The sequence below is a fragment of the Lissotriton vulgaris genome, chromosome 12 (assembly GCF_964263255.1).
Source record: "Lissotriton vulgaris chromosome 12, aLisVul1.2, whole genome shotgun sequence".
In the NCBI taxonomy this organism is placed as follows: Eukaryota; Metazoa; Chordata; class Amphibia; order Caudata; family Salamandridae; genus Lissotriton; species Lissotriton vulgaris.
Genome location: NC_141700.1, coordinates 722,524,432 through 722,596,520, shown reverse-complemented (window position 1 = coordinate 722,596,520; position 72,089 = coordinate 722,524,432). Strand labels below are relative to the sequence as shown.

Genomic DNA, 72,089 nt, shown 5'->3' with positions numbered 1-72,089 from the left:
CAGAGAACAGAGGATTTTGGGGTATAAATATTGGGACCCTGATCCCAAGAGATTAGATCACTTCTGGAACAAGAAACCTTTCTGCCAAGGAGAAGAACCAAGGAAGCTGAAAGAATTTGAACTACCCCTCTGCCAGTGTGCTGTTTGCTGGGTTGGCCTGCAGTGGTTGTTTCATTGCCAAGGGAAAAGAGAAGGAACTCTGTAAGGACTTTCATCTACAGAATATTCTCCAAGGGCATGAACTGTGCTTGCCTCCTGCTGAAGTCTCAGGGACAAAAGACTTTAAACCCCAGCTCCCTCCTGAACTTCCTTGCTGAAAATTCTGACTCCAGACACTTGCGTGCCTCTGGGAGCTGGAAGTGCGACGCATCGAGAAGTAGCGTGTTGCCGCCGCAGCTGTAATCAACGCAACTCGAGAGAAGCGAGCCTTCGCCGCATCTCCCTGGAAGTATGTGTTCATCGAAGCTGCCTGCTGTCGCATCACCGGAGAAGCTGTAGTGTAGTTTTTATATTCCCAATAGGCTCTGCTGCGCATTGGAATAATATATTCAGCAGTGTAGACGTAGGACTGAGGTCGACTAGCTCTCTACTGACTATATTAGACTTAAGGTTTGCCAGCTAGCTCAGAGGTCACTAGAAACTTTCTCGAATAAACGAGGAGGAGTTTAACCTCCCTTGATAGACAAGAAGGGATTCGCTTCCGACGACCATATAACATGACACCTTTTCTCCCTCAGAATGAGAGTGTATCTCTAGAGTCGTGTGAAAACAATAGACAGCTATTTCACTTAGTCAAATGTGCGTACTTAGTTTCACCAGAGTGCAGACAAAAGAGAGATGGGCGTTTTCAATAAAAGGTGTAATTTATTGAGCAGTCTTCTTTCTCATGCAAGAGAAATGAATTGCAATAATTGCAATACTTATTGTAAAGTAAAGTGCGTACAGTAAAAATAGTATTATGAAATAATACTGTAAAAGCATTGATATGGTTTCTTAGCCATAAGATACTTTAAAATGGATAAAATATATACATACATATATACATTGACTAACGTACTCAACTGGTGCTTCTAAATACGCCTACCCCGGTGTACCTGACCTAAGCCTAATACGTGGGAAGGAGTAAGTAAATAGCAGTTTAAGTTAAGTTCGTTTTGCCAAGAATCTGACTCAAGAATTCTCTTTAAGGATTTAGTCAGCTCCGTACCTGGGTAATAGAATGCAGGAGGTCTGGTATCTCTCTTTCAGGACTCGATATCCCAGCAGCCCGCGAAGGTGGCTGAGAACACCGGAGCTGGATTTCTCGGCAGGAGAAAAGACAGCGTCTCTCTCAGTGCGTCAAAGAGGAGGGGCAGCGTCCGTGGGCTCTCGCATCAGCTGGGCTCTCGGGCAAGTAGATAGCTGCTCGGCTCCAACACCACCACCGTGTGTTTGCTTAAGGCAACAATGGTATATTTATACCTGAAAGGTGCCGAGTTTGACGTAAGGTTTGGACATAAGACGTCAATAAAGATGTCACTAAGAACTGACTGTTCTTTTGGTGTTCGCAGGATTTTAATGACAAATCAAAACAAAAGCAAATGGGGATTTCCCAGGTTGCTGGAGGTTTGGTGTGTCGAAAGAACTCGTTGTGCTTTCTAGGAATCCAAGGAAGTAGCTTCTGCCGTGCTTTGGACTGCAAGGGCTATTTACTTAAATATGGATCTGATTCTTATGCCATTATAGGGATATTATTGATTATAGCCATACAAGGGCATAAAATAGCAATATTGATTCGGTTCCTAGATAAAAACACAAAACCCACTCCACGATCTAATGTCCATCATTACTAAAACTAAGCAATAGTAAACATTTAAAGGTGCATGTGTATTCCAACCCACCCCAAAATACATTTTATGCATTCGAAATGGTGTATGCGAAATACACGAAAATGATTATTGGTACTGTACGCATTTCAAGTAGTGTAATCATTCAGTTAAACATGCTTATATACATTAACTGAATGATTTACGAAAATTACACATGAAATGGGTCTTAATACCGAAAAGAAGGTCGAGACCATTCCATCACATATAAATACAGTTGCTGTAAAATGTGTTAGAGGCTGAGGTAATATATTGTCTCTAGAGTTCCTAAAAATAGAAGCTCTGTTCTTTGAGAATAGTTCTACTTTAAGCAGAGTACATGTGCCAGAAAAAGGTAAATATTTTGGAAGTTTGAAAAAAAATTATTTCGCTTTCAGGGAAAAATAGTTCCAAATGTTTTTAGTAGCTTTTGTTTATCAAAGCTGAAGGCCGAATTCAGAGTTCAGCGGAACGCTGTGTGCTCGTTGCTTAAAAGTTATTCTTTCTTTTCAGGGGAGAACATCATTACAGACAGACTAGAAAAAAAATTGGTCTACGACATCAGGTGAAAGTTCGACCAAGTTTGGAAGTGCTGCAACAGTGCAGTTGTGAGAATGATTGCTATCATCGATGTCAGGATCTTTTTTTTTTTTTCTTTTTTTTTTTTTCTTTATCCTCATATTGCGGTTTATAGAAAAGAATGACAGGCATTTGGGAGACCAACGTCCAAAGAGCCAAGTGTTTAACTTGAGCTGCCCCTAATCGTCTAACGGAGGGTACAAAAGGCAAGCCTTGCTCTTGGTTTGATCCGTTCTCCACTGCATACCTCCATCTTATTCAATAATTCCATCGTCTTGATAAATCTTTGACCCATTAGGCACTTAGCAGACTTCAAGTCATGCCAGGAATTATTATCCGCTTAATCATTGGAATCAAAAAGAAAAAGAAAAAGAAAAAAAGAAAAAACAAAGGAAAAAAAAAAAAAAAAAAAAAAAAAGACACAGCACAGGGGCCTCTTGTATAGAGAGATAGGTTATTGTCTAGATTCAATATACTTTTCCAAAATCTCCCAGTATTTCATATTTTTGTTTTGTTTCCTTTTTCTATCTAGGTTACTAATTCTTAATGCAGTGTTTAACCAGCTTTCATGTGTTGGGGGAGATGGTTTTATCCAATTGATACATATTTCTCTACGTGCTAAGAGAATCATAACAAATAATAGACTTTCTTGATAGTTATCTAGCCTTGTCTGGTTGGATTGTGTATTGAGGTGTATCCCAAAAATAATTAAAGTAGTACTCACAGTTATTGGAGTTGCCAGCATTGCAGTCAGAGTCTTACCAATTTCTTGCCAATATGGTATAAGCGAGGGGCACCCACCAAACATATGTATATCATCCGCTTTTTCCTCTCCACATTTACTGCACGATTTTACTGCTGCTCCTCTGAATTTTGACAGTTTTTTAGGAGTCCAGTATGCTCTATGTATGGAGAAAAGGTGGTTTCTTTTTAATGGTGCGGCCTTTACACATGTCCAACATTTTTCTACTGATTTGTTCCACAGTTGGCAGAGATCTGAAACTTCGTTTTGTAAGTCTTTCTTCCATGTCTTTTCAACAGTTGTTTGATCTTCTTTTCCTGTCTCAATTAATGCCCAATACCATTTTGATACTTCTTTCTTTATTGCCGTTTCGCTGATCATTTCTGATTCTAAATTTTCCGGGTCTAGATCTCCTTTTGGAATGGTGCTTGCCCAACTGCTTAATTGATAGTATTTAAACCTCGAAATTTTATGATCTGCAGTTCTTTGCAAGTGATCCCATGATAGCAAGGAGTTCCCAGATAAAAGTTGTCCCCATTTTTCAATTCCAGCTTGTCTAATTGGTTTTGATAAAGAATCTTTTAAACAATCAGGGGTGCCTGGGGAGTCCCATATTGGGGCCGAGCTACTATAGTATGGAATCTGTGTGATTGCCCTTATTTGATTCCAGATCTTAACTGCATTATTCAGAACTTTTAGTTTGACTTTTTTGAAAAATTTCGGATGGCCGAATTTGAAGAGGAAATGATCCTCCCCCTTTGTCAAATGAAACAGATGTGTTGGATATGCTTGATGTGGTCTTAATAAGACCCTGATGTTTTTGAATTGAAAGGATCTATAATACTCATATATATCCAGACTTGCAATGCCCCCTTGTTTCTTCTTTCTCCTAAGTTTATTCCATGAGATTCTTGTGCTCTTGGATGCCCAAATGAAGCTAGCTAGTTCTCCTTGTATCTTTTTTAGGGCTTCCTTTTTAAATTCCAGTGGAATATTGTTGAAAAGATATGTGAATTTTGGAATGATTGACATTTTGATTATATTGGATTTACCTAAGAAGCTTAGTGGGAGACCTGACCAAGTTTTCAAAAGTTTTCTAGTTTCATTCATGACACGTGTGAGGTTTGTTTCTGCTAATTTTCCAAGATCTTGTGTTATGATGATTCCTAAATATTTTATTTTATCCTTGAAAAGTGGTGTAGTTAATTGTGAGTTCCAGCTCATTATTTCCGTTTTATCAATATTAACCAGATATCCAGATACTTTACCAAATTTATTCATCTCTTCCTCGATTGCCTGATTAGAGTTATTATAGTCATCTGTGAGCACCATTAAATCGTCTGCATAGAGCGCTACTTTTCTTGTCCATTGTGAGTATCTAAACGGTGTGATGTTAGTATTATTTCTGATAGAACATGCCAATGGTTCAATATATAGATTAAAGAGTAATGGGGATAGGGGACAGCCCTGACGTGTTCCTCTTTGGATCTCAATACTTTCCGTTAGATTGCCATTAACAGCTACCTTTGCTCTTGGACTTAAGTATATATCCCTTACCATGTGATTGAAATTAATCCCGAATTTACTTTTCTCTATACATTTAGTTAGAAAGGCCCAGTTAACCCGATCGAAAGCTTTAGCAGCATCATAAGTAAGGAGTGTAAGGGGCAGATTTTCATGTGTAGCTATATCGATTGTTGCTATAAGCTCATGTGTAATTTCTTGTATCTGTCTTCCCTTAATAAAACCTTTTTGGTCCGTATCAATTAATTTAGCCATAACCTTAGATACTCTTTTCGCTATTATATTCATGAAGATCTTGTAATCACAATTTAGGAGCGATATTGGTCTATAAGAAGCGCAGTTCATCGGGTTTTTTCCTGGTTTTAATAGTATACTTATCGTAGCATCGTGCCATGAGTCTGGAAGCTTTTCATGTTCTATATATGATTTATTAATTGTTTCAGTTAACGGTTCGATTAATGTTTCTTCTAATGCGATATAAAATTCATTAGGCAAAGCATCTGGACCCGCAGCTTTCCCCTTCTTTAGATGACTTATGGTGCTCCTTACTTCTTCTACTGTGATTACGGAATTCACCAATTCCGCTTCTTCCTCTGTCAGACACGGAAGTTGAATCTTCTCAAGATATTTTTTGATTTCTTCCTCCGTAGGATTTGTGTCTTCCTTGTATATTGAGGTGAAGAAATTAAAGAATTCCGTTCTAATTGCACTATCATCTGAGAGAGTGACTGATTGATCCTGGCTATATATATTTAATATATTGTTTCTGGATTGATCTGTTTTCATTTTCCACGCTAGAAGTTTTCCGCATCCTTCGCCATACTCATGGTTCGCTAATTTACTGCTCTCCCATTTCTCTTTGATTATATTCTCTAAATAAACTGTCAGGTTTTCCTTTGAATTGCGAAGTTTTTCTTCCAGTTTTTCCTTTTGAATTAGTGGAACATCACACTCCAAGTGTAATTCATCTTCTTTGATTTCTGTTTCCAATTTTTTGATTTCCTGTTTTTTTTGTTTGTGTCTGTGAGCGCCTAGACTAAGCAATTTTCCTCTGATAACTGCTTTATAAGCTTCCCATATCATGCTTTTTGCTGTGCTGTTTGCATTATCTTGAAAATATTGTTGGGTAGTTAATATTAGTTCCTCCACGCATTGGTCTTCTCTTAATATTGTGCGGTCAACTGTCCACCTGCTAGGCATTTGTAATTGTGGAAGTGTTATATTTAATTGAACGGCAGAATGATCCGATAGATGAGCGGGTAGATGTTCGATACTTTTAACTTTATCTCTCAAATTTTTGTCTAATAAAAAGAAATCTATTCTTGATTTGTGTCCTAATTTTTTATTGTGGAAAGTGTATGGGTAATTCTTTATTCCTTTTAATTTCCACAAGTCTTCAAGCAATAAGTCTTTTTTATAGAGACCTAACCACTCCCTCATCTTCGGTAAGTTCCATTGCTTTGTTGGTGGGGATCTATCAATCTTAGGATCTCCTATCAGATTAAAGTCCCCTCCCATAATAATTGGAGCTGGGTATGTTAACAGCTCGGAATAAAGTTTTTGGAGTGGCTCCGCATCGTCCCTATTAGGTCCATAGTAACCCACAATAGTCAAAATGTGCTCTTCAATTCTGACTTTGGCAATTGCCCATCTACCTTTACTGTCCACTTTATCCTCCTCTACTTTGGCTTTGAGAGATTTCTTTATAATAATTACTACCCCCTTTATGTTACACTCTTGCGTGGTATGTATACTTGCTCCAATCCAGTTTAAGTTTTTTGCTAACTGAGACCATTCCTCATTTGTTAGATGGGTTTCTTGTAAGATAATAACTTCGCTCTCTGTTTCTTTGAGATATTCCATAATTCTTCTTCTTCGTGATATTGTTCTAAGCCCGTTAACGTTCCATGTTAAGATTTTTATAGATTTCTCTTTTGCCATTTTAAATTGATTTTGCATTTGAGACAGCTTTTTTCTCCCTTGCCAATCTTTTCATGTTCCAATTTTGAGGATTTTTTTTGTTTTTTTTCCCTACTTTGCTCCCCACCCATGTGTATTTACAATTCTGTATCTTGTGATTTCCTTTCGGTTTCCCTCCCTGGGGAAGCCTCCTTTTTTTTCCTTCCAGGTGTCGTTTCACCCGGTTTCGTGCTCCGTTTTCTCCAGGTAATTTCTTCTTTAAGTTTGAGTTAGTGAATGCTTCCCCCCATGCATTCCTATTTGTTTTTTTTTTTTTTTTTTTTTTCTACGTCTTTATGAATTTTGATTCATTCTTATTTTAATATGTCAAATGTATCAAGTGCGTCTGAATCAGCCCTTGATTTGGTGATTTATTCCTTGTTCAGTTTATCAATTTCAATTTGATCTTTTATTAATTGAATAAGGTTCTCTACCTCCTTTGAGTCCCTTAGATTGTGCATTTTGTTTCGCCACATTATTCTGAGCGAGGCAGGGAATTTTAGCTGTACGCTTGCTCCAAGTGATTTTAGCTCCTGCATATACTGCCCCAATTCCCATTGCCTGTCTTGTGTAATCTTACAGATATCTGATCTGATGCGAAATGACCAGCTCATTTTATTGAAGCTTCCGATTTTTAAACCCTCGCTCAGTATTTTTTCTTTCAAGGTGTATGTTCTGAAATTTACCAGGATTTTTCTCGGGGTTTTCCTCTCTTTGCTTTTTCTAAAAGGGTCTCTATGAACTCTCTGAATGTCTTCCGCTAAATTGTATTCTTTAGTCCATGGGAGAAATTCTTCTAGTAGAGATATGACGTAGGTCTTAATGTCCGTTCCCTCTGAATTCTCAGGGACGTTCAACATGCGAATATTATTTCTCCTTCCTTGATTCTCCAAAGATTCAAGCTTCTCTTTGACTACTTTATCGTTGTCCTTCAAGTGTCTTATCTCTCTTTGGGTGTTGTCAACTCTCTTACTTAGTGAACTTAACTCACTCTCTACTGCTGTAACTCTGACCCCTAGATCATTTATTTTTTGATCTAAGCTTTCTACTGCTTCTTGTATTTTGTTCTGATTCGCCTCAGAGATTGCGAATTTTTCACGCATTTCCCCCATTATTTTATCCATCATTTTTCCCAAACACAGTTCCAACAGGTTTCCTGTAGCACCTCTGTCTCTGTTTTCTTGCTCGTCTTCATAATTCTCTTGAGACTCACGGAACTCTTTGTCATTTTCGGTTTCAATTTGTGGAGAAGCACTCGTACTTGGTTGGGTAAAGGAAATTAGTTGAGCTGACTGAGCTGATTGGGTTGATTGAATTGTTAATAGTGGTTGTTCCATTGAAGAGTTCATATTTGTGAAAGGATCAGGTGAGGAAGATGATGAGGAAAATACCGACTGCATATTTCCTTCTATCAAAACTTCCTCGCCTACAGGCTCCCCAACTTCTTTTCCCACCTTGAGGTTAGTATTTAAGGTACTTATTGGAATACTTGAAAACTGTGCAGGCAATGGTGCTAATGTGCCTTTTGAATTCGTTGTGTCTATCGTGTTATTAGCCTGATCTTGGTTTCCACCTCTCGCTTGTACCACTTGTTGTACTTTAAAATATGATCTCAACGAAGGGGTAATCTTTATTCTCTTCTCTTTAGGTTTTTTTGATCCTCTGCTTTTTATACTCTCCGTTAAATCCTCTAATCGCGAAGGGATTTTCACAGCCTTCTTTGTGTTCTTAGGGGTCATACACTTCTTCTTTGTCGGTAATAATAGACTTTGTTTACTTAGACTTTGATTCCTGAGACAGTATGCTGATTTCTTTTTCCCCTCTTCCAGTCTTTCTTGTCCCGGGAGAAGAGGCCCTTGATGAAATCCTGAACCCTTCTTTGCTCTGGATCTAGTGAAATAATTGATGATCGGAGGGGTTCCCTCCTTTTTGTTATTTCCACCAACCCCTACTGATAAACTAGTGTGATAATTGTGAATATCCTAAATGCTTTTAATTTGTGGGGTTTTATTTTCTGATTCTGAACCCGGTTCTGGTACTTGTGTGACTAGTTCTGCTTTAGCTGCTTCACCTGTTTCACTTATGTAGCTGGATATTCCTCTCTCTTCCACTGGAGGGCGCCAGAGACTTTCATTGATTCTTTCACTCATCCAACAAACAAATATTGGTTTTTCTGTTCTAACTCTATTCTCCCTACAGTTATATCCTTTGTTGTAGCGTATATCGTGGAGAATGTCAGATATAGTCCTGAAAGCATACACTTGAGTGTTTTCTCGTGGAGCTAATTCAGTAGACTTTTCACCAGCTCTTCTCCCCTCTGTTATACTGCGATCGGTCTTCACAGGCACTGAAACTGACTCAACGTGGCTCTGCTTGCCACAGTTACTGCTGCCTCTTCCACTTTTGCCCCGGAAGAAGAATCGTGCTGTAAAATTCCTCCTTCTGCTCTCGCCGGTGGCTACACAAGCTCTCTTCCAGAGCCCGCTTGACAGGTCAGCTACCTGGGAGGGCTGCAGCAAAGACGCTATCAGGACCGGGACCGGGACCGGGACTGAGCACTGCGCTAAATCGGAGCACAAGCCTGTCATGAGAGCTCCCCCTCCACCTCTCTGTGTATGCAGCTCCCAGGGGAAAGGATCAAGGATTCAGGGAATCCTGCAGCAGTTACTGCTCGCCGCGGTAAACCATGGCGGACTCTTCAGTTTCGAACCACAGGTAAGCGGGAAAGCTGTCCAAAAGCTCACAGAAGCCGGCGGCGGGAGAAAACAATACTAGATGTCAGAGGGCGGTAACGGTGGTAATAGTTGTGGGCAGAAACAGAAACGCTACTGAAGCTACCGAAACTCAATGCTGCTGTTTCTTTATTTATTTAGCCTTTTAAATCATTGCCGTTCAAGACGCCTCTACTCATTCTGCTATCCATGGGTCAGGAAAGCGTGTGCCGCGATTTACCTGGAAATCTCTTTCACGGAGCTCGCGACCAGCGTCTTCAGCCGGCCGCCATCTTCCCCGTTGTCAGGATCAGCAATGCTCACAGAAGGTCGTACCTGGGTGATGCTGCTCTCATCTCGTACTTCACTGCCACCTAATCGTAGTGGTGAAGTCTCAATGAATGCCGTCATCAGAATGGGTAGCCGCTGGGTACAACACGATGCATGAGCCGTTACAGGACTTAGCAAAGTATCTGTATCCTAAGGTACTGCTGATGGTAGTGTAAGACAGACGACCAACACGCATTCTTCCCCGCATCGCATACATCGAAGCACAGGTAGGATGCAATTTTGCCAGTTAGGTCTGAATGAAAGAAACCAGGTCATATTCAGATCTCTTAGCCGGGCTAATCCAAGGACTTTAGTTATGCGGTCCCGATAGCGTATAGCTAGGATCGTTTCTTCCATTGTTGCTTGAGTCTTGTCTGCGACTTGGCTCGCCATATCGGAGCAGAAGGGTTAAAAAACAAAATTCCTGCTACGAGTCCCAAAAGTAGTGGTAGGCCGCCAAAGACAGAATGGACAAAATTGGGAAAAATGCCCAGAACTGCTTCGAAGGGTGTTAACAGTCCCGAAAAAATTGTCTTAAATATATGTGGGATACCACTGGCATCAGACATATTTAGGATTTAGCTTAGCATTTCTACGAAATGCACGGGGCAATTTGTTGATAAAAGGGTATGTATCTCTGCCGTTGCCCTTGCACCTAGAAGATCATGCGTTTCTTTTGATGACGTTAAAGGCACGGTTGTCTGTAAAAGAACAAACTTCATTCTGCTTAAAGTATCAATTCGTATAGAAGAGATATTCAAAGAAGGCCAAATCGTCGCCTCCGTATCTGGAGAGCTGTTTGGATACAATACTTGCATACAGCAAGTGACCATGGAACTAACGCTTACGAGATAGGCTTTCCCTGGCACCATGCCACAACAGCTGTGGTCCATTATTTGAATACAGCTCCCGTTAGAAAGCCGTCTAAAGAATGGCTCTATTTGTGTTGCAGGTGTGCATTGCTGGTGACACAAAAGGTTATTTGAAGTTCCCGCACAGGCCCCATGCAAATTAATACCTTGGCACAGAAGTATACCGCTTAGTAATTGTTTACAATTGTTACCACTAAGAAATACATTCTGTTTCTTTTCACTATAACATGTGTGTGTGTAAGGCAATTTCTATGATGACTTAATGTACCCTTTACCCAACCTTTCATACTGGCCCGCTGGTATATACTCTTGGCAGTATTTAAATTGGAAAGTTGTTATCGGAATTGTAATTATTCCGTGTATTATCCATTCAATGACAGGTCTTTCTGACATTGTTAATGGTAATCTCTCAAGCTTTTCAATGCTCATAATCATATAGTCTGCTACTTTTTGTGCCAAACTGATTTGTTTATCAGTAAGGTTAAAGATAGGTAATAATGACGTTGTGTTTATCAAACGCCATGGCACGTAGCCTGAACGCAGATTTTGCAACGTCCAGCCGAGCTGTACAATGGAACGTAATTGGGACTGACCGTGTTGTAACATTAGTAAGTCCTGATCTATTATATCGATAGCAGATGATACAATACTGTCCAGTGAATATATTCTGGAGGACAGAGTCATTAACCCATTGTCCACAACAGAAAGTGATTTTTCCAAATTAATACGATCAATTTCTCGTATTTTCTCTGCTGTCTGAATTTGAGTTACTTTCCAAGCTTCGTTGTACGCAGCGTATATACCGGCCGCTATGAAACGTTTTTGACGCTGTTTGCGTGGTCCCATTATGAAATCACGCAAGTCAGCACCGTCTTTAAGTAAAGTCAAGTGTTGCTTAATTTCAGCAAGTGTGGATGTCCGTTGCCATTCAAGGCATAGTTTCCCTACACTGTATGTTGTCACTATCCCTGGATGTTGTCTCTGAGAGTATCTAGGGTCTGGTCTGGTCATTTTTAACCCCTGTTTTTTGTTCAGGAATCTATCTTGACAGTTATTTGTGTCTGTTGTCCAGATCAACCACTTTTTCCAATCAGGATGTGTTCTGTTTTGGTGTAAAATATTGGATACGTCTATCTCCACATCTGTAGTGGTATTACTATCAGGTATTGGCTTTGGAATAGACAGTTTGTTTAAGTCTTTAATCTTAGCTAGGCCAAGACAAGTAGTCTGTTGAATAGTGTCATTCAAAAATATTATTTGTTCTGGGATCATGCAGGCTCTAAATAATGCTTCTAAACCTTGGACCTGCCAATTTTTTGTACCCCAGATGGTTTTCGTTTCAATGTTTTCTTTCCAGAAATCAAAACCAAATGTAATCATTTTTTCATAAAACATTTCAGAATAAATCAATTTAGTATTTGTCAACATTGTTTTTATCCCAGTCTTATTTAACAGTTTAAAATAAAACGTTTCTGCATCACTTGTGTTAAACCCTGAGAAGTATGGGAATTTCTCATAAAATGTTTTTGAACTGCCTTTTGGTGGAGTTGCACAATGTTCCCATTGATTATACTTAAAAACATTTCTAGGTTGAGCAGATTTATGTAAATAGTGATGTGCAAAGTGATTGTAGCAGTAAATTTGTTCATAATTCGACGAACCCTGTAAGTAATCATGTTCTTTAAATTTTGCTGACATTACTAAATCTGACATCATATTATTTATGCTTTCAAAGTCCCAATCATCAGAGAATGTGCTTGGTTTTACAAAGTCACTTAATGAAACCTTGAACTGATGTGGATATTTCAAGAGTTCAACCGGGCCATAGATTTCGTAATCCATTTTGTCCCAAGCTACCCCACCGGGTATCAGAATGGCTGTGACATTCACTGATGATAGTTCTCTTTTCTCGATGTGAGATGACTTGTGTGGCGTAAGGACCAAGTTGATGTTCTGACTTGCTGTGTCCATTGTACTGTATTTTCCCTCAATGAATTTTCCCAAAGAAAGTACCATGATGAGCCAAAGCAGGAGGAAAAGTACACCTAACACAATCCAAAATTCAACCCATGGAGAAATAAGATAGGTTTCTTTGAGTTGATGAAAGAGGTCAGTTAATTTGTCTTTGAAAGTTTTTGTTATTGGCATTTCTTCATGTTCCCTTGGATCTTCAGAAAAGTTATCGAAATTGATAAAGTAGCCAGATGCAGTTCTGTCAATTGTTGGAATTTTTTCTTTCATTAGCATAGTCTAAGGCTACATCGTTGTAGACAGGTGTTTCTTGATGAACTGTTTCAATTTGGGTTTCAAGAGGCACAAGTTCCATGGCATTGTTGCATAATCCTTTTTTAGTCACTGCAGGTTTATCAAATGTGATTAGTCTCTCAGTTTGAACCTCTTGGATTGTAGCAAATTTTGGTATTCTGCTATTTCTTGGGAGTCCAGTGGGCCTAATACTTATTATTGGCCACATGATTGTGGTTTTACCAGGTCGATGGGTACAACTCGGTTCTCCTTTTTACCAGCAAGGGGCGGTAGTACAACTGATCTTGTTCCGCTGATAGCTAAGACAGGTACTGCTTTTCTGTAAGAAGGCCCAAATTCCTTCTTCACCGCGATCTTCTCTCTGACCAGATCCCCAATCTTTGGTATCCAGACAGGCCTTGCTGGGACAGGTGGTTTATCTTCAGTGGCCGTTGGCTGCTGTTTTAACTTTATATTGCTCAGGTCTTTTCTTGTTTCATTTAAATCCTGTAAAACAGCCAAACGATCTTTGATATCAAAGCATTTTCTTTCTACCACTGAAGTCTGACTATCTAAGTCCTGAATATGCATTTTAGTTCCGAACAATAGTTCGTATGGACTGAAATCTTTTAGAGAATTTCATGGCAGATTATTAAGACTACGTTGGACACTTGTTAAATGTTGGACCCACCCATCACCCGAACCTAATACCCTCGCCGTTATAGATTGCTTTATGTCCCGGTTTTTTCTTTCCACAATCCCATTTCCCTCAGGATGGAAGGGACAAGAGTACCGCAATGCAATGCCAATGCTGGTCATGGCCTCCTTATAAGCTCGAGAACTAAAAGCAGGACCTTGGTCAGAATGTAGCCTGCCAATTGCGTATGTGCCAATAAAGACTCGCAAATCTTTTATAACAGTTCTTGCGTCAGCCGAGCGCTGGGGTCTGTATTTTTAAATGAATCTAGCCTTAAAAGGAAATTAATGGGACGCTGGATCTTACGTTTAGATAGCCTTTTGCTAACTACAAGAATTGCCATGGCAATACTCCGGTCGGTTCACTACTGCGATCTCTGTTGCAGTTTGGACAGCTCTTTGCAAATTTGTAATGTTGCAGGCACATCCCCGGCCACCAGTATTCTGATTATAATTCTTTCTGAGATTCCATGATCTGTTTGTGCCTCGGACCTTCACCCATGTGTGCGTCTGCTATTAATAAGACTCTCCTGTTCGTGTTTGGAATTACTCTATCCCCCACTCCAGGGATTCGAGCAAAAGGAACGGAGTTTGCATCAATTATGTATGTATAATTGAGTGGATAGTTCACGGGTAGTGCTGCACAGTCGCCTTTTGAAGACTTTTTACCACCAGCATGGTTTCCCCGTCTATGTATTTTTCTGAACGCTTTTTTGTGACTACGGAAGCCGGTTGAGTTGCTTCCGCTGTGGCTGTATTAGCCAATGAATTCCCTGCAACGTGAACGCCATCACGTTGATGACTCAGTGTATGTATCACATGAGTCTTTCGTAGTTCTTTCTGCAAAAGAACTACCTGTTCCCAAAGCTTCTTATGCTTTATTGTGGCACCTGTGTCATCTTTGTAATCGTTTTGAACCCAGTTCTGCAAGTCCTTATTGTAAGATTTGACACAGAAATGTGAATCGCACACTATTAGTGTCGGGAATTCACGATCGGCATTTTCAAACGCCATCTTTAAAGATCTGATTTCAGCTCGCTGAGCCGAACTGTTTCTCAGTGATTACGTTTTTGTTATTTTTGGTCTGAATTTACCACAGCGCCAGCGACCTTTAACAATCGCGCATGCTGCATTGTAGGATTTATCATCCACATCGTAATGTTGTGCAAATCTGTCCATATAGATTACACAAGAGTACTGTTGGAGAGGCAGAATTTCGATTGGCAGAGGATATTCTTCTTCATATTTTAGATCTTTCAGTTTTTTCATGTTCGGGTCAAAATAGTATTTCACATCTTCTGCAGCAAGATAATTTTCCCACTGTATCTATTTTGGATCTAATGCTACAGTTTTTAGATTAACTGGGCTTAATAATGCCTCAAGGGCTGATTCTGCTGTAAAAACAGTTATTCTTTTGCCTTGGGCTTGGGCTCTTCTTTTGCTACAATAGTTTGAACTGCATTTACAATATTCTCAGTAAGACTGAATGTTTTTTCAGCTTCTGTGTACAAATGTGATTTTTAAGCTATTGGTACCGTTTCTACCTCATTAGAGGTTAGGTACGCGAATCCGCATCTTCCTGGGATGACTCGGATTACAAGGTTGCGTGTGTTGTCGCAAGTTTGTAATTTTGTTTTAGCTAACATGTCTGTTTGCAATGATCTCAAAATTTCTGTGTGTTTCTGGGTCCAGTTGATTGGTTTAAAATCAGGTTTTAATAATTCGTAGAGAGGTTTAACCCTCTCGCCATAATTTAGAATGTAAGTTCTTCCGAAATTCAGGAAACCTAGTATTGATTGTAAGTTCTTCAGCGTTTTTGTTGCTTGGAGTACAACACACTTCTCTAAAAAGTTGTTTGCTAGGCTTTTGCCTTCACTTGATATTTCATATCCTAAAAACAGGACAGTTAGATGGGTAATTCGTGACTTTTTAAAGTTGAATTTGTAACCCTCTGCTGCGAACCCAAGTATTATGGTGTTCACTCTTTTCAAGTGAGTATCAAGGTTATCATCTGTGAGATAGATATCATCGACATAAGATAATGCCTCATCATCATATATTTGTAGTAACTCTGTTACCCTTGCTAAGAATAATCCTGGGCTATTCTTGAATCCCTGTGGGAGCCAACAGAAATTTTTCTGTGACCCCATTATTGAGAAAGTGGTTAAATACCAGCTTTCAGGTGCAATGTTTTGACAAAAGAATCCATTAGAGATGTCTAATGTTGTTTTGTATTTTTTGCGAACAATGTTATTCATTAGTGCTGCACTGTGTGAGTTTTGTACAGCAAATGTCTTGCAACATGAGTTAAGGTGTCTGTAGTCCAAGACTAGACGATATGAATCGTCTGGTTTGGAGACAGGAAACAAAGGATTGTTCATTTGAGAGGTGCATGTTTCGATCACCCCTTGGTATTCAAGTTGATCTAAGATCTCCCTGACTTGTTTTTTAGCTTCTTGCTTAATTGGGTACTGCCTTTGTGCAGTTGGTTGACATTTTAACTGGATTTTGTGAGGAGGAGAGTTCTCATTCCATCCTACATGATTTTTATATAATGCAGGAGCTTGAGCTATTGCCCATTTTCTTGCATATGTGTATTTTCTATGTATTGGAATATGATTTGAGAAGGCAGGCATAATCATTTCTTCGCACGAGGGCACTCCCTGACGAACTCTGGTGGCCAGTCTTTCTCAGCTAATAGGATGTCATAGCCTTTTGAAAGGTTATCCCAAAACAGACCCCTTACTTTCCTAGTCTTATCTCCCTCTATACGCAATATTATTTCGTGTATTTTATGAGGTTCGCTAACTCTGGTATCTGCAGTTTCCACCTGAATGTATTCATTCGTGTCCACTGTCTCCAGATGATTCATCAGGATCTTGCGAGCTATTGTCACTTCTGCTGCGCTGTCTAGCATTGTCTGGGCCCACTCTCTGTTTTGACCTACACTCATCCTTTTTAAATGCGGAGAGACTATAGGATCCTCCCCAGAATACCATCCAGCACCAATCTGGGGAGGCTGCACCAGATTATAGCCTGCTTCCTCCATCACGAACAAGTACACCAGATCCTGTCTACTGCCAAAAGTCATGGCCTTTATGATTGGACGCTTATAAAGTGCTGATCACTATATATTTCTACACTGAAAACAATGTCAAACAGAAAGGCTCCCTGCAATGACCGCAACTCAGCAAATGGGACATCAAATATAGACTGCTAGAACCAGCTACGATGTGGATAACCATGGCTTGTAACTCTAAGAACTACACTGACCTGAATGATCTGACCAATATTCTAGACTGCCTGGATGACCAGCATGCAGATCTCACTCCACATCTGACAGCCAACACTCCACCTTGGGACAGGCAATTATCGCATTACACTGGCAGGCAAACAGATCAGCCCTTTAAAAGTCCTCTAAAAATGGAAAATTTTCCACTGTGTGGAAGAACTCACACAAGAGCAGACAAGGGATATGTAGTGGTCACCCTTGAAACCTTCACCACTAGAGACCCATCCTTCTCAGACCACCTCATGGACACAGATGAGTACCTACTGAAAGATTTTGCAGACCTGGTCTCAGTGTGTTGTTATTTCATTATTTCTTCACTATTTTTATCGCTTATTGTAGGGGTCTTGGTGGTCCTTTTCTCTCTTCCGTTTCTCTCTCTAGTGATTGACACCATCCCACCGTGACCGGCAAAATTTCCCCGTAACTTCCCCTCTACACACATTCATCCTCCCTTTTTTTTTCCTGTACCCGTGAAACTTTGCTGTGACATTCCCCCCAAGTGAACCCCCTTTAATCCTTCTTTACCCCACCCTTGTGTGTCTTTCTTATCACTCCTGCTGGGCTTTCTCAAGCTCTCCAAGCGGTGCTTAGACCTCAGCTAAAGGTTTAGCTCTACCGATAAAAGCTTCCCATTGGTCTGTTCTGTCTTTAATTCTCAGATGCCCGAGGTCAAGTTTGTTACTCTAGCCTACCCCTTACCCAGCTGCAGCCCATTGGAATAGGATCCTTCTGCATGTGTACCCCCACTTTTTGCCTGGTGTTAAGTTGGTTTTAGATTAGTCTGACTAGAGATCCCTGCAAATCAGAACCCCAGTCTGTCTACTTTCTCCCTAAACTGTTATGTTATATACTTCAGTACCCTCCAGATTGGATACTGCAGTACCCTTGTCTGTCCCTAGTATATGGTATACATATACCCAGGGCATAGGTACCCCAGAGGCCTCCCATGGGCTGAAGCATGTTTTATGCCACCCATGAGAATGGAACTACAGGCCTGCCATTGCAGCCTGTGTAAGTTTGTGCATGCACCACTTACAAAAAATATAGATTGACTATATCTAAGGGTCTCTGCACTTAAAACCTATGTCACCCCTAAAGCAGGTATTTATAATCCTGAAGACAGGGTGCTTGGTTCTAAGTGAGAGGGTGCACCTGCATGCACATGACATCCCTGCAGTCTACAGAGTCCATTCTTCTGGGTTGCCAGTGAAACAGCCATATATACTATATATAGAGGGGCATTATGCTAAAGAATAATGACAAACTCTGAAACGGCTGAAACAAGCCCTATCGTGTTTGGTGTCAAACATGTTGGAATCTGGTAAATGGTGTGGGAAGTATGATTCCAGCCCATCTCCTGCGTGGGGCTGCCAACCAGACACACATTTCTGCTCTCCTGCTGAGCCAAACTCGAGCAGGGGAAGGCAGAACAATGGGCATCCTGCAATAGGGAGGTGTGACCACCTCCCAGACAGGATAAAGTGCATTAGGGCTGGGTGGGTGCGCTTGCCAGTGACTGAAAGTCTGCATGTGGGGCACATTTGGTGTCTCTGTGCATAGTCCAATTCAAACCAGCCCTGTGAAACATTGGCTCCTGCTCTGGTGCGAAACTGGATAAAGGACATTGGAGTAAAATCCCCCTGTCCAGACCCTCCCTGTGGAGGGTTCCCTGAATCTTTCCAATCCTCTCCTGTGAGTACTTAAGGGCATACCTGGCTGTAGGACCTTAGATTCATCATGGACAAGATTCTGACCTGAAACCACTGAACTTTGACCATCTGGGCACTCTAAACTTCGCTGGACTTTATTGGGCCTGACTCTGTCTCCTTCTCAGTCTGCTGCGTCATCGGTGCCTGTGTACCATACAGGATCTATGCTGGACCTGTGGAGCATCAAAGACATGTTAGACACTGATCCTTATCACTGAGTTATGCACCGGCTCATAATATACACCACCGTTATGGCACCACGATACATTGTGATACCGGCACATTGTTTAATGAACTAACTTGCCTAATGCATGGTCTTGACAACCATCCTCACAAACACCCCGACTGACCAAACTGTAGACATCCGCCATTTTTCACACGTAATCTTCACTTGCAACTGCTACCCTTTGCAGTGGCAACCAGAGTGCTCTTGTGCGTTTTCTGCAATTTTAACCCCTGACTCACCACCATATACGTCTTTTCTCCCCCCTTTTTTCCTCCTCATTTCCATCCTAAATGTATATTAATTTACAGGCAAATGTTTTCAGGCACTTTATCTGATAGTCTTGATGATGATCCAATATCCCACAGATAAGGATCAAAACGCTGATGACATAGTTGTCAACATTATACACAGTGATTCTCGCATTTAATTTTGTGTAAAGGTGACCTCTTCATATTTGTTGTTTCACAATTTATGTATTACTTTAAAGAAACAACCACAAACTGCCTGAGCCTTTTTACTTTGTTTGTTTTATATGTGGGTCCATGGATATAGGTTTATATCCCACTGTTATTTGACTCACAACTTTGTTCTATTTTCAACCATTTTGCATATTAAAATTGCCTTTATCCGGCTGGATACTGGCCTAAATATAGTACTGACTGGGGCTATGTTCATTGTATATACATTCTTTACCGTCCCAGGGACCACTGTCTCTTATAAAAATTGTTGGCAATTCCTTGACAAGTACATTGGGTTCTGAGTAGCACCAACCTCAGGTGACTTTCTCCAAAAAGATCTGCATCCACCTCACACAGAGTGCCCTGTGACCTGCTGTTTTGTGACGCTGCTTGAGGTCCTCTTGCGACTCCTGTGCCTCCGGACAGTTGGTCCATTTGATGGTCACTTTGCTCTTCTTGGGATACCTTGGTTGCTCCTGGCTTGCCCTGACTTCACTGGCCATGGTGCGGCTCTTGGACCTTGCTTGTCCGAACCTTATACTTCCTTGCCCTTCAGCATTGGTTGCTTTTGCCCAGGTTGGCTGTTGCTCTTGCCAGACACCGACACCTCAGCACTCGACATCCTCTGTGGGACAGCTTGCATCCAGCTCCTGGTTGTCCTCAACATCGCCTGGTCCCTTCAGCCGCAGAGTTAAAGACCTGCCAACTGTCCTGGAGCACCCAAAATTAGTGGGCATTCATCTACCGAGCCCCTGGTCACTCTCAAGTGACCCAGGCTCTGTCCCCTCTGCTTTCAGTTACTCCTCGACAAGAATCCACATTTGGATTCCAATGGAGACTCTTCTCTCTTCCAGAAGCAGCACTTTCTCAAAGCACTCTATTGAGTTTGATGGCGGTTTCTGATGCCACTTCATCCTTATGCACCCGACTTCGCTGGGGTAGGTAACTTGGGTACTTCGGTATCCACGGGTGGGGTGTCTCTCCAACCTTCTGTCTTCCTCAGGGTTTTTTTTTAGGTCCACTGGTAAGAGTCCGTCAGCTTTAACACTCCAACCATGACTTTCACATTGAGGTGTACGGAGCACGCGGTCGTGTTCCCACACTGCACCCGTCCTCTGTGGGGTCCCTATCTATTCACCATGGGTGGTTCCTTTGGGTTCCAGCGATTCTACCTCCTCTCGACATTGTCCTGGCTCGAATCGTGGTTCGTATACCACTTTCTTAGTATGTGGTCCCAACCGAGGGCCCACTGTGTATTAGTGCTATTTACTGTGATTTCTTTGCTATAGTATTGTGTGCTTTGTGTATATTTCCATGTAGGAACATACTAGAGAGTATTTTTTAACAAATACATATTTATATAAATACCTTGTGTGGTTCTCTTTCATTTAATCTATACTACAGTGGAGAAGTCTGTCCCGGGACCAGGGTTCAATTCCTGCCTTGGCGGTTCTTGGGCTCAATTTCCTCGGACCTGATAATTCTCGCCTCGGTGCCTATTCTAATCATGGGCCCCACTCTGCAACTCTGGGCAATAGCTTGCTTAATCTCCACAATGGCACCAACAGCGCTAGGATGCCTGGCTGCACCTTGGGGGTGCCCCGGAGTGGGTGCCACACAGGGAAAAAGCCAGGAAGGGTTCCACAGCGGTATTCGTACAAGCACCGGAGAGACCCCATGTGGGGTGATTTGGGCGCTATACAACATTTACTATAAGATTACATTCTGGTAAAATGAGCTGCTTTACACTCTTTAAAGACTTAGACTGAAGGCTGACCTCCACAGCTACCACTTGGTTAGCTTTCTAAGGTTATCTGAAACCTCTTAAATCACCATAAGGGTTGTCTGGACTGATCCAAGGTATTGACTTTAATTAGTGGACATCATATACCAGACCAGCTTCTCACTCCCGACAAGAAGAGTGACGGTCCAGCTAAGTAAAGGTCAACCTGACAGACACTTTTCTTTTTCAGGTCAGGTAGCCAGGAGCTGTAAATAAGTTAAATGTACTTTTCCAGGCTGAAGAAATCACAGTTTCTGTGAACAAAATATCTTCAGCCTGCAAACCACCTCAAGGCTCTCCCCCTCATGATGAAGGGAGCGTCACTGATTGTCTAGGACCTGGGCACTTCAGTTTTAAGCCCTGGAGTGCCCAAGGCTGAGTGTCAATCAGTGGGAGCATGTCACAGAGCGGGATGAAGTCAGCAACTCTCAATGATCCCATCCTACTCTCTGAGTCAGAGCTGTGCAGGTAAGTGTGATTTCTATAAATGTTTGGTGTGTGTGTGGGCATGCATGTATGAATATTTGGGAGTGAGTATTGTGAATATATGTGTGCGCCTGTGTGTCAATGCATGGTGTAGGAAGCTGGCTCTGTATATGGTATCACCAATAGGTGGTGACACCATGCACAGAGTCCAGGGGTTCTCCAAAAGTGTATAGGGCTGAAAGCAAAACCCAAAGTGCTCTCTTTGCGGTAGTGTGGGCATGCAGCATTAGGCCGAAAACAGAGGAGTGTAAGACATTTATTGCACACACAGGATCAATAATGGACACATGACTCAAGAAGGAGATCCGGACCAATTGTATAAAATTATACTTTATTTGTATTTTTATTTTTAAAACCAGACTTCGTAATAAGGTAAGTACGTTTTAAGTCAAGCTACTTTTCACATTCAAAAATCGCCAATGCAGTATTCGCATAGTTCAAGATCCCTGAAGAGGGTATCAAGTGAGTAGTGTAACTTACAGTTCCAGTCCTCGGGTGGTCATACCCACATGGAGTGCAGGGTCGGTCATGGGAGGCTATGAGACCAGTACAGTGCGGATTTCGATACCTTCGCCAAGGTGGTCAATTCTGGCAGTGTTCTTCATCCTCGTGGTAGGCCGAAGCAAGGAGCAGGATTGGTTTCTGATGGTGGACAGCCCAGTTACCGTAGCTTATGGAGGATGGCTGGAGTTCGGATGGTGATCCACAGGTGCTGGATTGTCTTGGAGACATACTGGTCGTGTCGGCGATGCATGAGGTGACCAGCAGGTCCACTAGCAGGAGGGTACAGACTCTTGAGCACTGATCTGTGGGCAACTCAGATTGTGGGCTCGATAGGATGCCTCAAGGTCGTAGAGGTCGTCCAGTTGCAGGGCGTTCTGTGGGCAGGGCAGAGTCCCGTTGACACAAGTGTCAGTCCTCTTTGGGAGATCTTAGGATCACAGTGAGTCACGTCGACACTAGTGTCGGTCATCACCTGTGGTGGTTCTTGTACAGCAGGGAGTTGCATTGACCAGGGTCCGTCCTCCCTGTGGTGGGTTTTGGAGTTTGGTTCTTGTTACATCATGTTTTGTTATGGGGTATTATATAGCACATAGCTGCCCCAGCAAAGGGGCGTCCTAGCACTTACCGGCAGAAGAGGTGGAAAGCTGCAGAAAGAGGGCAGATACTAAGTCAGAGGGAAAGGGTGAGTTTTAATGGCCTTGTGAAAAACTAGGTAGTTGTCCATACTACGGATGTGCACCGGGAGAGAGTTCCAAAGATTAGCCACCAGAATGAGGAAGGACCGTTGTTAGACCTGGCATCATTGTTGTGAGTCTCCCTTCTATTCTGACTGATTGCCTCTTCTGTTTTGATATGTTTCTGCTGGATTTATGCTTTGGGCACTGTGCCACTGCTAATCAGTGCCACAGTGCAAGTGCTCCCTATGTTAAATTGATGTACTAATTGGATTCCATGATTGGGTTATTTGATTTAGCTGTCAGCCCCTAGTTCAATGCACCATGTGTGCCCAGGGCTTATAAATCAAATGCTGCTGGTGGGCGTGCAACCCTTGTTGCTCCACCCACAGAAGCAGCTTGTAAAGTGTGTCTCAGGTCTACCATTGCAAGGCCTGTGTGCAGTCTAGCACTGCCATGTCGACTTGGCCAAGTGCACCCACTTGCCAGTCCCTAAACCTTCCCTTTGCTTCATATTAATTACCCCTATGGTAGGCCCAAGGGCAGGGTGCATTGTAAGTATAAGGTAGGACATGCTCTAATGTGTGTAGCATGTTCTAATAGTGAATTACAGCCATTTTCGTTTTTCACTATTGAAGGCTACCTGTTCTCATAGGCCAGAATGTGCAGTTAGATTATTACATTCTTAAAATCCTAACTGACTCAGGGAACATAGTAGAAATTCGAATTTAGTAGGCCAGAATAATAAAATACATATTTTAGTAAAGTTTATTTTAATATTCTGTGTTTGCAAATACCACTTTTAGAAAGCAGGTATTTGTTTGCCTCACCATTTGAGCCTGCCTCTGCTGAGTTGTGTATTCCTTGTCTGGGGTTGTGAGTGACAGGGCTGGGGAATTCCAGGAGACAGGCTGGGGCAGCCCGGTGGTGAATAGAGAGATCTGCATCTAGATGGCAGGGAGGAGTTGCACCTGGGACCTGAATAGGGCTGGGCCATTCCTCTACAATGCTGGCTCCACCCCTGTGGCTTGCCTGATGTCTCTGCCCTACACTGTGAAAGGTGAGGAGGAATCATGTCAACAGAGTGCTCCAGAGTTGTATCTTCCCTCCCCTGTGCTGGTTCCACGTCCTGTGGGGTGGCTGATGTCTCTGCCCTGCACAGTGTAAGGAAGAAGAGAGTCATGTCAACAAAGTGCTCAGGAACTGGTTTGAACTAGGCAGAGGCCTCTCTGCCTTCAGAGAACAGAGGATTTTGAGGTATAAATATTGGGACCCTGATCCCAAGAGATTAGATCACTTCTGGAACAAGAAACCTTTCTGCTGAGGAGAAGAACCAAGGAAGCTGAAGGAATGTGAACTACCCCTCTGCCAGTGTGCTGTTTGCTGGGTTGGCCTGCAGTGCTTGTTTCATTGCCAAGGGAAAGGAGAAGGAACTCTATAAGGACTTTCATCTACAGAATATTCTCCAAGGGCATGAACTGTGCTTGCCTCCTGCTGAAGTCTCAGGGACAAAAGACTTTAAACCCCAGCTCCCTCCTGAACTTCCTTGCTGAAAATTCTGACTCCAGACACTTGCGTGCCTCTGGGAGCTGGAAGTGCGACGCATCGAGAAGAAGCGTGTTGCCGCCGCAGCTGTAATCAACGCAACTTGAGAGAAGCGAGCCTTCGCCGCATCTCCCTGGAAGTATGTGTTCATCGAAGCTGCCTGCTGTCGCATCACCGGAGAAGCTGTAGTGTAGTTTTTATATTCCCAATAGGCTCTGCGCATTGGAATAATATATTCAGCAGTGTAGACGTAGGACTGAGGTCGACTAGGTCTCTACTGACTATATTAGACTTAAGGTTTGCCAGCTAGCTCAGAGGTCACTAGAAACTTTCTCGAATAAACGAGGAGGAGTTTAACCTCCCTTGATAGACAAGAAGGGATTTGCTTCCGACAACCATATAACATGACAACTTTTCTCCCTCAGAATGAGAGTGTATCTCTAGAGTCGTGTGAAAACAATAGACAGCTATTTCACTTAGTCAAATGTGCGTACTTAGTTTCACCAGAGTGCAGAGAAAAGAGAGATGGGCGTTTTCAATAAAAGGTGTAATTTATTGAGCAGTCTTCTTTCTCATGCAAGAGAAATGAATTGCCATAATTGCAATACTTATTGTAAAGTAAAGTGCGTACAGTAAAAAGAGTATTATGAAATAATACTGTAAAAGCATTGATATGGTTTCTTAGCCATAAGATACTTTAAAATGGATAAAATATATACATACATATATACATTGACTAACGTACTCAACTGGTGCTTCTAAATACGCCTACCCCGGTGTACCTGACCTAAGCCTAATACGTGGGAAGGAGTAAGTAAGTAGCAGTTTAAGTTAAGTTCGTTTTGCCAAGAATCTGACTCAAGAATTCTCTTTAAGGATTTAGTCAGCTCTGTACCTGGGTAATAGAATGCAGGAGGTCTGGTATCTCTCTTTCAGGACTCGATATCCCAGCAGCCCGCGAAGGTGGCTGAGAACACCGGAGCTGGATTTCTCGGCAGGAGAAAAGACAGCGTCTCTCTCAGTGCGTCAAAAAGGAGGGGCAGCGTCCGTGGGCTCTCGCATCAGCTGGGCTCTCGGGCAAGTAAATAGCTGCTCGGCTCCAACACCAACACCGTGTGTTTGCTTAAGGCAACGATGGTATATTTATACCTGAAAGGTGCCGAGTTTGACATAAGGTTTGGACATAAGACGTCAATAAAGATGTCACTAAGAACTGACTGTTCTTTTGGTGTTCGCAGGATTTTAATGACAAATCAAAACAAAAGCAAATGGGGATTTCCCAGGTTGCTGGAGGTTTGGTGTGTCGAAAGAACTCGTTGTGCTTTCTAGTTATCCAAGGAAGTAGCTTCTGCCATGCTTTGGACTGCAAGGGCTATTTACTTAAATATGGAGATGATTTTTATGCCATTATAGGGATATTATTGATTATAGCCATACAAGGGCATAAAATAGCAATATTGATTCGGTTCCTAGATAAAAACACAAAACCCACTCCACGATCTAATGTCCATCATTACTAAAACTAAGCAATAGTAAACATTTAAAGGTGCATGTGTATTCCAACCCACCCCAAAATACATTTTATGCATTCGAAATGGTGTATGCGAAATACACGAAAATGATTATTGGTACTGTACGCTTTTCAAGTAATATAATCATTCAGTTAAACATGCTTATATACATTAACTGAACGATTTGCGAAAATTACACATGAAATGGGTCTTAATACCGAAAAGAAGGTCGAGACCATTCCATCACATATAAATACAGTTGCTGTAAAATGTGTTAGAGGCTGAGGTAATATATTGTCTCTAGAGTTCCTAAAAATAGAAGCTCTGTTCTTTGAGAATAGTTCTACTTTAAGCAGAGTACACGTGACAGAAAAAGGTAAATATTTTGGAAGTTTGAAAAAAAATAATTTCGCTTTCAGGGAAAAATAGTTCCAAATGTTTTTAGTAGCTTTTGTTTATCAAAGCTGAAGGCCGAATTCAGAGTTCAGCCGAACGCTGTGTGCTCGTTGCTTAAAAGTTATTCTTTCTGTTCAGGGGAGAACATCATTACAGACAGACTCGTAAAAAATTGGTCTACGACATCAGGTGAAAGTTCGACCAAGTTTGGAAGTGCTGCAACAGTGCAGTTGTGAGAATGATTGCTATCATCGATGTCAGGATCAGCAATGCTCACAGAAGGTCGTACCTGGGTGATGCTGCTCTCATCTCGTACTTCACTGCCACCTAATCGTAGTGGTGAAGTCTCAATGAATGCTGTCATCAGAATGGGTAGCCGCTGGGTACAACACGATGCATGAGCCGTTACAGGACTTAGCAAAGTATCTGTATCCAAAGGTACTGCTGATGGTAGTGTAAGACAGACGACCAACACGCATTCTTCCCCGCATCGCATACATCGAAGCACAGGTAGGATGCAATTTTGCCAGATAGGTCTGAATGAAAGAAACCAGGTCATATTCAGATCTCTTAGCCGGGCTAATCCAAGGACTTTAGTTATGCGGTCCCGATAGCGTATAGCTAGGATCGTTTCTTCCATTGTTGCTTGAGTCTTGTCTGCGACTTGGCTCGCCATATCGGAGCAGAAGGGTTAAAAAACAAAATTCCTGCTACGAGTCCCAAAAGTAGTGGTAGGCCGCCAAAGACAGAATGGACAAAATTGGGAAAAATGCCCAGAACTGCTTCGAAGGGTGTTAACAGTCCTGAAAAAATTGTCTTAAAGATATGTGGGATACCACTGGCATCAGACATATTTAGGATTTGGCTTAGCATTTCTACGAAATGCATGGGGCAATTTGTTGATAAAAGGGTATGTATCTCTGCCGTTGTCCTTGCAACTAGAAGATCATGCGTTTCTTTTGATGACGTTAAAGGCACGGTTGTCTGTAAAAGAACAAACTTCATTCTGCTTAAAGTATCAATTCGTATAGAAGAGATATTCAAAGAAGGCCAAATCGTCGCCTCCGTATCTGGAGAGCTGTTTGGATACAATACTTGCATACAGCAAGTGACCATGGAACTAATGCTTACGAGATAGGCTTTCCCTGGCACCATGCCACAACAGCTGTGGTCCATTATTTGAATACAGCTCCCGTTAGAAAGCCGTCTAAAGAATGGCTCTATTTGTGTTGCAGGTGTGCATTGCTGGTGACACAAAAGGTTATTTGAAGTTCCCGCACAGGCCCCATGCAAATGAATACCTTGGCACAGTAGTATACCGCTTAGTAATTGTTTACAATTATTACCACTAAGAAATACATTCTGTTTCTTTTCACTATAACATGTGTGTGTTTAAGGCAATTTCTATGATGACTTAATGTACCCTTTACCCAACCTTTCATACTGGCCCGCTGGTATATACTCTTGGCAGTATTTAAATTGGAAAGTTGTTATCGGAATTGTAATTATTCCGTGTATTATCCATTCAATGACAGGTCTTTCTGACATTGTTAATGGTAATCTCTCAAGCTTTTCAATGCTCAGAATCATATAGTCTGCTACTTTTTGTGCCAAACTGATTTGTTTATCAGTAAGGTTAAAGATAGGTAATAATGACGTTGTGTTTATCAAACGCCATGGCACGTAGCCTGAACGCAGATTTTGCAACGTCCAGCCGAGCTGTACAATGGAACGTAATTGGGACTGACCGTGTTGTAACATTAGTAAGTCCCGATCTATTATATCGATAGCAGATGATACAATACTGTCCAGTGAATATATTCTGGAGGACAGAGTCATTAACCCATTGTCCACAACAGAAAGTGATTTTTCCAAATTAATACGATCAATTTCTCGTATTTTCTCTGCTGTCTGAATTTGAGTTACTTTCCAAGCTTCGTTGTACGCAGCGTATATACCGGCCGCTATGAAACGTTTTTGACGCTGTTTGCGTGGTCCCATTATGAAATCACGCAAGTCAGCACCGTCTTTAAGTAAAGTCAAGTGTTGCTTAATTTCAGCCAGTGTGGATGTCCGTTGCCATTCAAGGCATAGTTTCCCTACACTGTATGTTGTCACTATCCCTGGATGTTGTCTCTGAGAGTATCTAGGGTCTGGTCTGGTCATTTTTAACCCCTGTTTTTTGTTCAGGAATCTATCTTGACAGTTATTTGTGTCTGTTGTCCAGATCAACCACTTTTTCCAATCAGGATGTGTTCTGTTTTGGTGTAAAATATTGGATACGTCTATCTCCACATCTGTAGTGGTATTACTATCAGGTATTGGCTTTGGAATAGACAGTTTGTTTAAGTCTTTAATCTTAGCTAGGCCAAGACAAGTAGTCTGTTGAATAGTGTCATTCAAAAATATTATTTGTTCTGGGATCATGCAGGCTCTAATTAATGCTTCTAAACCTTGGACCTGCCAATTTTTTGTACCCCAGATAGTTTTCGTTTCAATGTTTTCTTTCCGGAAATCAAAACCAAATGTAATAATTTTTTCATAAAACATTTCAGAATAAATCAATTTAGTATTTGTCAACATTGTTTTTATCCCAGTCTTATTTAACAGTTTAAAATAAAACGCTTCTGCATCACTTGTGTTAAACCCTGAAAAGTATGGGAATTTCTCATAAAATGTTTTTGAACTGCCTTTTGGTGGAGTTGCACAATGTTCCCATTGATTATACTTAAAAACATTTCTAGGTTGAGCAGATTTATGTAAATAGTGATGTGCAAAGTGATTGTAGCAGTACATTTGTTCATAATTCGACGAACCCTGTAAGTAATCATGTTCTTTAAATTTTGCTGACATTACTAAATCTGACATCATATTATTTAGGCTTTCAAAGTCCCAATCATCAGAGAATGTGCTTGGTTTTACAAAGTCACTTAATGAAACCTTGAACTGATGTGGATATTTCAAGAGTTCAACCGGGCCATAGATTTCGTAATCCGTTTTGTCCCAAGCTACCCCACCGGGTATCAGAATGGCTGTGACATTCACTGATGATAGTTCTCTTTTCTCGATGTGAGATGACTTGTGTGGCGTAAGGACCAAGTTGATGTTCTGACTTGCTGTGCCCATTGTACTGTATTTTCCCTCAATGAATTTTCCCAAACAAAGTACCATGATGAGCCAAAGCAGGAGGAAAAGTACACCTAACACAATCCAAAATTCAATCCATGGAGAAATAAGATAGGTTTCTTTGAGTTGATGAAAGAGGTCAGTTAATTTGTCTTTGAAAGTTTTTGTTATTGGCATTTCTTCATGTTCCCTTGGATCTTCAGAAAAGTTATCGAAATTGATGAAGTAGCCAGATGCAGTTCTGTCAATTGTTGGAATTGCTTCAGAATTTTCCTTTGTTTTTTCATTTTTTCTTTCATTAGCATAGTCTAAGGCTACATCGTTGTAGACAGGTGTTTCTTGACGAACTGTTTCAATTTGGGTTTCAAGAGGCACAAGTTCCATGGCATTGTTGCATAGTCCTTTTTTAGTCACTGCAGGTTTATCAAATGTGATTAGTCTCTCAGTTTGAACCTCTTGGATTGTAGCAAATTTTGGTATTCTGCTATTTCTTGGGAGTCCAGTGGGCCTAATACTTATTATTGGCCACATGATTGTGGTTTTACCAGGTCGATGGATACAACTCGGTTCTCCTTTTTACCAGCAAGGGGCGGTAGTACAACTGATCTTGTTCTGCTGATAGCTAAGACAGGTACTGCTTTTCTGTAAGAAGGCCCAAATTCCTTCTTCACCGCGATCTTCTCTCTGACCAGATCCCCAATCTTTGGTATCCTGACAGGCCTTGCTGGGACAGGTGGTTTATCTTCAGTGGCCGTTGGCTGCTGTTTTAACTTTATATTGCTCAGGTCATTTCTTGTTTCATTTAAGTCCTGTAAAACAGCCAAACGATCTTTGATATCAAAGCATTTTCTTTCTACCACTGAAGTCTGACTATCTAAGTCCTGAATATGCATTTTAGTTCCGAACAATAGTTCGTATGGACAGAAACCTTTTAGAGAATTTCTTGGCAGATTATTAAGACTATGTTGGACACTTGTTAAATGTTGGACCCACCCATCACCCGAACCTAATACCCTTGCCGTTATAGATTGCTTTATGTCCCGGTTTTTTCTTTCCACAATCCCATTTCCCTCAGGATGGAAGGGACAAGAGTACCGCAATGCAATGCCAATGCTGGTCATGGCCTCCTTATTAGCTCGAGAACTAAAAGCAGGACCTTGGTCAGAATGTAGCCTGCCAATTGCGTATGTGCCAATAAAGACTCGCAAATCTTTTATAACAGTTCTTGCGTCAGCCGAGCGCTGGGGTCTGTATTTTTAAATGAATCTAGCCTTAAAAGGAAATTAATGGGACGCTGGATCTTACGTTTAGATAGCCTTTTGCTAACTACAAGAATTGCCATGGCAATACTCCGGTCGGTTCACTACTGCGATTTCTGTTGCAGTTTGGACAGCTCTTTGCAAATTTGTAATGTTGCAGGCACATCCCCGGCCACCAGTATTCTGATTATAATTCTTTCTGAGATTCCATGATCTGTTTGTGCCTCGGACCTTCACCCATGTCTGCTATTAATAAGACTCTCCTGTTCGTGTTTGGAATTACTCTATCCCCCACTCCAGGGATTCGAGCAAAAGGAACGGAGTTTGCATCAATTATGTATGTATAATTGAGTGGATAGTTCACGGGTAGTGCTGCACAGTCGCCTTTTGAAGACGTTTTTACCGCCAGCATGGTTTCCCCGTCTATGTATTTTTCTGAACGCTTTTTTGTGACTACGGAAGCCGGTTGAGTTGCTTCCGCTGTGGCTGTATTAGCCAATGAATTCCCTGCAACGTGAACGCCATCACGTTGATGACTCAGTGTATGTATCACATGAGTCTTTCGTAGTTCTTTCTGCAAAAGAACTACCTGTTCCCAAAGCTTCTTATGCTTTATTGTGGCACCTGTGTCATCTTTGTAATCGTTTTGAACCCAGTTCTGCAAGTCCTTATTGTAAGATTTGACACAGAAATGTGAATCGCACACTATTAGTGTCGGGAATTCACGATCGGCATTTTCAAACGCCATCTTTAAAGATCTGATTTCAGCTCGCTGAGCCGAACTGTTTCTCAGTGATTAAGTTTTTGTTATTTTTGGTCTGAATTTACCACAGCGCCAGCGACCTTTAACAATCGCGCATGCTGCATTGTAGGATTTATCATCCACATCGTAATGTTGTGCAAATCTGTCCATATAGATTACACAAGAGTACTGTTGGAGAGGCAGAATTTCGATTGGCAGAGGATATTCTTCTTCATATTTTAGATCTTTCAGTTTTTTCATGTTCGGGTCAAAATAGTATTTCACATCATCTGCAGCAAGATAATTTTCCCACTGTATCCATTTTGGATCTAATGCCACAGTTTTTAGATTAACTGGGCTTAATAACGCCTCAAGGGCTGATTCTGCTGTAAAACCAGTTATTCTTTTGCCTTGGGCTTGGGCTCTTCTTTTGCTACAATAGTTTGAACTGCATTTACAATATTCTCAGTAAGACTGAATGTTTTTTCAGCTTCTGTGTACAAATGTGATTTTTAAGCTATTGGTACCGTTTCTACCTCATTAGAGGTTAGGTACGTGAATCTGCATCTTCCTGGGATGACTCGGATTACAAGGTTGCGTGTGTTTTCGCAAGTTTGTAATTTTGTTTTAGCTAACATGTCTGTTTGCAATGATCTCAAAATTTCTGTGTGTTTCTGGGTCCAGTTGATTGGTTTAAAATCAGGTTTTAATAATTCGTAGAGAGGTTTAACCCTCTCGCCATAATTTAGAATGTAAGTTCTTCCGAAATTCAGGAAACCTAGTATTGATTGTAAGTTCTTCAGCGTTTTTGTTGCTTGGAGTACAACACACTTCTCTAAAAAGTTGTTTGCTAGGCTTTTGCCTTCACTTGATATTTCATATCCTAAAAACAGGACAGTTAGATGGGTAATTCGTGACTTTTTAAAGTTGAATTTGTAACCCTCTGCTGCGAACCCAAGTATTATGGTGTTCACTCTTTTCAAGTGAGTATCAAGGTTATCATCTGTGAGATAGATATCATCGACATAAGATAATGCCTCATCATCATATATTTGTAGTAACTCTGTTACCCTTGCTAAGAATAATCCTGGGCTATTCTTGAATCCCTGTGGGAGCCAACAGAAATTTTTCTGTGACCCCATTATTGAGAAAGTGGTTAAATACCAGCTTTCAGGTGCAATGTTTTGACAAAAGAATCCATTAGAGATGTCTAATGTTGTTTTGTATTTTTTGCGAACAATGTTATTCATTAGTGCTGCACTGTGTGAGTTTTGTACAGCAAATGTCTTGCAACATGAGTTAAGGTGTCTGTAGTCCAAGACTAGACGATATGAATCGTCTGGTTTGGAGACAGGAAACAAAGGATTGTTCATTTGAGAGGTGCATGTTTCGATCACCCCTTGGTATTCAAGTTGATCTAAGATCTCCCTGACTTGTTTTTTAGCTTCTTGCTTAATTGGGAACTGCCTTTGTGCAGTTGGTTGACATTTTAACTGGATTTTGTGAGGAGGAGAGTTCTCATTCCATCCTACATGATTTTTATATAATGCAGGAGCTTGAGCTATTGCCCATTTTCTTGCATATGTGTATTTTCTATGTATTGGAATATGATTTGAGAAGGCAGGCATAATCATTTCTTCGCACGAGGGCACTCCCTGACGAACTCTGGTGGCCAGTCTTTCTCAGCTAATAGGATGTCATAGCCTTTTGAAAGGTTATCCCAAAACAGACCCCTTACTTTCCTAGTCTTATCTCCCTCTATACGCAATATTATTTCGTGTATTTTATGAGGTTCGCTAACTCTGGTATCTGCAGTTTCCACCTGAATGTATTCATTCGTGTCCACTGTCTCCAGATGATTCATCAGGATCTTGCGAGCTATTGTCACTTCTGCTGCGCTGTCTAGCATTGTCTGGGCCCACTCTCTGTTTTTCAGCTGTGTCCTCAGTATCCTCGGCATGTTTGATTATTTTAATACTTGCTACCTTCTTTCTTGGAAATTGTAATTTTTTACTTTGAGCAGGTTCCTTGTCTTTGGACTTGACGTGCTCTTCCCTGTGTTCTGACCGTCCTCTTCTTTCCGATTTCTGCGAGGAAGTCTGAAAAGATCGAGAGGGACGTGTATCAATATCTTGATATCTATCAGGCTTTTTCAAATTATCCCTATTTCTAAGGTTGTATCTTTTCTCAGAGGGCTCCCTCTGGGGAGACTTGTGTCCTTGGTCCGGAGATCTTTCTCTCCGCCGAGGAGACCTTCCTCTGGACTGGAATCTTTTTTCTTTGGGAGTGGGTTGTTTATTTCCATCCCAGCTCTTCTTCAGAGTGTTTAGATTATTTTTAATAAATATCTTTTCAGGCTTTTCAGTTAGTTGGGGTTTTACCGGTTTACCACCCAAACTATCTCTACCTAGTTCTTCATAGGATTTTTCTATGATTCTGGCAAGTTCAATTGGTTAGTCTGCTATGTCTGTTTCTTTCAATTTCTGTAGGTAAGTTATATCCTCCATTGCCAATTGAACTAACTCTCTATATGCCTTTGTTAATTCTTTTATTTTAACTAAGAGAGTTCTTCGCTTGACATTTTATCAATGTCTGGATGTGGTGTGTAGCTGGCTAGAACCGGCCACGTTGCTCCTGGTCTACCTAGTGGACCGAGCCTGGTTATGTGATCATTATGTTTTAGGGTGCCTTTAAACCAGAGCAGGTGCTCTTGGTAATTTAGTGGGATTTCAACGTCCTCGAAAGGAGTATATTCATCCGGAGGTTCCTCTAATTTGTAATAGTGGAATTTGTGTGTTACAGCGTTTGCTGCTGGAAAGTTTATCCATGAATAGAATACCTCTGTCTGCCGATATTCATGGGCCTCTACCACAAATATGGCTGTACCACCTCGTGATGTCAGTCCGTTTTCTATAAGTTTAAGAGTTATAGTTTTTCTTATGTTGACCGGAATGAGTATAGCATTCGGGTCAGTCTGTAGGAGACTCGTGTCATCCTCTAGGAGTCGAGCTGCTATTCTAGCTGCCTCCCTCTCTTCTTCACTTTCCCCCATTTTATTGGCAGAAAGGTTTTTGTTGCAGATCAAGTTTCAAGGAAACAAAAATTAGGTGCACAATATTTTGGAACACTGTATCCTTCAACATTGACTAAACCAAAAACTATACATAGGAATCTCTTCCTACTAAGTTCCGGCGGATTTTAACCTTTTACCCACTCCAGACGTCTTTTGGAGTATTTACGGGAAAAAGGGTCTGTGTGAAAAAGCACGACTGAGTTACTCTAACGTCTTGCGTTAGTTTTATCGCCTTACCAAACGTTGGGCGCCATGTAGTGTAGTTCCTATATTTCCAATAGGCTCTGCGCATTGGAATAATATATTCAGCAGTGTAGACGTAGGACTGAGGTCGACTAGGTCTCTACCGACTATATTAGACTTAAGGTTTGCCAGCTAGCTCAGAGGTCACTAGAAACTTTCTCGAATAAACGAGGAGGAGTTTAACCTTCCTCGATAAACAAGACGGGATTAGCTTCCGACAACCATATAACATGACAACTTTGCTCCCTCAGAATAAGAGTGTATCTCTAGAGTCGTGTGAAAACAATAGACAGCTATTTCACTCAGTCAAATGTGCGTACTTAGTTACACCAGAGTGCAGAGAAAAGAGAGACAGGCGTTTTCAATAAAAGGTGTAATTTATTGAGCAGTCTTCTTTCTCATGCAAGAGAAATGAATTGCCATAATTGCAATACTTAATGTAAAGTAAAGTGCGTACAGTAAAAAGAGTATTATAAAATAATACTGTAAAAGCATTGATATGGTTTCTTAGCCATAAGATACTTTAAAATGGATAAAATATATACATACATATATACATTGACTAACTTACTCAACTGGTGCTTCTAAATACGCCTACCCCGGTGTACCTGACCAAAGCCTAATACGTGGGAAGGAGTAAGTAAGTAGCAGTTTAAGTTAAGTTGGTTTTGCCAAGAATCTGACTCAAGAATTCTCTTTAAGGATTTAGTCAGCTCCGTACCTGGGTAATAGAATGCAGGAGGTCTGGCATCTCTCTTTCAGGACTCTATATCCCAGCAGCCCGCGAAGGCCGCTGAGAACACCAGAGCTGGATTTCTCGGCAGGAGAAAAGACAGCGTCTCTCTCAGTGCGTCAAAGAGGAGGGGCAGCGTCCGTGGGCTCTCGCATCAGCTGGGATCTCGGGCAAGTAGATAGCTGCTCGGCTCCAACACCACCACCGTGTGTTTGCTTAAGGCAACGTTGGTATATTTATACCTGAAAGGTGCCGAGTTTGACGTAAGGTTTGGACATAAGACGTCAATAAAGATGTCACTAAGAACTGACTGTTCTTTTAGTGTTTGCAGGAGTTTAATGACAAATCAAAACAAAAGCAAATGGGTATTTCCCAGGTTGCTGCAGGTTTGGTGTGTCGAAAGAACTCGTTGTGCTTTCTAGGAATCCAAGGAAGTAGCTTCTGCCGTGCTTTGGACTGCAAGGGCTATTTACTTAAATATGGATCTGATTCTTATGCCATTATTGGGATATTATTGATTATAGCTGTACAAGGGCATAAAATAGCAATATTGATTCGGTTCCTAGATAAAAACACAATAAAGCATGACGCCATCGAGAGAGTCACCATCGCATCTCCGGAGAAGCGTGCCGCAGGGCCTGTCGCGAATCCAAAGTACAGAGTCATCGCAAGGGCGTCATCACATCGTCATCTCATCGCCGCATCAAGGGCGCCATCTTCTCGCATCACAACCGGATCATCGCATCGCATCAAGGCGCCATCTTGCGCACCGCAATGGGCCTACAGATGGAGAATCTACGCATCACCTCCGCACCAGTAAGGCTCACGACTAGTCCCCTACTCTGTGCAAGCATTGAGGAAGGATACAACCATTCCCCGGGGTCACGGAACCGACGAATCTCCCCTTTTGTGAGCCTTTTGTTCATTTTGCATTATGCATCCAGGTACTTTGTTGCGAACTTTGTTGCATTTACCAACAACTTGAATTAAGAGACTCTAATCATCTTTTAAGTAATCTTGAGTGTAGTATTGTGGATTTTTATCGTTCATGGTCTTGTGTTTAATCTATATAAAGAATACTTATTTTTATAAAACCTGTGTTGTGTCCATCTGTAGTGTTTTCACTGTATTGCTGTGTATATTCACAAATGCCTAACACACTGCCTCTGAGATAAGCCTGTCTGCTCGTACCAAGCTACCAAGGGGGTGAGCAGGGGTTATTAAGGAGTGTAATCCCCTTATCCTGACTTAGAAGTAAGGGTCCCTATTTGGACAAAGGTGAATATCATTGCCAAATAGAGAACCCCAGATTTAACATTGGTGGTCACCGGTGAGGATGAGGACTTTGCATTTGTGTTTCATATACAGTGATTGGTGTACACTACTAGTGAGTGCAGACCATACGCAACCACATACATTTTTTTAGAATCCTTTTTCTTTGGACTGTTAGTTTTTCCTGAAAACTCCCAATTTTTACTACCATGAGTCAACCAGCATCTGTTGCATCTATGGATCTTGATTTTGAGGAAGAGAGGTTGGAAACCTATACTGTGAACCAGCTCAAGTATCTCTGCAGGAAATTGAAAGTTGCTACACCAGGCATTTCTAAAAAGGAAGTCTACCAGAAGGCGCTGAGGGCCTAGGTAGAGGCAAGAAATGCCCCTGATCTTGTGGTGGAGCCAGTTGGGGATGCAGATGGTCAAATTGATGGGCCAGTGTTTCCAGCGAGGGGAGGGGTGCCATCCTCACCTGGCAGCAGCATCTCTTCCAAAGACCTGCCCCCCAGACAATTGGAAGACAGAGAGAGAAATAGGGCACTGAAGCTGGAGTTGGCTAAGCTTAATATGGAGAGTCAGAGGGAAACAGAGAACACCAGTTTGTCTTTAGAAAGGGAGAGAATAGGAATGGAGCATGAGAGAATGTTGAGGGAGTTGGAGATCAAGGCCAAGGGCTTAGAAATCAATCTCTCTGGTGGCAGCACACCATCTGTGCCTTCAGAAGGCAGGGTACATATTCCCAAGGATGTCATCAAAGATTTTCACAAAGGTGAAGATATTGGTCAGTGGTTTGCAGCCTATGAGATAGCAATGCTGGCCCACCGGGTCCCTGAGAAGGATTGGGGAGCGGGGTTGTGGGGCCGCTTTCTGACTGAGTGAAAAGGGTTACTCTCTCTGCAGTTCATTCAGAGTCAGAGAAACTCAAATTAATAAATGCAATAACAGTAGTCATCAAGTCAGTAAACAAACTATGTTAATTACTTTCACATCATGAAACTTCTTTCCTAATCAGATTAATATGTAGAATATTTGCTGCCTGAGTCAAACAACATCTAAGAAAATACCAAAGTCAAGTACTTCTATCAAAAGAAATGACTTGAAGGTGGGCAGAAAGCTTGGATATACAGCCAGAACCACAATGCTAATTTCACTATTGTTTAACGCCCTTTTACATCGAACAAATAACTGGTACCGGTTCCCTGGCTAGCCCAGTACAGAATGGTGCTTTTTTCCCCTTTTTAGTGTTTCTACCAATCCAGTATGGAGGCCAGTGATGTGACTATTGCTTCTTCCTGTTTTCTGTCCTCCTCTATAAAAGAATGGCTTAAACCTTCTGTCGCGGCATCACAATGCAGCCGCAGTATCTGTAGGCATGCTTATTGCCCCTTATGTAATTTTGTTTGGGCCCTATGTTTTTTTCTTTTGAGATTCTACTCCTAGTTGCTGGTACCCGGGTTTGCAATGGCACAGAAAATTGGCCTGGCACCAAAATACAAGTGGCCCCCATTAGTGAATTGGACTGCTAAAAAAAGTGCCCATGTTTGCTCATTGGGCCAGTTTTTAACTTGTAAAGACATGCTGTGAGGGTGTTTTGCAAGGTCTAGAAAACTGCATGGATTTGGGCTTGCTACAGGTAATGTTCATACTATTATCAGGGAAATCAACAGTAAAAAAAACAGCCCACCAGACCATAAAACAGGCCTAAAAATCCCACCCACTGACCGCTCAGACCAGCCCATCAAGAACTGCCTGATTGCCCACAAGGCCAGTCCGACCCTGCTGGTGCCTTGCAGCTCTGGTGTCTGACTGCCTGGTGCTAGTCGCTCATAAGTACACTGAAAACGCGGCAGCAGTGAGGGTTTAATGTCTCGTATTTACAGGTTTCCCTCGTCTTTATTTCTTGGTTTTGCTTGCGGGAAAGTGTCCGTCATAGTACCTGAATATCACTCGTAATTACACTGACATTACGGAAATGTCATACATAAGGAGTCCGAATCCTTGGTAGCTATGCACTGAGAGGGTTCATGACTGCAGGGGGCAGACTAAGGGTTAAAGTGCTCCTGCCTGCAAACGAGGACAGCGGCACGCTCTCTGGATTGCTTCTCCAACTCTGCACTGCACCGGGGACCTACTAATATGGCGAAACCAATTGGCCTGGCCAATGCTTGTTTGTGGGGGGAGGTGGGAGCAGCATGAGGGGGGAAGAGGAGTGATTCCTCCTCTGGTTCAGTTCATCGTGTCGTTCTTGTTATTCAGGCGCATTAAGTGCAGTTCTCCAAGTAATGTATCTGTTCCATGGTGGTCGCTTCCTGATATGTGCAAGCTCTGAGTCGGCCCAGGAGTGTCTGAGCGCCTTCATGTGGTTGGTGATGAGCTGGGAATGTCCCCTCTGCACGTCTGTTGAGGCATTTGCCCTGTGTCCTTACAATGCTGTTGAAGCTAAGGAAGGTCGACCGATAGATGAAATGCTGACTCGGCATGTGAGTCACCTCGATAGCAAGAGTGCAGCCATGTACATATTCCACTGATACCTGAGTGTGCCGGCCGGTTAGCTCAGTTGGTTAGAGCGTGGTGCTAATAACGCCAAGGTCGCGGGTTCGATCCCCGTACTGGCCATTGCTCTTTTTAGGAAGTTTAGGTTAGCGCCTTACTGTTGTTTATTCTGGTATTTACCAGTGTGGTGTGCTGGCTGATTGACAATGGATTTGAGCTCGCTACAAGCAAATCAACAGTATAAATCGGTGAAGCGGCCCACAAACAGACCTATAATACCAGCCCTCGGGCACTGCTGGATAGCCCTGTAGGCCTGGCAAACGCTCTCGGTGACGAGGTTTTCATGGGACTCTGTTTTTTTGTATTTCAATTCTTTACTGCATTTAAAAAATAATAAGCAACGATCAAATAAACAAATATTTGCACAATAACAAAAAGTGTCAAATATACAATTTTAAAGTGCACCTTTTGAAGCGCTGTTTAAATCCGAGATAACATTTATTCTCTAGTGAGAAAGTTGCGAGCAACATAGTGTCTTTTACACAGTGGTCGAAGTGGGAAATAAAAAGTAGGGGAACTGTGGGTGGAGAATCAGGGGGCAGGAATAACCAAAGATTGAAACAGTGGGCGGAGTCAGGGGTGTGGCTAGAAAGAGCAAAACATACCAATTTTTAGTACGTTTAGCATTTCACTGACCAGTTACAGCTTATAACGTTATTTAATTAAAACAATGGATAAACATGTTTATTTCAGGTTTAATTCAGGAAAAAGCAAACACTTATAGGGAATACAGGTTTATGTAAAGCGTGTGAAATATAAGCAGGAACAACATGTTACTTTAACCCTTTTGTTGCTGCAGTCGGCACACAAGGTGCCCCATGCATAGCCCGGTTCAAACCAGTTACTGGGGCACTCCAGCCCCAGCTGTGGTGCGAAACTGGACAAAGGGAAAGGGGTGTAACCAGGGCCGGTTCTAGGATTTACGAGACCCTGGGCTAAAATGGAATGTGCGAGGCCCCTCTAATGTAGATAAGTGGCCCCTTTAAGGAGACCAATCACAGACACTGTGAGAGGCCCATTGTCCAGCATTTTGCCCCCCCCCCCCACAGTCATTTCTAACACCTTCAGTCTGACAGGTGTGAGTATTGCTTGTGGGCTAAAAGTTAAAACTAAGGGGGTGCCAAAATGCTGGACAATGGGCCTCCCACGGTGTCTTTGAATGGGTCTCTTTGCAATTGAAGGGGGCGTCTCCCTCCCCTATGCCTCAAGACACCATCCCTGGGGGGCCCCTCTGAAGGACCTTAAATGCAAGGCGACACCTTTCTCTGAAATGGATCGCCAGGGAAACAACAGGACACACCACCAGTGTATGGCCCCATGCTGGTGGGCTGAGTGCGAGGCCCTGGGCAGCTGCCCACACTGCCCTTGCCTAGCGCCGGCCCTGAGTGTAACCACCCCCTTCCCGGGTTCCACTCATAGGAGGGACCTAGCAGGTAATCCAGCCCCTTAGTTTAGTATAAAGTTAGGAGCTGTGTATAGAGACTTTAGATTTATCCTGGAAAGAAACTCTGAAACTAAACTCTTGGACCTTCGACGTTCCATATCGACTGGAAGACTGAAGATATCTCCCTTGTGGTCAAGGAGTGACCACCCTGTGCAAACAGGCACCAACAGTAACTTGCCAGATTGCTTTGTCGACGCTCCCGCTGGAACCCGAAGACTTAGCAATGCAGGAACTGGACTTCCAGACTTCTGACTCCGACTCACATCCACAGCAAAGCTGAGACCCGTGGCGGACACGAGAGACGTGGGACCGGACATCCTGGACTACCTGATTTTTGCTACCTGTGCAGCTTCTGAGGTACCCTTGAAGTTGTGCATTGGGGTTTGAGAGGCCCCAGACCTGAGCAGCATTTGCACCGAAGCTCAGCCCTCCACACTCTACGAGTGCTGCGTGGGGCCTGCGCCTGCATTTCCACTCAATACGTCTTTGCGGTTGCTAGCCCGTTGGCTTATAGGCCCTCTGAAGACATCTTTGTAAAACTACACCGCTTTCCTGGTTGCTCCGGGCTTGCTCCAGCTTCTCTGTGAAGGAGAAGCTCCCCAGACTTGCTGGTCTGAACTAAAGCCAATCTTCCCATCCTGCGTGGATTGCATTTGCCAAGGTTTGTTGGGTCCAATCCGGATACCGACACCGCCAACAACTAGATCCGTCATGGGACAGCTCGACTCCTGCACCTGGTCACTGGCTAGTGACCCAGACTCCGTCCCCACTGCTTTCAGGTTTTTCTCGACTGTGATCCGGCCTTGGATCCACCCAGACACTTTTCTCCTGGTCGCCTGCAGCACTTTCTTGCAGCTCTCCATAGGAGACAGCGAAGAAACCCGACACAAAAGAACACCTATGCACCCGGCTTCCCTGGGTGAGGTAACTTGAGTAATCCGGTTCTCCAGTGGGTATTAACTATCCAAGTGTCCTAGTTTAACATGGTTTTCCCGTAGTCCTTCCGGAAGGTCCCACATCTACTACTTCGTAACTTTTACGTTCCCATTGAAACTCTATGGTAACCTGCATATGTGTTTAGACACTGCACACACGTCCTGTGGGCCTCCTACTTCCAATCCCTTGGTTGCTCAGTGTAGCCCCAGCAAATTCCTAGGCCCTAGGCCTACTCACCTTTCCTGAAGTGCTTCTTATACCACTTATTCAGTATATGGTTGGTGAGGCCCCTAGAGCAGAATTGTATTTGTGCAACTTATAGTATGGTTATTGAGCAACTTGTGCTGTATCTCGAACTGTGACCTCATAAAGAGTGCAGAGGGGTTGTGTTAGTGATAAATACATATATATTTGATATATACCTTGTGTGGTGTCCTTTCATTTGGTATTATATATGGTAAAACAGCTGGCTTCATATGCTCTCTGAAGTTTAAGCCTAAGACTGCCTTGTCCATGCTACCACTAGGATAGCTGGTCTATAAGGTTGACTTTACAACCGTCACCATAAGGGTTGTTTGGACTGGTGCAAGGTGCCCATTAGAATAGTGGACATCATGTACCAGGCCAACTTCTCACACTCCCCTGTTCACTACTCCTGCCCCGTTCACTACACCTGCCCCGTCCAATGCTCTTGCCCAGTCCACTGCTCCTGCCCCGTCCACTGCTCCTGCCCCGTCCACTGCTCCTGCCCCGTCCACTGCTCCTGCCCCGTCCACTGCTCCTGCCCCGTCCACTGCTCCTGCCCCGTTCACTGCTCCTGCCCCGTTCACTGCTCCTGCCCCGTTCACTGCTCCTGCCCCGTTCACTGCTCCTGCCCCGTTCACTGCTCCTGCCCCGTTCACTGCTCCTGCCCCGTTCACTGCTCCTGCCCAGTTACCACTCTTGCTCATGCCTAATCACCTCTCCTGCCCCATGACTTCTCCTGCTTCGTCACCTCTCCTGCCCCGTCACCTCTCCTGCCCATCACCTCTCCTCTCCTGTCATGTCACGTCACCTGCCCGTCATGTCACCTGCCCGTCACCTCACCTGCCAGTCACCTCACCTGCCCGTCACTTCTTCTGCCCGTCACTTCTTCTGCCCGGTCACTTCTCCAGCCCATCACTTCTCCAGCCCATCACTTCTCCAGCCCATCATGTCACCTGCCCATCATGTCACCTGCCCGTCATGTCACCTGCCCATCACATCACCTGCCCGTCACCTCACCTGCCGGTCACTTCTCCAGCCCATTTCTTCTCCTGCCGTCCCCTGCCTGTCACCTGCCGGTCACGTCACCTGCCCGTCACATCACCTGCCCGGTCACTTCTCCTGCCCTGTTGCCTCTCTTTCCCTGTCACTTCTCATTCCCCGTCACTTCTTCTTCCCAGACACTTCTCCTGTCCCGTCACTTCTCCTGTCCCGTCACTTCTCCTGTCCCGTCACTTCTCCTGGCCCGTCACTTCTCCTGGCCCGTCACTCCTCCTGGCCCCCATCACTTCTCCTGTCCTGTCACTTTTCCTCCACCGTTGCTTCTGCCCCATTCACTCCTCCTGCCCCGTTCACTGCTCCTGCCCCGTTCACTGCTCCTGCCCCGTTCACTGCTCCTGCCCCGTTCACCGCTCCTGCCCGGTTCACCGCTCCTGCCCGGTTCACCGCTCCTGCCCGGTTACCACTCCTGCTCATGCCTAATCACCGCTCCTGCCCCATTACTTCTAATGCTTCATCACTTCTCGTGCCCCGTCACCTCTCCTGCCCATCACATCACCTGCCTGTCATGCCACATGCCTGTCACTTCTTGTGCCCAGTCACCTCTCCTGCTCTGTTGCCTCTCCTTCCCAGTCACCTCTCCTTCCCTGTCACATCTCCTGCCCCATCACTGCTCCTGCCCCATCACTGCTCCTGCCCCATCACTTCTCCTGTCCCATCACTTCTCCTGCCCCGTTCACTGCTCTTGTCCGTTCACTGCCCCTATCCGTTCACTGCTCCTGCCCATTCCTAATCACCGCTCCAGCCCCTTCACTTCTCCTGCCCCATCATTTCTCCTGCCCCGTCACCTCTCCTTTCCTGTCACCTCTCCTGTCCCATCACTGCTCCTGACACGTCACCTCTCCTGCCCCGCTACTTCTCCTATCCGTTACTTCTCCTGCCCGTCACTTCTCCTGCCTGTCACTTCTCCTGCCCTGTCATTTCTCCTGCCCTGTGACTTCTCCTGCCCTGTCACTTCTCTTGCCCATTACTTCTCCTGTCCGTTCTTCTCCTGCCCAGTCACCTCTCCTGACCTATTACCTCTCCTTTCCTGTCGCCTCTTCTGTCCCGTCACTGCTCCTACCCAGTTCACTCTGTGTACAACATTGACAAGATACACCAGGTGGCAAATTCCCCACAGTACTCTGTTTGGGGAAAGCTCCTCTGAAATCACTAACTCCAATCTCACTGGCACATGACATGCTAAAGGCAGACGGCGGGTGCATTGTCATTCGAAAGGGGGTAATCAGCCTCAATCGGAGACTAAAACGTTTTCAAGCGGAAACTAAAGCATTTTCAATATTATATAGAACAAAGTCATAGTTGTATGAATGTAGTATATTTGGGCCATATGTAACAAGCAAATTCGCATTCGCAAAGGCCGAAATTCGCGGAATTTCCGCCTTTGCGAATGCGAATTTGCTAAAGGGTATATTAAGCAAAATCTGGTGTAAAATAAGGATTCGCAAAATTTGTGATTCCTTATTTTGCGATTGCATTTAAGGAATCACAAATTTAGCGATTCCTTAAATGCAATGTATGAAGCCAAAAAATTTGCAAAATGTCCTTAAGGAATCGCAAATTACCACCAACTTCTAGTTGTTGGTAAGTTGCGAATTCCTTGAAAAATGCACATTTATGCATTTTTCAAAGTGCCATGTGACGCACATACATGCCCTGTATGTGCGCCACATGTGTACCCATGCATATTTCTGGGGTGAAACAGGGTGTCCTTTGGACACCCCTGTACCCTTGAAATTATTCTCAAATTGCGATTAGCAAATTGCGAATCGCAAATTGAGAATAACTTCCAATTCATTCCGATGGGCCTCCTGGCTCATAGAAATGAATGGGAAATATTCCTTAATTGCGATTCGCAATTTGCTAATCGCAATGAAGGAATTTTAAGAAATCGCAAAAAAATGCAATTTTGTACATAAATGCCTATTTGCGATTCTCAAATAGCGATTTCTTAAAAATCGCTATTTGAGAATCGCAAAAGGGTATCTTGATACATATGGCCCCCTATCTTTTCCAGCCAACAACCTTTGACAAAGCCAATAGTCCTGGCTTCTTGTATGTGTAATGTTACTTGTTGTATTATATATGTGGAGGCAATAACAGAAGCAGCAAAATACAAGTCGGGCAGCACATTACGCTGGGCACATATTTTTAGCATAAATGTTTTCAGCCACATCCTTAAGCCACGTCCCTTTGAGAGCCCCCCAGTTTTTTCATCCCACTTAAAGCCCTGCCCCAATTGTGCTGTGCGTGATGGAAGGTCATGAAAAGTTGGTTGTATGGGTGTCAAGGGGGATCATATTATCAGAGCCACTGTCGCGTCACAACGAGAGATTCCCCAGCACACAGGCCCTTTACGAGGAGATACAAAGCTATACTGATCGGCGCTACTTAATGATTTCAATCAGCTCTGCAGCCATTGCAGTCTCAGACAAACAAAGTCAGCATAGAGGGAATTGAGACAAATAGTATCAGTGAAAAAAAAATGGATTAACCCTATACACAGAAAAGGCATTTCTTTCAGGCCTTCTCGCATAACATGACACAATCATTGTATTGTATTGTAATTGCATTTATATGGTGCTTACTACCCCCAACGAGGCGTCGAAGCGCTCTTGCAGGGAAAGCGCCTCTGTAATCACTAACTCCAATCTCTGTGGCACATGACATGCTAATGGCAGACGGCGGGCGCATTGTCATTCGAAAGGGGGCCATCAGCCTTAATCGTAAGGACAATGGGCCTGCCCTCAGCCTGTGCGAGCTTAGGGAGGGGCTGCTGCTGCCTCTGGAGTTTAACAGAGAAGTGCGAGCAGCCCCTGAAAGCGGAAAAAAAAGCTATACTTTTTTATTAAGTAGAACTATGCCAAGCGCGAGCTGAGCATCGGCAAGCGCGCCCTTAGGGCCCGGCCCCCCGGCCCCCGCCCCCTACCTGATTTAGATAGGGGCGGCCGGTCTGCCCCAATGGGCGACCGGCCGCTTATCTCTTCCGGGGCAGGAGGACGCACTTCCGGTGCAACAGAGGGCGGAGCCTGGTGACCTATTTAGGAGCCAGGGGCAGGGACCCCGGCCTCTCCTTCCTCTGTGGCACCGGATCGTGGCGTCCTCCCTCTTACACCCCCTTTGTTTAATTTTAAACTAGTTTTAAATTTTCTTCGTCCCTCGTCCGGAGTTGGAGGTCGGTGTTGACTTCATCCCAGCCTAACGCGAGGAGGAGAAGGGAGGAGAGGCGAGGTTTCAGCCGTCCATCTCACTTGGCGGAGAGCAGAGTAGCCTACTTCCGGACCACGTGGCAGCTACGAGTGGCAGTGTCCCTTTATCGGAAACCAGCTCGACAGGTAGGGTGTCGGGGGTCCCTGGGGAGCTGTGGGCAGCCGTGGGGGGCGGTGAGGGGCTGTTTTTGTAAAGCCACGGTGTTTTGGGCATCTCCCGTGGCCTGCGGCTGCCTGCAGTGTCCTGCGTGTCTGTTGGTACGCACCGGGCATCGGCACCTTCACTTCCGACCTGGGGGGGACCTGGTAGTGGAAGCATGGGGGTGAGCTTGCTGCATTTAGGCGGGATATGTAATTGCAAGCCGATTAATTGAGAGGAGCTCAGGGTGAACGTGCAATGGAGCCGAGGGGTACAGAGTGCGTAGATATAATCAATGGGTTGGGTCGGTTGGGTTTTGAAAAGCCGGGCGACGCAAGTAACTGGCACCGCAGTGCGATCGGGGTTTTGTGAGGGTCCCTTTGAGACGTGCGATGATGGATTGCGTCTTACTTTATGTGTGCCTCTGGGTCACTGTGCTTACTGTTCCTGTGTACGTTTGTCCGTCACTGTGTCCGTGCACATGTGACAAGGCATCTGGTTCCTGTGCCGGTTTTTGTGTCTAACTGCATCTGTGCCTATGTGTCACCGCGTCTGGTTCTTCCTGTGTCTAAGTCTATACCCCTCTATTAATGTTACTTTACCGGGCATTTTGCTTCTCACTTTGTCTCTGTGAGACTTTTTAAATGACTTTTTGAGTTAAGGAAATGGTGTTTAATTGATTCTGGGGCTCGCCCATGGTTGCAGAACACTTTTGAGAGTTTCCCTATCAAATGAGGTGTCAAATGAGGTGTCAAATGTGGAGTTACAGGTCCCATTGCAAGCTGGCAACTTTAATTCAACGTATTAATGGCAGCTCACAAAATGGATGGGTTTGGGGGACAAAGGTGGTTAATGTCTCCTTAGGGATTCACTGGCAAAGTTGAGGATGCTACTGATTTTTTGCACAAGCGTCCCTTAGTTATCTATTCCTATTGAATCAGGGGGGTTAAATGTGTGCCTGAATTTCGGTTACGGAGTGATTCTACCCTCTGGGTGTCCTCAGGGAACAGCATTAACCTGCATATAGCTGAATTGAATAGGTAATTAAAAGGTAGAGGCCACAAGGATACAGGTAGATAATGCGAGGGTATAATGTAACGTGGAAGCTTGTCCCTGCTCTTCACGGTAAGGCTAATTCCGTAGTGGACGGAACTTAAGGGGAGCAGACTGTCGCGGGCGGGCGACTCTTTAGTGGGAGTCGGTGGTTTTTATCGACAAACGAAGGGATTAGTAGGTGCAGAGCGTGCAAGAGTTGAAGTTTAGCTCTGTGTGATCTAAATAAGACAGGAGTTCTCACTTACCATCGAGTTGAGATGTTTAGTGCTAGTACTATAGGCAAATGAGGGTAGCGCCAGGGGGGTAGCTTGCACAGTAGTCTCAGGGGCTTATAGTTATTGTATACATACGGTTCACTGTACTGCTAATTCCGGAGGGGTAACCTAAGGGATGCCGCGTCATTAATTCACTCAGAGACCGTCATCCGGGAAAATAGGCCAGTGTGGGAGAAATAAGAGGTAGCTAGATTTCTCTGGTCTTGCCGCCTTGTATGGTAACATAGGACCCCGCCTTCAATTGGCGTGTAGTCCCTATATACCCTAGATGGGCCTGTCAAAGTTAGGATGTCATAGACTAGGTTATGTGGGTAGACTAGAAATAAGAGGTAGCTAGATTTCTCTGGTCTTGCCACCTTGTGTGGTAACATAGGACCCCGCCTTCAATTGGCGTGTAGTCCCTATATACCCTAGATGGGTCTGTCAAAGTTAGGATGTCATAGACTAGGTTATGTGGGTAGACCAGAAATAAGAGGTAGCTAGATTCCTCTGGTCTTGTCGCCTGGTATGGTAACATAGGACCCCGCCTTCATTTGGCGGGTAGTTCCTTTATACCATAGATGGGTCTGTCAAAGTTGGGGATATCATAGACTAGGTTATGTGGGTAGTCATTCCCATGCACCCCCCCGTATATATAGGCTATATGGTTCAGCGAGCGCTCAGAGTCGCTTCAATCTCCCCCAGTTACTAGCATCCTCAGTGCAGGACGGCCCTGATCCCCATTGGCATGGAAACTATACAGTCACTCGGGCTCACTTAATTTGTCTCAGGAATACGCAGTGTAGGACAGGCTGGCCGTCTCCATAGGGAGGTTTATACCAGTTTCCCTGGCGCACAGCAGGAGTGGGACTGGCTGGGGGGATGGGCTGGTAATATGTCGACTACCTGTAGCAGTTTGAAATATGTCGGGCGCCGGTCGTCCAATGGTGGCATGAGATTCACTTGACCAGAATGGTAGGGTCAGAAATGCTAATGATTTGCCAGTGACCATGCTTGACTTTTCTATTTCTCTCCTGTTCAGTAGTGTGCCCGCGAAAGTGGTGGTGGCACGGGGCACTCGTTCATGCGGCAAGGTGACTATGGCAGTGGCGAGTGGTATGGCCGGTGGGCCTGAGAGGAACGGAGTTCCTATGTCAGGGCGGGCGGCCCTGGGAAGAAGTCGAGAGCCTGGAATGTCTTGGGAGGCGGCTCCAGTTGGAATTGCCCAAGTTGCGCTCAGTGTAGGGCCGCTTGTGTAGCATTCCACCCGAAGGGTCTCCAGTCTCTGGAAAGGTGAGGTATCACAAGGTTGGAGGTGACCAGGTGGGCTCAGTGAAGGGCTGCCTGTGTCACATTCCGCACCGGATGGGTTTTTTCCGGTAAGGTGATGTATCACGGTGATGGAGTACAGGTATCGGGCATCAGCACATAGAGCTGGGTATCGGGCATCAGCACATAGAGCTGGGTCAGAGGTTTAGGGTCTTTCTTGCAGAGCGCAGGTGGGGAAGGTGACGGACCTGTGGGCCCTGGTCACCTTTGTGGCGGTAGAAAGACCTTGGGACAGTACAATTGACCGACGGAATGGACGGGAGTCCGCCTTGCGTACTCCCTAGGCCAGCACTGAGGGGGGAGACGGTAAGCTCTCCGCTGTGAAATAGGGCCCCGGCTGGGGAGGCTAGGGCGACAGGTTACGAGCCTCCTGGGTCCCTGGTCAGCCTGGTGGTCGGAGGGTGGGCCCCTGGTGAAGGCGGACAAGGATCAGAGGTTGGGGGCTCACTCCTCTTGGGTTCGCAGGTGGGTTTCGCCTCGCGTGGATGCACGGCATGGAAGGGGGGAGCCGGAAGCCCCCTTAGTGCTGGTGGATTGGAATCTTAATCTGGCAGAAGAAGACCCGGAAGTCAAGAATAAAATTATGTTGATAACTGTATGTAATGAAGTTTGAAATGCCTTGTCATGTTTATGAGATGTCAAAATATTAAACATGGCCGTTTTTTACACCCACATAAATCTCTGTGGTTGATTCTCATGTGGGTCGTCAGGTTACAAGGAGGGAGCGGGGAGCATGCTGGGGGATCCGGGTCCTATGCCAAGCGCGAGCTGAGCATCGGCAAGCGCGCCCTTAGGGCCCGGCCCCCCGGCCCCCGCCCCCTACCTGATTTAGATAGGGGCGGCCGGTCTGCCCCAATGGGCGACCGGCCGCTTATCTCTTCCGGGGCAGGAGGACGCACTTCCGGTGCAACAGAGGGCGGAGCCTGGTGACCTATTTAGGAGCCAGGGGCAGGGACCCCGGCCTCTCCTTCCTCTGTGGCACCGGATCGTGGCGTCCTCCCTCTTACACCCCCTTTGTTTAATTTTAAACTCCCACCCACCCATCCCTTTAGCTCAGTGGATTGTAGTGGCGTATTCGGTAGAAAGACCTTGGGACAGTACAATTGACCGACGGAATGGACGGGAGTCCGCCTTGCGTACTCCCTAGGCCAGCACTGAGGGGGGAGACGGTAAGCTCTCCGCTGTGAAATAGGGCCCCGGCTGGGGAGGCTAGGGCGACAGGTTACGAGCCTCCTGGGTCCCTGGTCAGCCTGGTGGTCGGAGGGTGGGCCCCTGGTGAAGGCGGACAAGGATCAGAGGTTGGGGGCTCACTCCTCTTGGGTTCGCAGGTGGGTTTCGCCTCGCGTGGATGCACGGCATGGAAGGGGGGAGCCGGAAGCCCCCTTAGTGCTGGTGGATTGGAATCTTAATCTGGCAGAAGAAGACCCGGAAGTCAAGAATAAAATTATGTTGATAACTGTATGTAATGAAGTTTGAAATGCCTTGTCATGTTTATGAGATGTCAAAATATTAAACATGGCCGTTTTTTACACCCACATAAATCTCTGTGGTTGATTCTCATGTGGGTCGTCAGGTTACAAGGAGGGAGCGGGGAGCATGCTGGGGGATCCGGGTCCTATTCTTGCCGTCCCGGGATGCGTTTTTGAAAGTTAGAAGTAGGGGAACGGATTGGAATAATTTCTAGAAGTAGGGGCACGCCGTGCCCACCGATCCCCCTCCACTTCTACCACTGCTTTTACATCTTTGCAGAAGGAGACAAGGTATCGGAGAAAACATTAAACATTTAAAACACTTTTCTTTCTTGGTGAGTTCATCGGCGCTTTACAGATGCAGGATGTGCCGTGTAGGGGGTCACGAGAGGCGCAGGAAAGGGCACGCGCTTTACCTACGTAGACATTCATATGTATCTTATATATATGGGAGGCCTTTGTAACAATGCACTCTTGGTTACTTTTGTACTTTCAGTTATGTATTTCACTTACTCCATCGACGTATCGTGTTCATACTGTAAGAAATTCATAGTGCATGAATACAGATATGTATGTGTACGGATATATAATTTTCATGACCCTTGTATTTTTCCATTTGTGTATCAGGTTTTCTGTGTTCTCCATTTTCCCGTTGGGAGCAGATGAAAAGGAATAAAACTTTGCACGTTGGACATTTTACACTGCTTGGCATTTCACTAAGAAATGGAGCGTGACAGTTAGTCCTCCAGGAGGCGCTGTGGCTTAGTTGGTTAAAGCGCCTGTCTAGTAAACAGGAGATCCTGAGTTCGAATCTCAGCAGTGCCTAGATTTTTGTCGCATAGTTCCAATAGACTTAGTTAAATCACTTTTTGACAGAAAAATACATTGTTTTCAAATCCACGATGTTGCTGCTACAATCATCCACGTGCACACACAATCCTTGCAAGCTAGAAAACGAGCCTGGTGTTACTTTGAGAAGTATTGTACCACCAATCATGTGTAGCTTATGATTTTCAAAGAACCGTTGACAAAGCCAATCGGTTTGGCTTTGTGTTGTGAAAATATTTTTCAAAGTTTTACTCACATCAATGTACAGAATGGGCAGCGGTAATGCAAGCTTCAAAGAACAGGTGCAGCACAGGCAGCAGCAGAGACGACTTCAGTTACTAACATTGTTACAGAACAGGCAGAAGAGGTTCAGGCTTCAGTGCCTCATGAACAGGCACAGCACAGGCAGCACCAGAGTAACCTTCCATTACTGAGACTGTTACTGAAGGGGCAGAAGAGGTTCAAGCTTCACTGTTTCAAGAACAGGCACAGCACAGGCAGCAGCAGTGTAAACTTAGCTTTAGAATTCAGATGGTTACAGCCCAGGCAGCGGCGTTGCAAGCTTCACTTACATGATATACTGAGAGTAGGCCATGTGTAATGTTGGGGTGCAGAGGGAGCGGTAATAAAACCAGCAGGAAACGGAATCAGTTTTACTAGTAGATGGTGTACACAACACAAATAAGGCCTTATGGAGAGTGCTGGGTATATTTCCAAAGGATTCATTTGGAACATTGGGGCGTATTACCAAGCATAAGCGATAATTATCGCTATGCTTGGTTAGCGGCTATTATTTTATCGCCGAGCATCGCCTATTTTTATCGCTTAGGAGCCTTACTATTATCAAGGTTTATCTCCTAAGCGATAAAAATCGTCCGAACGCATGAATATCGCAGAAAAGTCAGCAATATTCATGCATTACCGAGCTATGCTCTTAGCCATGTTATCCACCTACCATTGGATAACATGGCTAAGAACTGCTCTGGGCAGGCGTTAGCTTTTGGAGATATTCGCGCTTAGCTCGAATATTTCCAAAAGTAGGTAATAGGAGATAACGATGTTAGCGACTGTTTACAGTCGCTAACATCTTAGCATGCCCACTTTGCATGTCATTAGCGATAATTATCACTGACATGCAAAGTGGGCCCCAAGATGATCGCTATCTCCTACTAGCTGTCTCTAACTGGTGTTAGCGACAGGTAGGTAATAGGGCGATAAAATTATCGCCGCTTTAGCGGGAAAAATTCCCGCTAAAGCGGCGATAAGGCCCTTGGTAATATGCTCCATTGTGTCTCAACCTTGCTGCTTTGTCGGGACAGTTGCGGCCCTTTTTAGAGATTAGTCAGGCATATTGAGCCCCACTCATGGAGCCACTTCTGAAGTGTTGGCTCCAGTTTTAGAGAGTCCTCTTAGGGTATTGTTCCAAGTACGCACAGTTCCGTATGGAGTTTAGGTAAAGTTTTCAAAACCTTCCCAGGAGCATTGATGCTGCTTTTAAAAACCACGTCTGTGACACTGTCTCCTGATATGGTGGCCGCCTGTCGTGTAAGGTGTCTGGTACTGGAAGGTTTATCTGGAGGTTTGTGTCAATTCCCAAAGTCACAACTGACATTTTATATCAAATTCTAATGGAAACATCTGAAGTTTTATCTTAGGGGTGGGTGATAATTCTGCCCGCTGGCAGAGGTGGTGGAGATTTGGCCACTCCGTGTTACAATTGTAATGCAGAATTCTGGCCAAACTCTGCTAACCGCCACGTGATGGAGTTTTTTCTCACATGCAGCTCACCAATGGTAAGTAGGCGAGAAAGAATTTACATCCCCTTGCACAATGTTTGAGTGCTCAGATAAGGTTTAAATTAAAGTACTATTACTTGGTGTGGTCCCCTACCACCACAACTAATAACCCACATTCTCCTAAATAAGTATATCTGGAAAGGGTTAAAACCAAGAAAGTACTTACCTTGGCTTACTGTTACCCGAGACAGAGAGATCTGGCCATCCCCTATGTGAAACAATACCACAAAGCCAAAGGTAAACTTCTATTTACCATTCTTAATAGCTTGGATGGGACGGTCGTCCAATTAAGGGTGCAGCATTTTCTCTGAGAAAGTGTTAATAATTGTTGATTTTGAGATTATATTTTAAGTGTTTTAGATGTATTTCAATTGAATGAACTTTAGATTATTTCCCTCCACTTTTGTCTTTGATGAAGTGGTCCCAGTCGGGTCCACAGGCTGTGGGTGGAGGGGATTTTGTGGCAGTGGATGGATGTTTGGGGGTGGGGGTCCCACCTTACTCCAAATCTAATTCTGAATTAAGCTCTGGGCTTAATGCATTGGGGTTAAGTAACCTTGGCCAGTCCAGGGAACTTGTCAGAGTCATTAACCTGTATATTATACCTGCAGTCATCATTATAAGGTTTAAGAGTGGATTGGTGAGTCGGGCACTTGGGTAATGGGCTGGAATCTGAGTTACAGATGTGGGTAACTTTTTGGGCAGCATAGTGGACGATTTGGGCTGTAACTGTGCTGTTCAGATGGTGCCAGTGACCCAGTGGGGACCTGAGCAGCCTTACTGGAGGCAGATGGGTTTCTACTTCCTCCTTTTGTGCCATTGGAGCGGAGTTGTCATTCCTAGTCTCTCGCTGGGCTGGACCATTAATGAATGCAGACTGAGCATGGGCAGGGGGACTGAGCAGAAGTGGCCTCACTTATATTTAAGGCTCCCAGTTTTCCATTTTTACTGATTTTTACAGATAAGTACAGACAGAAAATAATGTGTTTCCAATCTCTATTTATTTTTAAAAGCTTAAAAACACTGAACATTGTGTTTCTAATGATTGACTTTCCATGCAGCTTGTTGTGAATTCAAAGACTACAGATGAGCAGATAGATAGCATGGGAAGTAAAAAACAGGCTAAGATATCTTTAAATGCAGGCATATACTAGAATATATTTGTAGTACTATTTACTGTGGGTGTAGTGTTCTGCTATATTTGGCTGCTGCAATTGATAAAGCACAACAGGCATCAAAGTATGAGTTCATGTTAATCAGTTAAATAAATGTGGAAATGTACCAATTTTGACTCCACTTATTCGCAAACCACAAAATAAATATGTATAAATGCTAATAAGATGGTGAAAAAATAAATATGGATAAATACAGACAGAAATGTTTAAAAAATAAATACCATAATACCCGGCACCCTACTTATGTTCAGGTATGGTTCACCTTTGTGAACTAATCTGTGCATGAGTGCTGGCATCATTTTCATTTTTTTTTATATCAGTGAAGTTAAGAAAATGCACCTCTCATTGAGATCCTCTGTCCATCCTAATCATTATAAGGGCACCCAGAGGGGAAAAAAAGAACAACTCTTTGCTCCCTGCCCAGCATCTCTAACAGCCACCATAAATAGGCACTCTAGAATATTGCTTGGTTTGATGACAGTAGCTAAAGTTTTTTACGTGTATCATGACATCATTCTTCTGCTAGCCCCTTTAAACCACTGCTGTTAAATTGTATAGAGCCTTTGTTTCCTCCAGGCCTAGGTTTAGTCTTGGTGCTTTACATAGGATGTTTCAGCATGTGCAACAGGTGAGCATCACCTACCTGTGCACTCTAACATGTATATGTAGCATGATGAATTGCTGGTTCATGTGGCAACTTTATATAATGCCATGAGTTTCCTGGCTGCTATCTTCATATGAAGCACGGCGCGCATTATACATGGGCCCTGCTGTTTTTAGTTGCATGCATGGTTTTAGGATTAAATACCCCAATGTGCTCTGTGGATAGGTCACTTTAAACTATATCTAAAAGTCAGGAAACCATCCACCAGGTTAAGCATTAGTGGTAGAAAGGAAAGGTGGGCCGTTATCGGCTGCGCGCCATGGCCTGCCTCTCCTGCCTCTAGAAAGCTGTTATTCTTTTTCTTTTTTTTTTCTTCTCTTCTCGCAGGTGTCAGGAGGAGCAGTCCGAAATCTGCTGTGAAATCCCTGTGGGGAGAATCTTTGGCCTAGATGTATCAAGCCATTTGCGATCCGCAAAGGCCGGAATTCGCAGAATTCTGGCGTTTGCGTAAGGAAATACCAAAGTCAAGGACGTCTATCAAAAGAAATGACTTGAAGGTGGGCAGAAAGCTTGAATATACAGCCAGAACCACAAGGCTAATTTCACAATTGTTTAACGCCCTTTTACATCGAACAAATAACTGGTACCGGTTCCCTGGCTAGCCCAGTACAGAATGGTGCTTTTTTCCCCTTTTTAGTGTTTCTACCAATCCAGTATGGAGGCCAGTGATGTGACTATTGCTTCTTCCTGTTTTCTGTCCTCCTCTATAAAAGAATGGCTTAAACCTTCTGTCGCGGCATCACAATGCAGCCGCAGTATCTGTAGGCATGCGTATTGCCCCTTATGTAATTTTGTTTGGGCCCTATGATTTTCTCCTTTGAGATTCTACTCCTGGTTGGTGGTACCCAGGTTCGTAATGGTAGAGAAAATTGGCCTGGCAGCAAAATACAAGTGGCCCCCATTAGGGAATTTGACTGCTAAAAAAAGTGCCCATGTTTGCTCATTGGGCCAGTTTTTAACTTGTAAAGACATGCTGTCAGGGTGTTTTGCAAGGTCCAGAAAACTGCATGGATTGGGCTTGCTACAGGTAATGTTCATACTATTATCAGGGAAATCAACAGTAAAAAAAACACCCCACCAGACCATAAAACAGGCCTAAAAATCCCACCCACTGACCGCTCAGACCAGCCCTTCAAGAACTGCCTGATTGCCCACAAGGCCAGTCCGACCCTGCTGGTGCCTTGCAGCTCTGGTGTCTGACTGCCTGGTGCTAGTTGAATAATTGCTGCCGGCTTTGGTAGGTCAATGTCGCTCATAAGTACACTGAAAACTTGGCAGCAGTGAGGGTTTAATGTCTCGTATTTACAGGTTTCCCTCGTCTTTATTTCTTGGTTTTGCTTGCGGGAAAGTGTCAGTCATAGTACCCGAATATCACTCATAATTACACTGACATTACGGAAATGTCAACCATAAGCAGTCTGAATCCTTGGTAGCTATGCACTGAGAGGGTTCATGACTGCAGGGGGCAGACTAAGGGTTAAAGTGCTCCTGCCTGCGAACGAGGACAGCAGCACGCTCTCTGGATTGCTTCTCCAACTCTGCACTGCACCGAGGACATATTTTCATAACACACTAATATGGCGAAACCAATTGGCATGACCAATGCTTGTTTGAGGGGGGAGGTGGGAGCTGCATGACGGGGGCAGATGAGTGATTCCAGGATTTACGCCAACGCCATCCTTCTCTCGAGCAGTTCACCGTGTCGTTCTTGTTATTCAGGCGCATTGAGTGCAGTTCTCCAAGTAATGTACCTGTTCCTTGGTGGTCGCTTCCTGATATGTGTACGGTCTGAGTCGGCCCATCAGTGTCTGAGCGCCTCCATGTGGTTGGTGATGAGCTAGTAATGTCCCATCTGCATGTCTGTTGAGGTATTTGCCCTGTGTCGTTACAATGCTGCTGAAGCTAAGGAAGGTCGACCAGATAAAATGCTGACTCAGCATGTGAGTCACCTCGATAGCAAGAGTGCAAACGTGTGCATATTCCAATAATATTAATGTGTGTCGGCCGGTTAGCTCAGTTCGTTAGAGCGTGGTGCTAATAACGCCATGGTCGCGGGTTCGATCCCCGTACTGGCCACTGCTCTTTTTAGTTTTCCTTACAGTAAGGACTGTTGTTTATTCTGGTAAATACCAGTGTGATGTGCTGGCTGATTGACAATGGATTTGAGCTCGCTACAAGCAATAATAGAGAAATCAACAGTATAAATCGGCGAAGCAGCTCATTAACCGGCCAACAAACAGACCTATAATACCAGCCCTCGGGCCCTGTAGGCCTGGCAAACACCGGCAAACACCCTCGGTAACACAGCCACCAGGTTTTTGTGGGACTCTGCTTTTTGTATTTCAATTCTTTACTGCATTTAAAAAATAATAATAAGCAACGATCAAATAAACAAATATTTGCACAAGAACAAAAAGTGTCGTATAAACAATATTAAAGTGCACCCTTTGAAGCGCTGTTTAAATCAGAGTTAACATTTGTGCTCTGGTGAGAAATGTGCGAGCAACATAGAGTCTTTTTAATCTTTGCAGATGGAGACAAGGTATCGAAGAAAACATTAAACATTTTAAACACTTTGATTTCTTTGTGAGTTCATCGGCGCTTTACAGATGCAGGATGTGGCGGTGACCTCTGTGCTGCACAGGAGGGGCGGGTAGGGGGGTCACGAGAGGAGCAGGAAAGGGCACGCGCTTTACCTACGTAGACATTCATATGTATCTTATATATATGGGAGGCCTTTGTAACATTGCACTCTTGTTTACTTTTGTACTTTCAGTTATGTATTTCACTTACTCAATCGACCTATCGTATTCATACTGTAAGAAATTCATAGTGCATGAATACAGATATGTATGTGTACGGATATACAATTTTCATGACCCTTGTATTTTTCCATTTGTGTATCAGGTTTTCTGTGTTCTCCATTTTCCCTTGGGAGCAGATGAAAAGGAATAAAACTTTGCACGTTGGACATTTTGCACTGCTTGGCATTTCACTAAGAAATGGAGCGTGACAGTCGGGCCTGCAGGCGGCGCTGTGGCTTAGTTGGTTAAAGCGCCTGTCTAGTAAACAGGAGATCCTGAGTTCGAATCTCAGCAGTGCCTATATTTTTGTCGCATAGTCCCAAAAGACTTAGTTAAATCAATTTTTTGACAGAAAAATACATTGTTTTCAAATCCACGATGTTGCTGCTACAATCATCCACGTGCAGACACAATCCTTGCAAGCTAGAAAACAAGCCTGGTGTTAATTTGAGAAGTATTGTACCACCAATCATGTGTAACTTATAATTTTCAAAGAACCATTGACAAAGCCAATCGGTTTGGCTTTGTGTTGTGAAAATATTTTTCAAAGTTTTACTCACATCAATGTACAGAATGGGCAGCGGTAATGCAAGCTTCAAAGAACAGGTGCAGCACAGGCAGCAGCAGGGACGACTTCAGTTAATAAGACTGTTACAGAACAGGCAGAAGAGGTTCAGGCTTCAGTGCCTCATGAACAGGCACAGCACAGGCAGCACCAGAGTAACCTTCCATTACTGAGACTGTTACTGAAGGGGCAGAAGAGGTTCAAACTTCATTGTTTCAAGAACAGGCACAGCACAGGCAGCAGCAGTGTAGACATAGCTTTAGAATTCAGATGGTTACAGCACAGGCAGCGGCATTGCAAGCTTCACTTACATGATATACTGAGAGTAGGCCATGTGTAATGTTGGGGTGCAGAGGGAGCGGTAATAAAACCTGCAGGAAACGGAATCAGTTTTACTAGTAGATGGTGTACACAACACAAATAAGGCCTTATGGAGAGTGCTGGGTATATTTACAAAGGATTCATTTGGAACATTGGGGCGTATTACCAAGCATAAGCGATAATTATCGCTATGCTTGGTTAGCGGCTATTATTTTATCGCCGTGCATCGCCTATTTTTATCGCTTAGGAGCCTTGCTATTATCAAGGTTTATCTCCTAAGTGATAAAAATCGGCCGAACGCATGAATATCGCAGAAAAGTCAGCAATATTCATGCATTACCGAGCTAATGCTCTTAGCCATGTTATCCACCTACCATTGGATAACATGGCTAAGAACTGCTCTGGGCAGGCGTTAGCTTTTGGAGATATTCGCGCTTAGCGCGAATATTTCCAAAAGTAGGTAATAGGAGATAGCGATGTTAGCGACTGTTTACAGTCGCTAACATCTTGGCATGCCCACTTTGCATGTCATTAGCGATAATTATCGCTGACATGCAAATTAATAAACTACTAAGGGTTGGCTCTAATCAGTATGGCTGAGCCTGCATAGAACATAACAAAAGAGAAATTGCCAGTACTGATAACACCACAGTAACATAAATTCAATCCACAGTACTTGAGAAAAGATTCAAGACTGGATGCTAATTAATAGCCTTTTATTCTTATTTATGATTTTATCAAAAAGTACTTTTTTTATTTTTCGAAGACAAACATGTACAAAACAATTCAATGACCAAACTCAAAACTAAAGGTAATCATTCATCATATCACTCATATCACAACCAAACGATAAACAATCATTCAGGGGGAGAAGGGCAACACTTAATAGAGGAACTACAAAATTTATCAAAACATACAATATTTACAATATAATACAATACTATACATGAGACAAGAGAAGCCAAGTGTCTGCAAAAACACTTAAATAAATTCTTTCAATAATCAATCACTTTTAACGTACATTCCTATAACTAAGTGTTTGAAATAGTTCTTAGATTTTCTGAAAAAGGATCATGTACAAGGATTAGTGATAAGCAACAGTTGTTATATCATTTACGCTTATCGCTAGAGCAGACAGTGAGATGGCTGGGGCCTACGCGTTTCGAATCCCAATGGTTTGTAGGGATTCTCTTCAGGGCCGTTAGGGATCTCTGCAAAAAATGAAGAAAGAAGAGAAAGAAAAAAGGGGGGATTAGAAAAGACTCAGGATACAAGATTCACTTAATCACAAGATCAACATCAGTCACATACACTCAGTGTCTACCTAGGCTTCCTCAGGCTAACGCTCATTGGAGCGATTAAAACTGACTGATCTTGGGAGATTTATTTTAAGGTCTTAAGCAAAACCGCAGGTAGAGGTCTCTGTCAGAATTGACAAAGCTTTACTCACCTTCTGTGTTTTGAGAAATTAGGTAATCTCAAGTGGGGATTAGTTGACACAGTCGAATCGTGGTTGACCTGTGCAGAGGAATAAAACAATTTTTTCAGGGTGAAGAAGAAGTATATTGACTGTAAAGAACTGGAGATGTTGAGGGGGGGTCTCACCTGATGAAAAGTATATATGTATATATATATGTATTGGAAGCCGTGTCTATAGATGCTGTCAAGTTTTCGTATTTGGACGAGTCTTAGAAAGAAAATAGAAGAATGAAACATTCAGTAAGTCCTATCAAAAAGCGCTTGTGGCCAAAAGACACCATCAAAGTGGCTCCTTACCAATATGCGTTGTTCTACAACGAAAAATAAGTAGCACTTGTTCGCGGGTAAACGTCTGTCACAACCGGGCTTTCAATGTGATGTTCATCTGAAAGAACAGCGAACACCAGTGAGCGCCAGTGCGCATTGATTTTAATGGAATAAGTTGAAAAATAAGGCGGCAGCTTACCGGCGTTACAAGTCAGCTAGGTGTGGCCTCGATAGGTAAAGCACACTGTGATACTAGTTTCCAGACGCCTCGAGGCTGGAATAGAAAATGCAGCGCGTGAGGATCGATTACTTTACAGCAGCCGCAGGTGACAGGGGCGTGCAACGCGAGCAACGCGTTCGTTAGGGGGAGCTCAATCACGGCGTCATCTCAACAATAAATGCAACTCGGTGCTTACCAGCAGATATTTCTTCAGCGCCGTCAGCGGTGAATATTTAAACTAGAAAAAATATACGGAAGCCAGAGTAAGAAGCTAATTCTAAGCGCTTAAACTGGGAGTGAATTTCGCGCATTTACGGTTTCAAGTACTTACTTAATTAAATTGAGGCAAGTTTTCAAACGAGGCGGCGTCCAAGGCAGCACTACACACCGGCTCCTGCGCAGTAGCAGGTCGAGGTGCAACTGCTCTGCCTATATACATGGCTAATGAGCAGGGGGGCCGCCCAGTCAGTGTACAGGGTTACATGAGAATTCTGGACTGGATCCCAGGTAACTCATGGATCGGAGTATCTCAAAAGCACAAACAGTGCAAGTGTTTGCCCAAATGTATTACATTACAGAGCAGAGGGATGAATATGATGCGGGTCATTTACAGCTTAAAGATTTCACTTAATTCGTTAAGTCCTGAAACTGCTGTATCGAACTTAACAATAAGGAAAGCCTCACGTTTAGATAGCGTCAAATTTAAATCGCCACCTCTAGGATTTCGCTCTATTTTGGAGATTACTGTCCACTTTAGGTCACTCACAGTATGCTGAAGTCGCGTCCAATGTTGCACCAGGGGGGCATTTTCAACTTTCCTATTGATCCTGGATTTATGTTGCGAGATCCGTTGTCGGATCTCTTGATTGGTTTTGCCAATATATAACAATTGACATGGGCATATAATACCATATACCACATATTTGCTCTTACAGTTACTCATCGTGTCATGTTTCCATGACACTCCGTTATGCTGAAACAAGGATCCTTCCATAGTGGACTCGCAGCATAAACAGTTCCCACATTTGTGGTGTCCAAGGATGGGCGGCATCCCCATCATTTGTCGTAACGTTTGTGGTTTGGCAATGGGCATGGCAGCCCGGACAATATGGTTTGCAATATTATTTTCTTTCTTGAAGGCAAATAGTGGTTCATTTATTAAACTGGCATCGAGATTTTTGACCAAGTGCCAGTTCTGTTTGATCACCCTTTTTAGACGATTGGCATTGGGGCAGTAGGTAGTGACACATACTTGCTTTTCTAAGGCAGGTTTGGGTTTACGCTCTAGAAGTGTTTCGCGTGGGGTCCATTGTGCTCTCCTCATGCAATTTTTAACAAGTTTCTTTGGGTAACCCCTCTCACATAACTTAGATGTGAGGTTTTCTGAGTGTTGTTCGAAATCTTTTTTATACGTGCAGTTCCTGCGGACTCGAAGGAACTGCCCATACGGGAGATTTTCTTTTAGATTTCTGGGGTGATTGCTGTTGAACATGAGTGACTTGTTTCGGTCCGTAGGTTTAGTGTACAAAGTGGTTGCAAGCTTACCATCGGAAGGAAAGACCTCCACGTCTAAGAACGCGATCCTGCTGGTGGATTCAGAAATGCTGAATTTAATATCAGCTGTTCTATCATTGAGCCATTGACCCAAAGAAACTTGTTAAAAATTGCATGAGGAGAGCACAATGGACCCCACGCGAAACACTTCTAGAGCGTAAACCCAAACCTGCCTTAGAAAAGCAAGTATGTGTCACTACCTACTGCCCCAATGCCAATCGTCTAAAAAGGGTGATCAAACAGAACTGGCACTTGGTCAAAAATCTCGATGCCAGTTTAATAAATGAACCACTATTTGCCTTCAAGAAAGAAAATAATATTGCAAACCATATTGTCCGGGCTGCCATGCCCATTGCCAAACCACAAACGTTACGACAAATGATGGGGATGCCGCCCATCCTTGGACACCACAAATGTGGGAACTGTTTATGCTGCGAGTCCACTATGGAAGGATCCTTGTTTCAGCATAACGGAGTGTCATGGAAACATGACACGATGAGTAACTGTAAGAGCAAATATGTGGTATATGGTATTATATGCCCATGTCAATTGTTATATATTGGCAAAACCAATCAAGAGATCCGACAACGGATCTCGCAACATAAATCCAGGATCAATAGGAAAGTTGAAAATGCCCCCCTGGTGCAACATTGGACGCGACTTCAGCATACTGTGAGTGACCTAAAGTGGACAGTAATCTCCAAAATAGAGCGAAATCCTAGAGGCGGCGATTTAAATTTGACGCTATCTAAACGTGAGGCTTTCCTTATCGTTAAGTTCGATACAGCAGTTTCAGGACTTAACGAATTAAGTGAAATCTTTAAGCTGTAAATGACCCGCATCATATTCATCCCTCTGCTCTGTAATGTAATACATTTGGGCAAACACTTGCACTGTTTGTGCTTTTGAGATACTCCGATCCATGAGTTACCTGGGATCCAGTCCAGAATTCTCATGTAACCCTGTACACTGACTGGGCGGTCCCCCTGCTCATTAGCCATGTATATAGGCAGAGCAGTTGCACCTCGACCTGCTACTGCGCAGGAGCCGGTGTGTAGTGCTGCCTTGGACGCCGCCTCGTTTGAAAACTTGCCTCAATTTAATTAAGTAAGTACTTGAAACCGTAAATGCGCGAAATTCACTCCCAGTTTAAGCGCTTAGAATTAGCTTCTTACTTTGGCTTCCGTATATTTTTTCTAGTTTAAATATTCACTGCTGACGGCGCTGAAGAAATATCTGCTGGTAAGCACCGAGTTGCATTTATTGTTGAGATGACGCCGTGATTGAGCTCCCCCTAACGAACGCGTTGCTCGCGTTGCACGCCCCTGTCACCTGCGGCTGCTGTAAAGTAATCGATCCTCACGCGCTGCATTTTCTATTCCAGCCTCGAGGCGTCTGGAAACTAGTATCACAGTGTGCTTTACCTATCGAGGCCACACCTAGCTGACTTGTAACGCCGGTAAGCTGCCGCCTTATTTTTCAACTTATTCCATTAAAATCAATGCGCACTGGCGCTCACTGGTGTTTGCTGTTCTTTCAGATGAACATCACATTGAAAGCCCGGTTGTGACAGACGTTTACCCGCGAACAAGTGCTACTTATTTTTCGTTGTAGAACAACGCATATTGGTAAGGAGCCACTTTGATGGTGTCTTTTGGCCACAAGCGCTTTTTGATAGGACTTACTGAATGTTTCATTCTTCTATTTTCTTTCTAAGACTCGTCCAAATACGAAAACTTGACAGCATCTATAGACACGGCTTCCAATACATATATATATACATATATACTTTTCATCAGGTGAGACCCCCCCTCAACATCTCCAGTTCTTTACAGTCAATATACTTCTTCTTCACCCTGAAAAAATTGTTTTATTCCTCTGCACAGGTCAACCACGATTCGACTGTGTCAACTAATCCCCACTTGAGATTACCTAATTTCTCAAAACACAGAAGGTGAGTAAAGCTTTGTCAATTCTGACAGAGACCTCTACCTGCGGTTTTGCTTAAGACCTTAAAATAAATCTCCCAAGATCAGTCAGTTTTAATCGCTCCAATGAGCGTTAGCCTGAGGAAGCCTAGGTAGACACTGAGTGTATGTGACTGATGTTGATCTTGTGATTAAGTGAATCTTGTATCCTGAGTCTTTTCTAATCCCCCCTTTTTTCTTTCTCTTCTTTCTTCATTTTTTGCAGAGATCCCTAACGGCCCTGAAGAGAATCCCTACAAACCATTGGGATTCGAAACGCGTAGGCCCCAGCCATCTCACTGTCTGCTCTAGCGATAAGCGTAAATGATATAACAACTGTTGCTTATCACTAATCCTTGTACATGATCCTTTTTCAGAAAATCTAAGAACTATTTCAAACACTTAGTTATAGGAATGTACGTTAAAAGTGATTGATTATTGAAAGAATTTATTTAAGTGTTTTTGCAGACACTTGGCTTCTCTTGTCTCATGTATAGTATTGTATTATATTGTAAATATTGTATGTTTTGATAAATTTTGTAGTTCCTCTATTAAGTGTTGCCCTTCTCCCCCTGAATGATTGTTTATCGTTTGGTTGTGATATGAGTGATATGATGAATGATTACCTTTAGTTTTGAGTTTGGTCATTGAATTGTTTTGTACATGTTTGTCTTCGAAAAATAAAAAAAGTACTTTTTGATAAAATCATAAATAAGAATAAAAGGCTATTAATTAGCATCCAGTCTTGAATCTTTTCTCAAGTACTGTGGTTTGAATTTATGTTACTGTGGTGTTATCAGTACTGGCAATTTCTCTTTTGTTATGTGACATGCAAAGTAGGCCTCAAGATGATCGCTATCTCCTACTAGCTGTCTCTAACTGGTGTTAGCGACAGGTAGGTAATAGGGCGATAAAATTATCGCCGCTTTAGCGGGAAAAATTCCGGCTAAAGCGGCGATAAGGCCCTTGGTAATATGCTCCATTGTGTCTCAACCTTGCTGCTTTGTCGGGACAGTTGCGGACCTTTTTAGAGATTAGTCAGGCATATTGAGCCCAACTCATGGAGCCACTTCTGAAGTGTTGGGTCCAGTTCTAGAGAGCCCTTTTAGGGTATTGTGCCAAGTACGCACATTTCCGTATGGAGTTTAGGTAAAGTTTTCAAAACCTTCCCAGGAGCATTGATGCTGCTTTTAAAAACCATGTCTGTGACACTGTCTCCTGATATGGTGGCCGCCTGTCGTGTAAGGTGTCTGGTACTGGAAGGTTTATCTGGAGGTTTGTGTCAATTCCCAAAGTCACCACTGACATTTTATATCAAATTCTAATGGAAACATCTGAAGTTTTATCTTAAGGGTGGGTGATAATTCTGCCCGCTGGCAGAGGTGGTGGAGATTTGGCCACTCCGTGTTACAATTGTAATGCAGAATTCTGGCCAAACTCTGCTAACCGCCATATGATGGAGTTTTTTCTCACATGCAGCTCACCAATGGTAAGTAGGCGAGAAAGAATTTACATCCCCTTGCACAATGTTTGAGTGCTCAGATAAGGTTTAAATTAAAGTACTATTACTTGGTGTGGTCTCCAAACGACCACAACTAATAATCCACATTCTCCTAAATAAGTCTATCTGGAAAGGGGTAAAACAAAGAAAGTACTTACCTTGGCTTACTGTTACCCGAGATAGAGAGATCTGGCCATCCCCTATGTGAAACAATACCACCAAGCCAAAGGTAAACTTCTATTTACCATGCTTATTAGCTTGGATAGGGACAGTTGTCCAATTAAGGGTGCAGCAGTTTCTCTGAGAAAGTGTTAATAATTGTTGATTTTGAGATTCTATTTTAAGTGTTTTAGATGTATTTCAATTGAATGAACTTTAGATTCTGACCAGGGCCAGACTGACAATTCCGGGCACTGGGCAATCCCCCGGTAGGCTGGATGGGGTGGAGGCCGGTTTTATGATGGGGGGCCAGTTCTGTTGCTGGGGGCCGATTTGGCCGTGTCCGACCGACCGTACAAAGTAAAGTTAAACATACCATTGCATTAAGAAGAACCCTCCGTGACGTGACGTGAGCAGTGACCCGTCGGCCGATTTAAATTTTATTTAGGCAGCAGCAGGCAGCCTACTATACCGGACTTGTTATAATTAATTTTAATAAACACCTCACCATGTGATCATTGATAATGATGAGTGGCGTAGACGCAGGCAGCGCGCAGATGTCGCCTCCTCCGCGTCTGCGCGCTGTGGTTTTAGTTAGTTGCACTTGTGGGGTCTGCTGCCTGTGATGCTCATGCGCATTTGGCTCACGCAATTAAAAGTGCGCGCAGTGTGACTCCGAGGTCGAGGAGGCGAGGCAGGCGTCTCAGAGGCCAGGGAGAGACTGGGAAAGAGCGAGACACCCCTTAATTATATTCCCCCTGTCAGGACTGCCGCACGCAGATGAGTCTATTCACGACTGGACCGGACACCGTCCAGTCGTTTTAATTGCATGCAATCCTTAAATCCATTGGCTGCGTGCTCATAATATTGAAACACAGCGCGCTGGCTCAGTCTTTCTGTCAAACTTAAGTAAGGGTGCATTGTGCAGGCCCAGGGCACTGTGACGTGAGAGATTGGAGGGTTTAAAGATAGTAAATTGTGTAACTCCTTAGTATCGAATGCGTACAGTAAGCAGGGCTTTACATTTTTGGTCTCCTACGCCAACAATTTTAACTCCTCCGTATTCAACATTTAAAATTGAGTCTCCACATATAAATGATGTGTGGATTAGCAGAAGCCACATCAGGTGATAGCTAGCTTCATAACGCGTTTGCTTCTCGTGATAAATGCTCATTCAAATACTAGGCTCCTCTGCGCTAGTAACTCGGTTTCAGAACCTAATTTTCCATCAGTAGTATGCTGCAAATACTGAAAACAACTTTTATGATACAGGGCCGGCTCTAGGGCGGCGCGAGCGAGCGCTGACTTGGGGTGGGGGCGCCATGTTCATCTTTCAAAAGCACCTGATGCCCCAAACATTGACCCAGCAAATTCCAGACATCAATAAAAATGACAACTCCGGCGATTAATGTTCTTCCTGGAGAAAAAACGGAGCTTTATCTAGTAGAAGTTATGAATCCTCACAGTGCAGAGGGTTAATGTGCCTGCTGCATGTAAATTGCAAGGAAAATATTAGAGCCATATCTTTTTTGCCCAGTCTGTCGTTGTCCTAATTTTACAAAAGGGATTCATTTGAGGAGAAATCAAATCTTATTATTAAAGAAACAATTGTGTTACATTTTAAATTAAATTAAATTCTGAATTTGTGCTTAAACTACACTGCCTACCAACAAGGATGACCTGTGACTCCTACTCCTTGTAGGCCTCTGTCATATGTAACCTTTCCTATATACTGATTTGCACAGTGAGGATTGTCTCTGTGCAATGCGTGTGATGTAAAGTGTTCTGACATCTTAAAATCATATGAGAGGTGCTATAAAACTAAATGAATCTAAGAGACAGTGGTTATGGAAACTTGGGGGGGCATTGTCAAATGGGGGTAATGAGGTAATCCATGGCAGAGGTGGTAATTGGGGGGGCGCCAACAAACATTGTCGCACAGGGCGCCACCAGTGCTAAATGGATGCTTCCACCCGACACGTTGACAACATATACATTAAAGGCTGGCTGGTTTTGTCGTCAAATATTGTTCATGAAAATGTGCTCTTACCTTTTCCATGTTGGCTGCTCTATGGAGACGGATGCTGGTGTGATCTGGGACTACAGTCCTTATATACAGCAGGCTGGTGCTGGAGCATAGGTGATAGGTATTTCAATGTGCGGGGGTGTTCTTTCTTGATTCAGCCTGCATCAGCAGAAAAAGTGCGTTTGTGGCGGGGGGAGACGAGCCTCTGAAATTACAGTGCACTGTGGTTAAACGTCTGGGAAACCTAAATGAATTAAAGCGGACTGATTAAACGCAAAAACATGATTCGTATGGTTCAACATTCTGCATTCAGTTCTTCCACTGAGCTCCTCCACTGTGAGAGAGTGGATACGTTTGTCAGGCCCAGCCCACAAACTCGATCTAAGCAAAGTTTTTAATCAACGCCTCCATTTCGCCTCCATGTAATCAAACAACAGTATTGGAATTAGCATGTAGATATTCCATTTACTAGAGACAAGTTTCACACAGATGTGGCACTCCTCATTTTATGACCTGTCCTCCTGAATTACTGAACCTGGGAAAGTAAAAGGGGGAAGGGCTGAGGCCCCGGGCCGGGAGTTGGATGGGAACCGGTCCGGTCCCAGACCTCTGAGGGGGTGATGGCTAAGTTTGCGCTGATGCCCGTGAATATTTGCATGTTCTGCCAGAATTCAGTTGTGCCGCAGTCTACCCTACAACAGTGGGTCATTGAGGATGGGAAACAAAGTGGAAGGAAGAGGAAACAAGAGGAAGAAATGAGAAAAGGAATGGATTCAAGTAATGGGGTGAAAGGAAGGATGAACAAGGGTAAGGGAGGGAGGAATGAGAGAGCATTAACCAGGATAGGAATTAAGTAAAAAATCTTAGGTGATCATGGAGAAATGGTAGGGAAGAGTGAAAGGGAAAAGAAAGGAACACAATGGAATGAGAGGGGAGAATATATTTAGAACATGGGTTAGAAAAAGGGAGAGACAAGGAGGATAAGAAATGAAAGGATAAGAGAGCAGAGGAAAAAGAGAGGAAAATAAAATGGCAAAAGTTTAAGAATGGAGAATTTGACATCTGAGTAAAAAGCCTAGAAGGCAGGATTAGGAAAAAGAGTAGCAAGGGAAAGAATGGTAACTGGGGAGAATGCCCTTCTTTCTGGGAAAGAACATGTTTAAAAAAAAAGCATGATGAACAGCTAGATGACGATTATTGATTCTGGCTGAAAGTACTTGAACAGGAGTGAATGTGAAGAAGCCAGGGCATCTCATAGATAGGAAATGTGTTTAATAGCCGATTGAAGTGGTTGGGCTCACACACTGCGCGCGCTCGCTACGCGTCGGATGGGGGCTGGTCTGGCTAAATTTGCCAGGGCTGCTTTCAGTTCCCAGTCCAGCCCTGATTCTTACCCTCCAGTTTGTCTTTGATGAAGTGGTCCCAGTAGGGTCCACAGGCTGTGGGTGGAGGGTATTTCGTGGCAGTGGATGGATGCTTGGGGGTGGGGGTCCCACCTTACTCCAAATCTAATTCTGAATTAAGCTCTGAGCTTAATGCATTGGGGTTAAGTAACCTTGGCCAGTCCAGGGAACTTGTCAGAGTCAGTAACCTGTATATTATACCTGCAGTCATCATTATAAGGTTTAAGGGTGGATTGGTGAGCCGGGCACTTGAGTAATGGGCTGGTATCTGAGTTACAGATGTGGGTAACTTTTTGGGCATCATAGTCGACGATTTGGGCTGTAACTGTGCTGTTCCGATGGTGCCAGTGACCCAGTGCGAACCTGAGCGGCCTTTCTGTGGGCAGATGGGTTTCTCATACCTTCTTTCCCATTGGAGCGGATTTGTCATTCCTAGTCTCTCGCTGGGCTGGACCATTAATGAATGCAGACTGAGCATGGGCAGGGGGCCTGAGCAGAAGTGGCCTCCCTTATATTTAAGTCTCCCAGTTTTCCATTTCTACTGATTTTTACAGATAAATACAGGCAGAAAATAATGTGTTTCCTATCTCTATTTATTTTTAAAAGCAGAAAAATACTGAAAATGGTGCTTCTAATGATTGATTTTCCATGCTGCTTGTTGTGAATTCAAAGACTACAGATGAGCAGATAGATAGCATGGGGAGTAAAAAAACAGGCTAAGATATCTTTAAATGCAGGCATATACTCAAATATATTTGTAGTAATATTTACTGTGGGTGTAGTGTTCTGCTATATTTGGCTGCTGAAATTGATAAGCAAAGCAAACAAGATGATGAACGGAATGCTGCACAATGGCAAAACATTCACACCCAGTCACAGATCTGGGTTTAATCCATTGTTATTTTGCTCACCAAGCCACCCCAGTTCATACATGGCCATATGCAAATCAGTCTTGACCCTGTGCCTCATGGGAACAGTCCAGCCTGAACTACCAAGCCATGTCTTTCCTGGACCGGAATCAAGCATCCTAGGACCGAGTTCTGGCTATCAGCCGTCTTCAGCCAGGGACAGTTGTCCAATTAAGGGTGCAGCAGTTTCCCTGAGAAAGTGTTACTAATTGTTGATTTTGAGATTATATTTTAAGTGTTTTAGATGTAGTTCAATTGAATGAACTTTAGATTCTGACCCTCCACTTTTGTCTTTGATGAAGTGGCCCCAGTCGGGTCCACAGGCTGTGGGTGGAGGGTATTAGGTGGCAGTGGATGGATGCCTGGAGGTGGGGGTCCCACCTTACACCAAATCTAATTCTGAATTAAGCTCTGGGCTTAATGCATTGGGGTTAAGTAACCTTGGCCAGTCCGGGAACTTGTCAGCGTCAATAACCTGTATATTATACCTGCAGTCATCATTATAAGGTTTAAGGGTGGATTGGTGAGCCGGGCACTTGGGTAATGGGCTGGCATCTGAGTTACAGATGTGGGTAACTTTTTGGGCAGCATAGTGGACGATTTGGGCTGTAACTGTGCTGTTCAGATGGTGCCAGTGACCCAGTGGGGACCTGAGCGGCCTTTCTGGGGGCAGATGGGTTTCTCATACCTTCTTCTTTGCCATTGGAGCGGAGTTGTCATTCCTAGTCTCTCGCTGGGGCTGGGCTGGACCATTAATGAATGCAGACTGAGCGTGGGCAGGGGACCTGAGCAGAAGTAGCCTCACTTATATGTAAGTGTTATGGTAATTGAACCTTCAAGGGTTTTAATTGTCTTAATGTTTCAAATATTATTTTAAATATCTACAATTGTACGACCTGATATATTTGATGCCGTTAATGCACAACAACTTTGACAAAGGTCTTTTGAAGTTAATTTCTGTTTGTCACTGAACAGTGATCTTTTTGAGACAAAAGAGAGCAAAAGAAAGTGTGTATATGAAAGAGTATTTGGATTTAATATTTGTTACAAGGGTACATGATAGATATACAACATTGTAAGAGAACATACAAATAAATTGATCTACAAAAATTCTCTATACAACAATTGCAGAAGATTTTCTACCTATTTACAATCTAATTTATTATCCGGTAGAAAAAGCAATCGTCGACGTTTCGGTCTCTATTCTTGCGTTTCCGAGACCATCCTCAGGACATAAAAAATCATATCTTGGGAGACCCTAAAAATAACAAAGATGCCATTAAAAAACATCTAAGTATCCTATACTTAGGAAATAAGCAGTTATCAAAATATAACACCCTAAGCTCTCAATATTTTACAAAACAAAATACATTGTATATCTATTTACATATCATTCTAGAATTTGATTCAGAATTATCTAAGTTATACATCCCAAATGGTTGCTTCCATCAAATGCAATCATTGTATAGATGTCTATTTCACAATTAAATTGTTTTCTGATTCAACACAAAATGATATAGTGCCTTAAATGATTTAAAAATGACCTTTCAAACAAAGTGGTTTGCATGATTGTCAAAGCAGAAGGATAAAGAGTCACTCATGCTTGAACTGTGGTTACATTTACAAGAAAACATTGGTTTGTAATAATACCTCAATTTCAGTTATTAAATAATGTCTATATCTTTTGGAACAATGTAATCCATTATTTATTGCATCTACTTGAAACTAGAGCTTCAAAAATGATGTCTTGGCCTTAATGAGTGTCATGTATATATATATAAAATCATTACCTCAATCACGAAAATTCTGAATATAGTGGTAATGTGCGTCACGGCATAAATCAAAATGATTGTATCTCTCTTAGTAGAATAACCTGCATCACAACCAAAAGAAATGTCTGTTTGAGAACACTGGCCTTAGAGACAATATTTTGACTGACATCGACATCAACAATTTAAATATGTCTTCCATGAAATCGGTCTATGAAACTGCTTTATGTCCTTTGCTAGTTTTTCAGATAACTTAAAAACAACCGGGACTGAACATTAGTCTCTAAAGGATTGAAGGCATAGCACTCAGTGTAATTACTAAATGCTGGTTTATACTAATTTTTCTAAAAAACCAGAGAGAGTGGGGGGGGCGGGGGGGAACCTCTATTTCTTTATATTGTGCAACTGAATTTAAGAATAGAAATTTATTTATAAGAAATATCACTACATGGAT

The 72,089-nt window shown here is 43.4% G+C and overlaps 3 non-coding genes across 3 annotated transcripts; all 3 read left to right on the top strand.

Moving 5' to 3' along the window:
- Window positions 1–39,080: 39,080 nt before the first annotated feature.
- On the top strand, window positions 39,081–39,154 carry TRNAI-AAU (transfer RNA isoleucine (anticodon AAU)). The gene has a single exon. It is a non-coding gene; the product is annotated as a tRNA-Ile (tRNA).
- An 11,826-nt stretch (window positions 39,155–50,980) lies between these two features.
- On the top strand, window positions 50,981–51,054 carry TRNAT-AGU (transfer RNA threonine (anticodon AGU)). The gene has a single exon. It is a non-coding gene; the product is annotated as a tRNA-Thr (tRNA).
- Window positions 51,055–57,722: 6,668 nt separating this feature from the next.
- Window positions 57,723–57,796, top strand: TRNAT-AGU (transfer RNA threonine (anticodon AGU)). The gene has a single exon. It is a non-coding gene; the product is annotated as a tRNA-Thr (tRNA).
- The last annotated feature ends 14,293 nt before the right edge of the window (window positions 57,797–72,089 follow it).